Source organism: Ambystoma mexicanum, chromosome 8 (genome assembly GCF_040938575.1).
Source record: "Ambystoma mexicanum isolate Mex_15411 chromosome 8, UKY_AmexF1_1, whole genome shotgun sequence".
Taxonomy (NCBI): Eukaryota; Metazoa; Chordata; class Amphibia; order Caudata; family Ambystomatidae; genus Ambystoma; species Ambystoma mexicanum.
Genome location: NC_090929.1, coordinates 971,566,017 through 971,638,105, shown reverse-complemented (window position 1 = coordinate 971,638,105; position 72,089 = coordinate 971,566,017). Strand labels below are relative to the sequence as shown.

General features: G+C 48.5%; 1 pseudogene; it reads left to right on the top strand.

Moving 5' to 3' along the window:
* The first annotated feature begins 33,188 nt into the window (after positions 1-33,188).
* On the top strand, positions 33,189-33,949 carry LOC138472921 (serine/arginine-rich splicing factor 5 pseudogene; annotated as a pseudogene).
* Positions 33,950-72,089: the final 38,140 nt, after the last annotated feature.

Here is a 72,089-nt window from a genome sequence, read left to right as displayed (position 1 = left end):
ACCCCGTATCATCCTAGACCTGGTCAGGGAGTGGGAAGATGACCTTACATCACCCACCCTGTGCTCCCAAGCATTGAGCCCCTTGGAGAAGGTGCTCAATGTCCTGCATTTTTTGGCCACTGGGTCATTTCAGCGGACAACTGCCATCTGCCATAGTGGGGGGGGGTCTCACAAGCCACAAAGTCACGCTACCTACACCAGGTGTTGGCAATCATCACTGCGCGCCCCTCAGTCTGCAGGTACATATACATGCCCAGAACACCCGCAGAAAGGCAGACCATGGTCCAGGACTTTTACAGGGTGGCACACTTCCCCAAAGTGCTTGGTGCCATAGATGTGCACCCATGTGGCCCTACATCCACCTAGGGCCACTGAGCACATCTATCGAAACCGCAAGCACTGGCATTCCATCAACGTGCAGGTCGTATGCGATGCAAAGGGAATCATCACCTCTGATAACTGGAAAGAGGGGCAGGAGAGGGGAGTCAGATTGGCAAGGGAAAGTAGTCAAAATACATTAAACTACTATTCACAATAACACATACTCAATCTGAGAAAACATGTTCATCATGCACATTGTACCAAATGAGTCAAATGCAAGCCAAAGAGAGACTTATCTCTGGGGTGAGTGCTGGCCTCCTGCCTGCGCACTCTCAGGTCTGGTAACAGGACCAGTTCAATGCTGCAAAGAGAGCGTGAGTTACTAATCTGAATGTGTGTTAACAACACACACACACAACACCATCCATGCCCCAAAGTAAGTGACTCCTCCACAAGCAAACCCTCCTGTCTGCTGCTTTGTACTCATATCTTAGCTTGGCCCCCTCATGGTTCATACACTGTAAATGCAGTAAGGCAGGCGCATGTGGGTGCGCGGGATATGGAAGCCCAATGCGTCAAGAATCACACATGATACAATGGTCCCTGGGTGAGCTGCTACACGCGTATGGCAAGGTGCAACTTCAGTACAAGTTGTGTTCTGGCAGCCACAGATTTCAATAGGTAGTGCAAGTGGCAATTTGCACATGCAAATGATATGCACTTCACACAAGTCTGTGCCTCGCAGGGTGTCCCTGTGCGCTTTATCAGTTTCTGGCTAGGATTGCTACTGCCCTAATAACTCTGCTTCAATGGAGCAGGGGGGACTCGAGGATATGTTCGATGGCCCCTGCGTGTGCCCCTGACAACTTGTAAAGCCACTTTGCATTTGGCCCTCAACGCATGTCTGCTGTACTGTGCGCTTCTCCAACAATGCCTGGCAAAGCTCCCCAGAACTGGTGCTACTTAGCATGCATGTGCAAGTGGCCTGGTGAAAGGTTGGCTGCGGTGTGGGCCCTTGTGCTGCTCACCTTGCCTGGAGCTCCTGGAAACACGTCTGCTTCTGTCAGACCTCTGAGCACAAACCCTGTGCTTCTGCTTGCACACACATGCACACGTCTGCACCACCAAATGTAGCCAGTCATCAGGATTACTCGTCCCTGTGTCTGCTGGCAAAGGTAGTGTGGAGACTCATTTTTCTGCAGTAAAGGCATAAAAGATATTAATAAGGCTTGAAAGTTCTGTGTGTGTGTGTGTCTTCATGCTGGTTGTCACTGGGCCAGGTTACAGACCTACATCCAAACCCCTCCCACCATCAATGTGACTTTGACAGGCCAAGGGTGCAGGCGACTGTCTACAGCATGAAGGGCATGAAGCACATATACAGGCAAGAAACTAACATACATCACAATCCAGATCAATTAATGGAGACATCAATCACGTACTCACCCAAATTGATTACAGACATGGGGTGGATAAAACGCTACAAATCCCCACTAGGGGTGTTAACACAAGTAGTACAGCAGCAGACAGGCCACAGTTATGACGAAAGTCCAAAGCCCTTGTGTAAATATTTGTTACACCGAACCATCCTAGCAAGCCCATGGATAAGGGAAGGAGGAGTGGCCTATGTGAGTCAGGACCCCAAGCTGCAAACACATACATGAGACAAGCTTGAAGGGTCCAGCTGGAACAGACAGTGGATGCTTTCAAAAGCCACAAAGCACCACACCGTCACATGAATGCACAATAGACAAACAATATTAAACAATATTAAACTATATTAACTACTTAAACTAACAATGAACAACCTACATAACCTAATTAAAATAACTATCAAATAGTCAATATTAACTAACTAAACTAAAATCAAAAATCAAAAATGGCCACAAATGACCCGGGGGGGGGGGGCAGACACCCAGGAGCGGGGAGGTACAGGATGCACCTCAACACCCACATGCGATGATGTTGAGACAAAAAATGAAACCTCCATGGGCTCAATGCCTGCACAGCCCGACCTGTGTGGGAGATATCTAGTCGTCCGAGTCAGCCTCTTTCTGAAAAGGTTGACGTGGCACAGGAGCCCGGCCACGCCTAGGCACAGCTTGCCCTTCATCGGCATCAAGTCTGCCGGACGGGTGAGCCTGGTTCTGTGCGGCGAATACACGTAGGTCAGCATGCAGAACCTCCTGTGATACACGTGCTTCCTCTTGCAAGGTAACATGTGTAACACAGAGTTGTTCCTACGTGGCCTGGCTGGATAACTGATGCACCTCCCGGCAAGCACGTAGCTCAGCCGAGATGGTACACTCAAGCTGCTCAAACCTCTCCTCTGACCGCACACTCTGGGACATCAATAGGACACCCAGAGTGGATCTGAGGGACTCATACTCAGCCTCAGGGCCTCCATGTGTGCCTCTGTGTGAGCAGCAGTTGCTTGACGCAAAGACAACATTTCAGCCTGGCGTGCCCTGTCTGAGGCCGCCATGCCCAGCCTGAGCGAGTGGGCCGTGGACTGTGCAGCCCGCTGCTGGAGAAGCACCTGCCTAGCAGGGGGGAGCACGGATTGTGCCACGCGCTCCATGCTCACAGCAATGTTTTACATTGCTGCCCCCTGGCGTTCTGAATTGGCAGTCATGTCTTGCTCCCACTCAGTATATCTCAGTGGCGCGCGGCCACCGCGTTGCTGGGCTTGACACCTGCGGGTCCCAAGGACCGGCCGTCCTTGTCGGGTCGGCACCGCCCACGGCTGCAGGACTACATTCCCCCATCAACCTGATGTCCCAGGCACATCAGTGACTAGTGTGGAGGGTGACCCTGTGTCCCGATCCACCACAGGCGGAGGTCCCACCACCGTCTTGCCCCTCAGTGCAGGTGTCGAGGACAGAGGAGCGTTCCCATCAGAATCACTCACCCCTGACTAATGGACCTGAGGCACATCGAACTCGAAATGGACGTCAGAGTGGTCATCTAGACTGGACTCATTGCCAGCCATAGACAAGATGGTCTGTAAAACATGTGGGTTCTCGTGGTCTACCACCCCATGACCCCCACTTGTGCCGGGTTGCTGTTGTGATAACAACCCTGTGCCTGGCATGACAACACCATCCTCTGGCTCCATTGCGTCATCATCTGAAAAGTGGAGAAAAATAACATCAGTACACATGTCAGAAACACACACAACACACACACCACACCCCCACCCCCCAACACATCAAGCAGACATGTCGGACACAACTGAGAACCTGCATTTCATGCAAAGTCACTTTGACATGGCATCAGTGAGTAGGCATGTAGAACGGTGTAACACGGCTTAGAAGTGGGTTGATGCAGTGCAGTACATGTGTACGATACCCACTATCTACATGAACAAGTGCATCATGATGTGCATCAATATATGTGAAGGCAGTGCAGGGCAAGTTCTGGCATCCTGTGCAATGTGCATGCAATGGGTTGCATGGCTACAAGCAAACCACCCCTCCCACTAAGTGGAAATGCAGGGATGGCTTGCATGGTATCAAAAGGATGACCAGAGACCTGTGTATTGGCAGACAGTGTTGACTAGCATCAATTGTATCATCTGAGTCAACTGACAACACAGCAGATGATGATGGGACAGTAAGCAGGACACATGATGAACCCTCAGTAGTACACCCAGGTGTGCAGAAGACACTACACCAGTTGGACAGAGTCAGTGGGCCTGAAACAGGGTGAGGCCTGTGCCCCACACAGACTGTCACACCCTAAACATGTGTGGGATGCAGGACTGAGCCAGAGTGGCATGGGAAGGCTGATGAAATGCCACGAAATGTAGGTCACCCTGGACACGTACTACAATGATCATCCAGTCAAGGACACATAGGGGCATGCATGGAATGCACATGGAGCATGAATGGGCACTCATGTCCCTGCGGAGCATCTGCCATCTGCACTGTCCAAGTGAGACAGCCTGCATGAAGGACAGAGGATGTACCCCACTGCATGTGTCTGGCCTGTTTGCTGGTGGAAGTGTGCATGTTCACAGGAGGCTTGAACAGGACATTGCATCACGGCAAAATGATGCACACCAGTGCAATGGTGAAATTGGGGTGCAGGGGGGGTGGAGGGGCAAGGGAGCATGCCTACGTGGAGTACCCACATGCATGCAGAGGGCACATGCACATCAGTCATGCAATGACATAGTCCCAGTGTTGAGAGGAAGGACACCCCAGGGTACATGCAGAAGGGCCAGTGAGCTGGAACATGGACCGGAGGGGCATCCGGGTGATTAAAATGTGAGTAGGGTGCAAGTGTGGTGATGAGGACAGTCCCCGTCTGCTCTACATGTCCACCATCCTGCACAGCAGACATGCATCAGTGAAGCATTGCATGACTTGCACATGAGAACCATGTACACATGACATGTAGTGCCAGTCATGAACATGACATCACACCAGTAAACACACATGGCAGGGACAAACACGCAACAACACTCACTGGACTGGGCATCAAAGTCCTGCATCTCTCCCACTCCTTTGACCAATTCTGGTGGTATGAACTCTGCAACGAGTGACTCGTGCGGAGTGAGGTCTTCCTCCTCCGGTGCCAGCCCACTGCCAGTCACCAGTCATGTTGTAATTTGAGGCACGCTTCGCCTTAGCTCTGCGTTTGAGGTAATTCCAACTCTTTTTGCACTCTTGCGCCGTGCGTACCTCATGGCCGAATGCACTCACATGTTCCGCAACTTGCTTCCAGTAGGTATCACGATGGGCAGCCATAGTTTGACAATTCGGCCCCACTAGCATGTCACGGTTGTGGTCCCGCACGTAATCCACGAGGAAGTCCAGTTCCTGCTTGCAGAAAGGCTTCTTCCTCGACGTTCCGGAGGCCGTAGCTGTGTCTGGGGTACCAGCCTGTACTGCAGGTGCAACCTTCCTCCTGTTGGATGCTGGTCCGGACCCTGGCTGGCAAATGCCGCCCTGATCAGTATGGGCAGTGGCACTGGTGGAATGACCCGAGGGAGTGGCAGGTGGAACATGGAGTGAGGCCCTGACATGCGTCAGTGGCTGCTGCGTTCCCTGGAATGGACCCTGCGCAGCAACATCCGCTGTGCCAGGGTCATTGACTGGGACTGTCCTGGTTGGTAGACTCACAACCGGGGTGTTGTCGGCTGCATCTGCCCCTGCACTTGCCAACACCCGGCTGGTCGGGGCAGCAGATGACATTGCTGCCCCAGGGACACGTGCCTTGGTCAGGGCAGCCCTGTGTGCACCTACGGTGTGCCTCCTGACCACCTGGGATTCTGCCATGGACTCTTCAAGTGCCAAAGAAGCCTGCGCTGGCAGACCCTGAGCCTGGGTGGTGGTGTCCACAGCTGCACCTGCAGCTACCACTACCCTTGGGCCCATGGCAGTCAATGAAACGGACTGCCGGGTCACATGGGCGCCAGTGTCAGAGGCAAGAATGGCATCTCCTGGATTCGCAGGGGGTGGTGGCATGACTGCACCAACACATGGCACAACATCGTGCCAAGCTGCTGCACCCCTGCCTCTTCCTCCTCTGCAGCCACCCTGGACACCTTAGGGTCCCCCTACTCTCTGGTCACCCTGGCCACGTCCCTGACCACTCCCGCCACATCGAGTACGCCCAGCTGAGGCGCCCCTCACCTTTCATGGCCTCCCAGCCATGGCACAGATGGAGTAGTGCCGGCACAGATGGAGTAGTGGCAATGGGAGGTGTACACGACAATTGTCCTGGGCAATTGGGGTGAAGAGGGTGGGATACAAGATGTTAACAGCATCCCTGCACCTGCAAGGCTGTATGTGACCCCTGTGATAAAGTTACGGGTCACGCAACGCTCAGGCACCCCAAAACTGCAGTAAAACCGTGCACGCAACCCCCGGTAGCCGACACGTGTGTTGGATTAACCTCCCGCAGTACGCGGTGGCACCCAGGGACACGAAAAACACATACGCGTGGGACATGCAGGATGCTATGACTTCAAAAATGGGTACGCGATACACAGGGGCACCCATAGTGGGAAAAATAGCGTGCATGACTCACCGTCAGACTAGCGTGATAATGAAAAACACACGTAGCCAATAGCCCTGCCAAAAGAAGAGATACGTCCTTGATCCGCTGTGAAGTTGTGATGGCGCGCAAAACAACACGAAGTAGCAACACACACGTCGGTCTCCATGAAAGGCACATATAGCGAACTGCTGGCCCCGCTCACCTTTAACCCATGCTGAGGGTAATGCCTGCGTGCATCACGTCACTTATGCGCTTAGGCCCTTTCCTCGGATTACACGCATTAACACGTGGATGTGCTGTTTTTTCACGTGCAGAATCACTATGCACCTGTCACGAGGGAAACGCCTGTGCGTGTAACGTCACAGACGCGCTTACACGCTAAGGGCCTTTCTTCGAATTACATGCTGACGTGCAGTTTTTTCAGATGCCAAATCACTCCGTATCAAGCTGGCCACGCGACAACACACAGAAGACCACGCTCCTGCCCAGAAGGCCATTTTCCTGCCCCCCAGAGTCCCGCGCACGCTCCCACCTGCCATCTGCTGCTGCCTGCCTGCTGCCCACATGCCCTGCTATTTGGTGCCTGCACGTCAGCCATCTGCAAGGGTCCAGTTACTGTGTCCACCCCTGCTGGAACAGAAGACTCCCGACTGGTATACCATCGCTCCACAGCCCAGCCCCAGGACCCAGTTGCCCACCCACACCTGCCTCAGGGGTCACCATGTTGGGGCAAACACCATCAGAGACCACTGGCGACCCCCAGCCAGAGAGGCAGAGGGCTACCAGCTTCAGCGATAAGGAAGTTGGTATCCTGGTGGAGCAAGTTCTGGGGCATTATGATGCCCTCTTCACACCATCGCGTGCTGACAAGGAAGGACGGAAGAGGATCTGGGAGGACGTAGCGGTTGCCATCAACACGGAGGGGGTGGCAACCCATGACATCAAACACGTCCGGAAGTGCTGGGAGGACTTCAGGTCCAGGACCCTCAGCAAGTCCCGGCGCCTCTTGAAGGCAGAGGATGCAGAGGGGTGCCGGGTCAGCCTGACCAACATCCAGACGAGGGTCCTGGAACACATAAACCCAGCGTTCCACGTCCAGATCCTTCAGAGGCAGACCCGTCTGGAGTTGAGCGGTAAGTGGCCATGCATTGCTGTGTGAAACAGAGCATGTTGCAGTGTGTTGGTAGTCAGCTACTTGCCAGTATGTGTGACGTAGGCCATGTATGGATGTGTGTGTGCAGGGACATTATGGTGCTGCATGTGAGATCAGTCATGCGTGAACCACATGGATGATGCATGTGTTACAATGCAACATGGGGACCAGCATGCAGAATGCACACATGAATGCATGTCTGTCTCTGTTCTTGGACATGGATGGGGTGTGAGAGATGGGTGCTGCTGTCATGGACATGTATGGTGTACATGTCTGTGTGTCTAAGTAGCGTGTCTGTGACTTTGAAACGCCATGGATGCATGACACATGTCTGTGACGATGTGTTGATTCACTGATGCAGTCTAGTCATCCTTGTATCCACTGTTTCTGTGATGTACAAGGCCAGATGCATGAGCCTCCGGTGATGTGTGTGCATGGGATCAGTATGACCCATGATGTATGTGAGTTTGAAGACAACATTTATGTTAATAGAGGCCCTTGTACATGGATGCTAATGTTGATTGCATGCACCGTGCCTGTTTCTGCATGTGTGTTGCCTGCATTGACCCATCTGTTGTGGAGGGAAAGGATGGAAGTGACGTTTGACAGTGCCACTCATGTGCTATTGCTTCCTGTCTAGGGGACTATTCTACAGTACCCTGATGCTTGTGTTGTATGTCTCCCTCTACACAGTGTCAAGAGAAGAAGAGGGCAGAGACGGCGCTGTGGTGCAAAGCGTCGGGATGCCTCCACCGGCCGGCGACGCAAGGTCCAGCCACTCTCCCAGGAATTACCATCATCCAGGAGCGAGGGGACTGGTGCTGCGTCTGCCACTACGGCTGCAGCGAAAGGGCCGGGTGAGCCCCCACCGGGGCTTGCGATGGCGGAAGGCGGTGCAGAGCCATCCAGGTTGGTGGTCTACACAGAAGAGGAGGAGGCCGCTACTGAGCCGCACATGGGGCCTGGTGGGGGTGGTACCACCGGTGCAAGTGGTGCAGTCCAGGGCCAGGGGCAGGAGGCAGCACAGGTCGCCGTGGAGGGGCCTGTGCATGTCACTGTCTCTGACCCTGTGACTGCACCACCATGTACCAGCAGGGATGCCCTGTCCCAGGCCCGTCTGCAGGTAGGGGGGAGGCCCACGTCATCTGGCACTCCACTACCTGTGAACGAGAAGACCCATGATCGTATGGGGGCCATCCTGATTGGTGTCACGTTGTTCCCGCGTGACATTCGTGATGACGTGCATGCTTCCTGGGGGCACCACGCACGCCATCACGAAGAGCTGCGTGGCAACGTGGCACAGTTGGGAGAGGCCCTGGTCGGAGGGTTCCTACATGTGTCGAGCACTCTGGCGGCCCTCTCCTCTGTGGAGACTATGCGCCAGTCATTCTCCCTGCCGTCTTCTGGCCCAGATTCCACTAGGGCCCCGTATGGACCAGGCCCGACCAATGCAGCCAGCTTGGTGGAGATCACATCCCTGCCAGAGTCGGGAGTCGGAGGTCCAGCAGGGGTGGACACCCCACCAACTGGAAACCAGCAGATGGAGGATGTGCTGGCATCATCGGGCAGGGCACATGGACAGCAGCAGCAGGCTCAAGGTGGGAACGATGATGGCTCTGGGCCATCAACATCAGAGGGGCAGGCATGGGCCGGAGGGCAGGAGGACCCTGGAATGGGAGTGTCTTCTGTGTGGCAGCGGTTGGCCCAGCGGATAGATACGGAGTGGCGGCAGGCGGAAGAGGCACGGCTCACTATGGCCAGGGCGGAGTTCTCCATGCGCAGGGCATTGAGGTGGGCTGAGTGCCTTGAGGCAACTTGCAGGGAGTTGGAACAGGCCATGACTGCGGGATCTTGGGCCAGGGGAGAGGCCTGCCTCCGGGACATCGACATGGAGTTCGATGATGCCCTGGCCCGGGACATCACAGAGTGAGCCGTAGGACTTGCCCGCCGCCATTGTATATAGTTAATTAGTGTTAAGTTTCCTTTCTGTTTTTATTTCTTTTGGGGTGCTTGGACAATGCCCCACCTTTTTGTATATAGTTGTTCATTAGGTAGGGTTTTTGTAGGTTTCCTTTCAATGGTTGGGCTCATGGACCCTGGATTTGTACTTTGTATATAGTTCAACACTGGATTTCACTTCTTTTCTTTTGTTACATGGATCAATGGTTTCGTCTTATTTTTTCACTTTGGATTTGTTTTGACGGACAGACACTTTGGAACCATGTGCTTTTGGATTGATTTGGATTCTGCTTTCACACATTTTTATTTTATATTTTGGACATGCAGCTTTTTCTTAATTATTTCCATTATTGTGTGTTTCATTTCATTCCCTTGCTTTTGTGTTTAATACATTTTTATTTCATACTTCAATGGGTGGTATTCTCTCTTTGGTTTCATGCATGTCACGATGTGTATTTTCTCAATCACAGGCACCCATTGTATGTGTGTGACGGAAATGTGTTGATGTGCATACTTGCCATTTGGGATGTATCATGTGATGGGGGATTTCAGTGTGGGGTGGATGTACTACTTGGTTGTGTGTTTGGACTGGGGTGGCGTGGGGTGTGATTTGGGTGGCCATAAGGCCCATGACTGTGGATCGTGATGACGTGTTTGGGGGGACATGAGTCGGGGCCTGCTTGCAGGTGCCTGTCACTGCTGGGTGGGTGGGTGAGTGGGTGGGGGGGATGTGAGTCGGGGTCTGCAGGCAGGTGCCTGTCACTGCTGGGTGGGTGAGTGGGTGGGGGTACATGAGTCAGGGCCTGCTGGCAGGTGCCTGTCACTGCTGGGTGGGTGAGTGGATGGGGGGACGTGAGTCGGGGCCTGCTGGCAGGTACCTGTCACTGCTGGGTGGGTGAGTGGTTGGGGGGACATGAGTCGGGGCCTGCTGGCAGGTGCCTGTCACTGCTGGGTGGGTGAGTGGGTGGGGGTACATGAGTCAGGGCCTGCTGGCAGGTGCCTGTCACTGCTGGGTGGGTGGGGGTGCAGGGGGACATGTGTCGGTGCTCACTTGTGCATGGTGACATGTGGGCTGGCTGGGGGGCATGGCCAGGGTGGATGGACTGCCTGCGGGGCATGGCCAGTGGTGCAGGGTAGTCCCCTGTGTTGTGGGCTGCCTGCAGGGCCTGGGGAGGGGGCACACCTGGGAGGACACACACTGCCAATTCGCGTTGGGGCACCCCAGGAATACACGTACCCCTCCCGTGGCAGCGAAAACACGCCAAGGGCTATCGGGTATAAAATGTCCCGCGCAACCCTGAAATACACGTACCCCGCTCGGCCAAGGCCTATTGCATATAAAATGTCCCGCGCACCCCCAGAATACATGTATCCCTCCCACGGCAGTGAAAACGCATGTAAAACTCCCCACGCACCCCTCTGAATAAACGTACCCCGCTCGGCCAAGGCCTATCGCATGCAAAACATCCTGCGAACCCCTGAAATACATGTACCCCGCTCGGCCAAGGCCTATCGCGTGTAAAACATCCCGCGCAGCCCCAGAATACATGTACCCCTCCCGCGGCAGCGAAAACGCATGTAAAACTCCCTGCTCACTCCTCCGAATACACGTACCCCGCTCGGCCAAGGCCTATTGTGTGTTAAATGTCCCGCACACCCCCAGAATACACATACCCCTCCTGCGGCAGCAAAAGCGCGTGTAAAACTCCCCGCACACCCCTCAGAATACACGTAACCGCTCGCACAAGGACTATCGCGTGTGATACTTCACACTCACCCCGAAATACATGTACACCGCTCGCACAAGGCCTATCGTGTGGGATACTTCACGTGTACCCCCGAAATACACGTACCCTGCTCGGCCAAGGCCTATCGCATGTGATACTTCATGTGCACCCCTGAGATACACATACCCCGCTCGCACAAGGCCTATCGTATGTAAAACGTCCCACGCACCCCTCGGAATACATGTACCCCGCTCGGCCAAGGCCTATCGCATGTAAAACTCCCAGCGCACCCCTCTGAATACACGTACCCCGCTCGGCTAAGGCCTGTCGTGTGTAAAACGTCCCGCGCACCCCCAGAACAAATGTACCCCACTTGCACAAGGTCTATCGCGTGTGATACTTCATGCGCACCCCCCAAATACACGCAGGCACCCCATTCACCCTGGGAATGCCCCACAGGCAGCCCACGCCATAGGGGGGGTGCTTTTTCTCCCTATTTACCTGGCGCAAGCAGGTACATGTATTCAGAAGGGTGCGCGGGGAGTTTTACATGTGTTTTCGCTGCCGCGGGAGGGGTACGTGTATTCAGAGGGCTGCGCAGGGAGTTTTATACGCATTTTTGCTGACGCGGGAGGGGTACGTGTATTCTGGGGGTGCGCGGGACATTGTACACGCGATAGGCCTTGGCCGAGCGGGGTATGTGTATTCTGAGGGGTACGCAGGGAGTTTTATATGCGTTTTCGCTGCCACGAGAGGGGTACGTGTATTCTTGGGTGTACGCGGCAAGTTTTGCACACGTTTTCGTGGTTGGGGGCTGTATGCTAGTCCACTCACCTTTGTGCCATGTACTGGATTTATGCGCTGGTCATGGAGCATGGGGGGGTTGGGAGTATAACTGGCACTGCTGCAGAGTCGCTGCGCTCCTCTGCCCCATGGATGCTTATGGATGTTGAAATCCATGAATACGCTGTGAGCAGAAATGGGTTTTGGCGCACGCGGCTGGTGCAGACTGCCGCATGCGCACACTGTGCGCCAGCCGCGTGCGCCACTTGTGCGCCGAATTCTATGAATTACCCCGTTAGTTGTGCTTGAAGTTCTTCTTCTTGTTCGCGTTCATTGTCCAACATATTTTTATACTGTGTAAAGTTTATATCTGTTATAGTGCTTTCACTTGCATTGAAAGCATCTTCATAGGAGGCATGGGTGGCCAATAAATCATCTTCTTTTCTCCATGGTTTTAAAAATTGCGGTAGGGACATGTAGTACAGTTCTCTATGTTGAGGAGTTTTTAATGATGGCTTCATGTGATTAATCAGGCTGCGTTTGGTAAGTTTAACCATGCTGCCCTCACAACTTTTGACTATGTATTTATCTTTTTTCTCATCTGGTTTAATATCATTTTTGTATGAGAAGTTATAGGCTATGTGGTGTAGGCACATGGTTTCCAAAGCAGTATTCCTGTTTGGGTAGTATGTGTCCAATAAGTTGTTTTTCAAAAGGTCCTGGCTGTTGGGATTGTTTTAGCTATTGTTTCTTCTATGTCTTGGTATGATTTGAGAACTCTTTTTCTGGATGCAGCAGAGCAAGACTTAGCCAGACTGTTTTCAGATTTCCCTTACAAGGCGGTGCTGGTTAAATGTTCTGCGGCTTCGTAGCAGCCACATACTCTATGGGAGAGCATTTCTATGCCAAAGCTGTACAATTTTTGTGGCAGTGTTTTGTCAGATGATATGTCAACCCAGAGGTCTTTCAGCTCTGTTTTCTCTGCGTTGGTTAACTAGTCTGTGACATATCGTGCAACTGCAGTGGAATTGTCTGCAATGTACAGCACATCTATGTTTGCATTCCATAGGAGGGCAATGATTGCATTGTAATCATTGATGTACTTTGATGCTTTGGTTCTTTTTATGCAGTATGTGTTCTCAGGCGATTTGCCTTTCACACTGTGTCTAACAGAAGACATGAAGCTGTTTACTTGTCCATTTTCTGAAACTGGCATTTAGTTTAGTATTTGCCTTTGTTTTTATATTTGTGCCGACAATACTTGCCACACTTGTGTCTTTGAAACTGCAAAATGTGTGCATGTAAGTCACTATGTTTACTTTCTGAAGGAATTACGCAAGTGACATATTTATGAATGAACTGCAAAACAGTGGCATCACTGTCCTGACCAAATTTAGGAGCATCTTTAATCCCCAAAAGCATGTGGATGTGTGGTGCTCCTCTGGCTTGATATTCTTTTCTCCAAAAGAAGTGTTCCACTTCTCAGAGGGGAGGAATTCTTTTATGACAAATGAAATGCGTCATGGCAATAAAGCAATGATGAAAGTACCTTGATACATTTACAGGGTCACAAATGCAGAGTTCTCCTGGTGTTCTCATATCTATCCCTGCTTTGTTTTCATTTGCTATGCGTAGGAAATCGTGCAAGTCTTCCCATGCATACTCTGCACAACTTAAAGTGACAAACCATGTGGGTGGGCCAAGGTTGCATAGCATACACCGTACATCTGCGTGGCATCGGAACCAGTATTCTTTTGTACCATGCATGTTTGCCAAGAGATGTGTGTGCAACTCTGTAACATAGAGTTGCTAGTATAATGGTGTGTTCATAACATTTTGATGTGGCGCAAGCTGCTTTTGCAAGCAGGTCCCGAAATGCAGGCTAATGAATGTCGTCATAGTCCTGTGTATTTGCGCACTGGACAGGAGTCCATAGTTTGTAATATTTTAATTTTTAATTTGTCATTGACTTTCACACACTGATTGAGGAACTGCTGCAAAGATTTGAAAGATTGTTTTCGCACGTTACACAAAAATGTGCATGGCCATTTGTACACGGGACGTATTGGTTCAGTGGAATGGAGAGTTGATTATAAGTTTGCTAGGGATATTCTTGCAATCAACGTTTCTTCTTCCATAATGGTATTGTCTACCTTTTCATATCCTCGCCCACTGCTATGTATGGCAGTTGGGTTTGTTTGTTCTTGTTTGTATGCCTCTTCATTGAAATATGGCTCTGTGCTGGTGGTGTGAATCCACTCACCTGCAGAGACATTTGTAAAGGTTTCTATGCTGATATTGCATCTGTTGCCAAGCACTTTTTGTAGTTTACTAATTAATTTTGTTAGTGGTTTCATTTTGTTTAAAACTAATATAAATAATGTCCATTTGTGGAGCATTGCACTGTCTATGAGAGCTTCCAAGATCAGTTTTCTGCGGTAAGTTTTAAGGATGGAGTGTGATTTCTCCCCTGTTTTTATAAGGTTCTGAAGGATTCTCTGGTGGATCGTTTTTTGTCAAATTAATTTTTTGCAATGTTTACTTGTGGCTATGCTACTTTTGGTAGATGTAGTGTTTGCACTACTGGTAGTTGCATTCTTCTTACTACATTTACTTTTAATTTTACATTTTGAAAGAGAAGTCACACTTTTTCCCCTGCTACCTGGTTCTGTTTTGTTTGAACTTCTTGTACAAAGTCTGCTAGAGGTGGATAAGCATTTTGCATGGCTTGAGTTTTATCTGCTCTATTTCTGCGTTGTTTTCTATGGAGTTGCTTTTGGCAGGCATTGTCTTGTGTCTGTTGGAGAAAAAAGGAAAGTGTGGGCTTGGAAGTTGTGCTATGTATTTGTGTGTACTGAGCATGAGTGTCTGAATATGAGGGTAGATATACATGGAGGAGTGTGAATGTGCAAAGGGCTGTTCATTTGGGTTGGGGAGGCAGTACTGCTATGTGTGTGTGTTCCTGTGAGAAAGGTTTCCTTCAGTGTGCATGAGGGTGTAATGTGCTTGAAGAAGTGAGGACACTGCAATGTTTTGATAAAACCAGTGGTTGTTTACATAGTGATGACAATAGAAAAAGTGGACCTGGCAAGGTACAATGAGTAAGGGTTAAGCGAGGGCTTTGGGCTTGGATAACATTGTCTAGAATACAATACAACACTGCACTGTCTTAGTAACAGGCAGAACACTGCAACAGTACTGCACTTACTTTTTTGGATGTGAAGATCAGGTTTCTTCTGTATTTTATCTTCCAGCAGAGACGTCTCTGGCTTTTAGCAGGCGGTTTTTCACTGCAATTGAAGAAGGTGGTTAGTGGGTATGTGGGTTAATGGTACAGTAATAGCAGTAGGAGAACACATTGCTTTAGATTGTAGGAGGATTTGTTGGCAGGAAGAGTTAGTGTGCATGTGCAATTGTACAGCACTGCATACGTGTGGGGACTTGGGAGTATTAGCATTGTTGGTATGGTAGCCAGTGCTGCAGTGATAACTGTGCCGTATGGGGCTGCAGTTTTGAAGTGTGTGAGATGTGTTTGCACTGTTTGTTTTGGAAATGGATTAGTGGAAGTCATAGTAGAGTGAAAAAAACTGTAGAAATATATAGAGATTGGAAAGGAGAATGCTTTTATGTTTGGAATTTTGGTAAGTTTCTGACACGTAGATGCTCACTACATGACAGCAGACATTCTTTTTTCAGTTGTGGAAGTTATGTATTCAAATGTACACATTGCACTTTTCTAATGTACATATGCTTTCCTTTGTTTTCCTCCAATGGTGCATTGTGTCAATTGTGCAAAGCATGTGCTTGGCATGCTTTCATAATGTACATGCAGTTTCCCTTTTTTCTGTGGATTCTGGGCATTTGACATAGGATCTGGCACTTGCATGTGCTGTTGAAATGTTCCCAATGTGGTTTGGCATAAAATAAAATCACAGACAGTGGTGCTGAAATTGAAATATGTGGTTTGCAGCTGTTATGCTAGTGGGCAGTACAAGAAAACTGTGAAAGCAAACAGCATTGTAAGTAACTGTCAGCTGATGTGAGGAGATGGTACAAATAACAGTATTAATATTTGGTAGGTTATGCAGGGCAAATGGCAGGCACTCTGTACATAAGCATGGAATATATGTACTTGCTAAGCTTTGGTAACGTACATGCAGTTTTCATTTTTCTTTTTTTAAATATTTTATTGCAATTTGACATGAATGACAGAAATAAGAACAAGTGGTACTATCAAAAGAACAAAAAAATAAAATTCCCATAGAGGAAACTTGCAAGAAAACCAATACCTAGTATCTACAGCAATATACACAAGAAGCACCATATTTACAGAAAATTAAAAAGGAAGAAAATAAAGAAGAGGAGATAAAAGAAGAAGAAAATAAAAAATAAAAAAGGGGGTGGGCTGGTAGAAAAACCAGGGGCATTACAAAACATATACATACCTGTAGTTTGTGTTGCTGGATGTAGATGTAGATGTGGATCAATCTAGAAGTAGAAATCTTGGAGAGTACTTTTGAATGCAGGTGCATATGAATCATTGGAAACCTATGCTCCGAGGGTTCTACATTACATCTGCAGTGTTGTACTGAGTTGCTGTAATTAGATCTAGAGATTTTTGGCTGTGATTGGTGGATGGTTGCAGGACTGCTTACCAGTAGCCAATGAGAGTGTGCTGCGAATTGTGAAGTGGAAAGGTAAGAAGGGCTGTCCCTGTGTTATGGGGTCTGCAGACACTGCGGTAGCCTGCGGATGACATATGCTAAATCTGGGGCTTCTCAGCATGCCTGGAATGGAAATGGGAGTGTACTGTGGGATTAGCCAATCAGGTGTTAAGGTATGCTTTACAGGAAGGGAGGGTCATTTTTGTCATTGCTGTGTTGGTTGTGTGGTGAAGATGGCTTGAGTTATTGTATGGATAGTGGGAGATTATTTTGTTTCTGATCTGGAGAGTTATGCAAAGGCAAGAGGTGTTTCTACAGATCTTGGTTTTCCAGGCTTGGAGGCTTTATGGTGGAGTGTGTCTGGCCGCAATTTGCAGGCACTGCTTGCTCTTTGTAGAACCATGGCTACTTTTGGTAGTCCTGATGTTTTGGTGGTGTACTGTGGAGGAGAGCATTTGGGGTACATCAGTGTCCCAAGTTTGATTCCTGTATTGAAGGTGTTGGTGGAGGAACTAATGCTACTTTTCCCAAGTGCAAAGGTGTTTTTTTCTGAAATGCTACCAAGAGCACAATGGGACAATCCCAATGTCTTCAATCCTCAGCAAAATATTGCAAGGTGCTTTGTGAATAGGGGCATGGGTATAGTTCTGCGGCGTGCTGAGAGTTTGTTTTCTCCAACAACAATATTGACTCCCTTAGTGTGCACTATTTTACTGAATATGGCTTGTCATTGTCCGTTCTTGGAAATGCTTGTTTTTTTCAGAATCTAAGTGATGCTTTACAGAGGTTGCTGTACGGTAGTAAGGAGAAAAAGCAGAGAAACACCCCACACCCCCCGAAAAATACTAAATAAAAGTGTCTCTGTTTTCAAGCACCTTTAAAAAAGAAAAAGGCTCTTTTTTAAAGCCTTCAAGGTGGTTGGGAGTTGGTGTCAGGACGGCCGGTCCCCTGCGCACCTAATATCAGTGGTTGTAGTTTTGCCTGCAGCCTAGCACATGGTTTGTCAGGGAACCAACTCCTGGGTTCCCAGGTGATTTTATGCTTGGTGGGGTGAAAATCCCTTGTTAGGTGTGGGCGCTGGCTGGATTTGAGTGTCCACTGTTGCAAATTCTTGCTGATTATGACAATCTAGTAATAGTCCAGTCTTCGATTTATACGCATGGTGTTTTATTGGTGTTCAAATACATCATAGCCCATCGAATGTTGTGCCAGAATTAGTGAAACAAAAAGCTGATGCTCGTTTCAACCGAAGTCTTTCTCAAGGCTGTGATTGGTGAAAGGAGTGGTGTGGTACATGTGAGGGAAGGAATCCCGCGGCAGTGACATTGTATAAATTTCACAAGGTATTTTTGTTAACATGTTAAAAATTGGTCCATCATATTTTCACATAGGTTTGCATGAGGGTAAGTTATTTGCATAGAACGTGGGACCAGTAATACATAACACTCAATAAACGTGGTGAGATATGATTTGGTGGTGGATGATTGAGCATTCAAGGTTGCATTTATCATTAATGTACAGATAAATTCAGCATCGGGCAGTTAAGCATCACAATTTAGACAGTTCGATTGGAGAAACAAAGTACCAAGGGAGGAAAGGGGGAGAAGAAGTTCAGAAAGAAGTTCGTCAGTTTTGGGGCAGGGATGGTTACTGTTGCAGAAGAGAATAATGAGAGCACTATGGTGGTGATGCTTACCGGAGGTGGAGTGGCAGCGGGCTCATGGTAGAGCTGTTGACTGGTCAGCCCGGGCTGGGGTGCCCGATGGAGGCTTGTAGGCCTTGTCTGTAAGAAACCATAGCAGCTGAGTTAGGTTCAGTCTGATGGGCCCTAGTGGGATGGCAAGGCACTGGATAGGTCTGTGATGTGGAGTGAGGGTGCAAGGTGGGGTGTCATGCCAATGGTTGGTGAGAGCATGTGCTGGTGGCAGGTGCCTGGTTGGTGGGATGGGGTCTGGTGTGGTTCCTGGCAGAGGGCCTCGTTTGGATGAGGGCGTCTGTGAGAGCAAGGGCCCCCTGTGGTTGTGGCAGGGTGTTGCTCATTGGTCCTGGCTGGGGAAGACTTGCGCAAGAGTGGATGGAAGGAACCTGTAGGCCCATTGAGTAAGGTGGTGCTTAATTGCACGGGGACACTGCAGCGTCGTGTATGCAAGTCCGGCAAGGTTGGGGACCCGAGAGTGGGTGGCGGACCTTGTGCCGTCACGGTCAAGGTGCTTGCAAGTTTAAAAAGGCATGACACGGGCCTGGCGTAGATGCAATGGGGCGGTGAGTTTAGTGGTCTCTGTAAGTGTAGGCAGCGGAACCCTTCCCTGGGTGGGGGCTGTGGGGTTTCCCATTAGTGGTGGGGATGATGCAGCGGGAACCGCATGATGGGTATGGGTGGCATAGCGGCGTAGTGGTGCTGTGCTGGCTGTTGGGGCGTTTAGAAGCGGTCCACCAATGTCATTATGCCAGTTAGCCCACTGAGGTGATCCGAAAATGCCAAGGTGGGTCCGGGAGTCAGGGGCATGGAGTCGGGGGCATGGAAAAATAATCAGCGAGGGGGGCGGGAGCTTAGCGTGAGGGCCTGAGCAGTGACCCAGGGGTGAACCCCATGGGAGCAGAGCAACATACCTGTTGCTGGGATCGGCGTTGTTTTCTGGATGCATACAAACAGGAAATGTTGGCGAGTGGCTTTTGTGCCGAACACTTCCTGGTTGGATGGCTGAGCACTAATCTGATTGGATGGTAGAGAGGGCTGAGGTGGGCCAAGATAGGCCAGCCTGGGGATTCAATAGGGAGAGGTGTGTCGACTGGGAAGGCACAGATCATGATTTTGAGTGAGCGCCGGTTGGGGGGGGGGATTTGCGGGGAAAAAGATAATTGCACGAATGTGCGGCACATGTCGGGGGGAGGGGATAGGATTGGAGTGATGGGCAGCAGGTTTGTGAGGTAGCAGTGTGCTTGTGTGTGGCATACTGGATCTGGCTGGGCTTGGTTGCGCCAATTGCTGAGGTGGGCTGGGGCGAAGGACACAGCAGTGTTGACCAGAGGAAAAATCTCTGATCCGGTGAAGGAGGACCTTGCATGTGCAAGGGAAGGTCTTGGATGGCCTTAGAGGTAGTAGGCTGGTGAGGAAAGGAAACCTTCATGGCTAAGTAGCTTACCTGGTTGGAGAGGACCATTGCTGCAAGGCCCATGGAGGCAGTGGCTTATGCAATGGGGAGCATGGTTAATTACATATGCATGATGTGGATACATTGCTGATCAGCGATAGAAAAAGTGGAAAAGACATTAGTTGATCCAAAAGCTGGGACCGCTAGGGAGGCCCCTTATTTGGCATGTAGGGTGGAGTGGAGCTCCTATAGATCATGGGACAAGGTTAGTAGGATTGATCATAAGAAAACATGGAAATCGTGATTGCTGTTGAGACCGTTGGTGATGCCTCTGTATTTGCATATCAATCGAGCTTATTTCTGGCGTAGGTGTAATTCTCTGTCACCTCCTCTTGTGTCAGCCAGTATTGATTGAAGCCCCACGAAGGTGATGTCGTCTTTGTTGTCCCACTGGTGGTGTTCTTTTCCTGCCCTCGTGTATTCCACGATATGTCCGTGAATCCCACAGTAGTTTGCGGATTGCACGTGCCACATCCAGGGCTTTTGAGGATGGCAGGCATGGAAACAGGACTGTGGAGGTCAGGGGATTGGTCAATACGTTTTCCTGGGTGTGGTGTGCAAGGAGAGAAGGTCTGTTTGCTGAGAGGGGTGCAGATGGCTATGGCTGTGTCTTTCAGGAGGCAAAGTATGTGGATTTTGGGGGACTCATGGATACGTTGTTTGCAGGTGTATGCAGATCACTGTGGAGTGAGTACACATCTTGGATTCCCTCATGTGGATGTTCATTGGTATGGGGTGCGTGGCATGAGGCGGCTGGATTTGCTTCCTCTTTGTGCCACTTTGGTGACGCAGCATCATCCAGACGTTATTATTGTTTACTGTGGAGGGAACAGTTTAGGACATGTTACTGGAATCCCATTGCAGTTTGCGATGAAGGTGGCACTTGAGAAAGTCATCGACATGTTTCAAACTCCCTAGTAATTCTTTCTCGCATTGCCCGGAGACAGATGTGGCTGTGCTCTTCTTCATTTGGTCCACAAATGGAGAAAGCGAGGGGCAATGTCAACAAGGCTGTTTGCGCCTTTTTGAGAGATGTTGGCATGTCCTCCTTCCACAATGAAAATATTACATTTCGTAGCACCAACGTTTTTCGCAGAGCAGGAGTACATCATGCTGATGCTTGTAATCCTTTTTTTTTGCATAATATCCAAAATTCATTGCAGTCCTTTTTGCAACTATAGCAAGCAAAGAACCCCAAAAAGGCTCTTTTCAGAGCCACCCCTTTCTCCTGGAAAAGAATGCAATGGTTATATGCTGCCACACCCTGCATGCCTTTAGATGTCTGCGGACTACTGTGCTGTCCACTGACTATTCGGAATGGCCAGGGACCTGAACCATTTCATTGGCACTTCTTTTTTGAAACTGGGGAAGGTGGCTTTGATTTTTCAGTTTTGTGTATTTTCTTTAGATTTTTTAAACATGACACACAAGGGAGGGAAGGGTAGGGAGGGTAGGGAAGGGGCACCAACCACAGGGGTAAGAAAGGGCAGATGGAGAGAGGAAGATGTTGGGTGTGCCTCATTGAGGTAAGGGGGCATTTTCCTTTGTGGTCCCGGACTGCAGCCTAAAAACCACTCCGGAGCTGCTCACCCCTGCAGAGTACTGCGTCGCAGCACACACACAAAAAAGTGACATTTTAAAGGTAAGGATCTACTGCGGTGTGTATGTCCTGGGAGGCTGCTTGAGGAATCCTCTGTCTCACAGGAGTGCCCCTTGTGGTGACAGGAGCAGATGTCGAGGATGCTGCACTGGAACTCAACCTACTACCCTGTTTGAAAGGATGACCCTCCAAACTGCTGCTTTGTGGCTGGATCTCAGGTGTCGCCGCATGGAGGTAGTCCCATAACTGTACAGCCCAGGTTTGCCGCAATTGCAGCAAATCTTGGCCGCACTAGCCTTGGGTTTCCCACCAACTGTAGTAAAAAGCCTCCACACCCAAGACTCATGTGGCCAGCAGGTAGTGGGGACTTCCACTACCTCATTCTCTTCTTCCTCATCTTCCTCCTCTGCATCATCATGCCTGTTCCCCTCTCCAGGCCCTTGGGTAGGTGTTGGTGATGCTGGTGGGGGTGGGGGAGCTGCTCAGGCAGAGGCAGCAGGAGAGGTAGCCATGGATGCCATTTTCAAGAAAACGTTGTCTGGAACCAGGAACAGCAGGAACACATTAATGTGCTAAATAGCTCAACAGCAACCTGCAGATGTAGTCGTGGTCAGCCACAACCAACAGCAATGCCAAGTAATGTAGCAATGCCAATTATCACAAGTGCTCTGTTCAGGAAATCCAGAAACAGAATGAAGAGCAGCACTGGGGTGTAGCCTTTTATTGGGGTGCTTGGGAGTGCTGTGCGGACAGTCGCGCGCTCCACAGACACTTCGAACCCCAAGCTCGGCTCACAAAGTTCCAAAAAGTGTCCAGATCGCCTGGGGCATGGTCTCGGACCTCTGTAATGATGAAGTTTCTCAGTAAAACACCTTGGATTGCTAAAAAAAAGGTTTTTGCTCTTCGGGGGCCCTGACCTGTCTAGGAATAAGGACCGGCGCTCAGCGTGGGTGTGGTCACATGGTGATGTTGCGGACGTTCACAGATGGGACGGCTGTCCGCAGGACACCTATTGCTCGGGATCCGTTGTGCACATGCACATAAGTGTTCTACGAACAGGGTTTGGGTCCCCAAACTAATTAAAAGTGCGACACACGTGCAGTGGACAATTTAGAACAGGCGTGGTGTTCGTAGGACCTAGGGGATGAGATGCGCATGCGCCCAGGTGTCTGCTGGACATTGGTGGGGGTCCCCAAACTAATTAAAGGTGCATCACAACTTTGCAGACAGGCAATCTGTATGTAGGACACAGGGAATAAGATGTGCATGCGCTCAGGTGTATGCCGGACATGGGAGGAGTCCCCAAACTAATTAAAGTACACCACTGTTTTGCAGACATGTCAGATAGGCAGAATGTTCATAGGACTCGGGGGGACAGATGTGCATGCCCCCAAGTGTCTGCCGGTTAGGGTCCCCAAAATAGTTAAGGGTACGTCACAACTTTGCGGACAGGAGCGGAGTCCTATGACACCTGCATTTTTAATGCAGACTTTCCGGACTGGCGTGGTGTCTGCAGGACACCTCCATTTTGATTAATTGCTGACATCCCGGACAGTGCGTGCTCCGCGGACTCATAACGAGGCTTTTTTTTTAAAACACACACAGAGCAACAGTATGCAAATGGTACTTTATTTACACACAATTAGGCAAGAGAAGGGGTAGCAGAAATGGCGACATACACAGGGGAACTGGGGTTTTCTACAGGTTGGTACATGAAAGGTAAGTGCACATCTCATGTCGTCGGTGATGTCATCAATGACATTTGTGATGTCATCTTTGTTGTCATGGGTGTTAGTCTTAGCAATGTACGTTGGTGGTGAGAGTTATGGTTGCTTAACTGGGGTTTTCTACAGGTTGGTACATGAAAGGTAAGTGCACATCTCATGTCGTCGGTGATGTCATCAATGACATTTGTGATGTCATCTTTGTTGTCATGGGTGTTAGTCTTAGCAATGTACGTTGATGGTGAGAGTTATGGTTGCTTAGCTAACCATAACTGGCGAATTGCTGGGGTTTTTCGGTTTTACTTGTAACCATAATATGGATAGGTTGTAATTAGTGCAAAGTAACTGTAACATCCCTTCAACTAAGTTTTTTCACTGAATTTGATAGATTTTTAGTAGCACAACTTAACCATAACGTCCCGTTAACAAAGTTTTTTCACTGAATATATATATATATATATTTGAAAGAAACACACAGAATAGAAATAAAACAGCAATCACGGAAAGACACACACATAAAAATGAATATCCCTGCTGACCTGGCAATCAAAATAAAATGAACACACATTTTTTTCTATAATTTACACAGCATCTTTATAAAAACATGGCAGTCCAGATTGTTCCTTTTTTTTTTACGTTACAAATGAAATATCCCGTCTTTGACAGACACATGAATTATATGCAGGGTTACACTCCGCAGACAAGGGAGGTACAACCACTCAAACCCTTGGATAATGAAGAGAAAACCATTTCACTCCTCCCATATGATAACAGCAACAAACCCATCCCTCGCACATGGAATTATACCACAACTGACCCGTTCCCACATAAATGGAGAAAATAACAGTAACAGCACAGGAGAGAAAATAACTTTCTATTTCCATTAGGTCAAGACAACCACTCAAACTTTTTGCACAAGGCAGAGACAATCACTTGAAAGCTCACATATGGAAGAAGGGACAACTCCAGCCCTCACACATGCAAGGAGGCAACACTCGAGCCCTTTGACTTAAAAAGAGACAACCACTTCACCCGAACACACAAATGGAGGCAGCCACACCACACCTATGTAGACACGTTGATCCTGGCATTTAAGTACATACCGTTTGAATGGAATGCCTGGTATATGAGTTACAGGGGCATATGCTCGGAGTGCGCCATGAATGCAGCCCGTGACATGTAATCATAGCAGATTACCATTTAATTGCAATACCTGGTATATTATGCGTTGAGGCATATACAGATCATGCACACGGCAGCCTAGGGCAACAGAAGGCCCAGTGACATAATGTAACACAACAGAGCACCTAGCAGTTTCACTATACAAATACACAAACTGTTGGCTTAACGTTGCCAACCCATCTTTATTGAAGTCAAGGTCCACTTTTTCCTTTTTTTGTTTTGTGAAAAACGAGGAGCAGCACAGGGATTGTCCCCCCCCTGAAGATTTAAGACCATTGCAGTTGATTTGCTGCTAACGCAAATATTTATGTATGAGTCTCTAATGGCTAGCTTCATCTCTCCGCATGCAGCCTGTCCTCGGCAGGAAGGCAACTCATTTCTTTTGAAAGTGGTATTTAGGCACACCGTGCAAAGGTTTGCATTGGAGCCAGGGTATCGTTCGACCTCTTTAATAACTTACCACGTTCATCTTGCGGCGTTCTTAAGATTTGATTTCACACAGCTCCTCGACTGTGTTTTCCTGAAAATAATCTGATAATTAATGGTTTGCTGAATCCATTATGAGGTGCAATTAGATTGATGCTGGGTCCTGCGGCTTGCAATAAATGGATGGCACATATCTTCCACTGATGCACAAAGGTTAAACCCCGCCAGCCCCGTATTTACATTCATAATAGGGCCCCTGCAGCGTATTGGGGACAGAGCCCAGCTGAGAGTCAGGCCCATTTAATCATTCTTCGTGTGCCCACGCTGTGGGAAACACAAGGCCACTGGAAAGAACTGGGCATTCGTGCCTTGTGCTTTCCGAACTGAATTCCTGCCTGAACATGTTACTCGAAGAACTGCTTTGCTGTTTTATGCTGCACTGTCCGTGTTTGGCTTCATCAACCACCATATCTCCATTACCCCATTCCTGGGCAAACTCCTGGAGAAGCTGGCCATCTCCCAACTGATCCAACATACAGAATCTGTTGGTTGTCTCCACGACCACAAGTCAGGCTTCAGAGCAGCCAGAGGCACGGAACCTGCTCTACTGAACACCCGTGAAGACTTGCTCTCAAATCTCAACTCCAACTCTCCATCCATCCTTATACTTCTTCATCGTTCCTCTGCCTTCGACATGATCAATCATGCCACCCTGACTCTTTGGCTCGGTGACACCCTTAGCATCACAGGCCTGGCACTTTACTGGTTGACCTCTTTCCTCTCCGACCATCCTTCCAAGGTTCAACTGGGTCCTTTTCTCTCCCCTTTCACACTGTCCACCTGCGGTATCCCTCAAGGCTAACCTGTTGCCGTGGCTCTTTAACATCTACCTCAGCCCTCTGGCCAGTCTGATTTCCTCCGTCTCTCTTCAATTCCAGTGTTATGCAGACAACACAAAGCTCTGCTTCACGCGGCCCTCTTCTGCATCCTTTTCCTCCCCTCTCATCCCTGAATGTCTGACTGCAATTCAGGCATGGTGTGCTGCCAATGATATCTGCCTTAATACCACTATGACTGAGATCCTTGTCCTTGGTAACCCTGCTCCCTCCTACCCCTGGCCACTCTCTGAGTCCTCCCACCCTCTTGTGAGGCATAAAACGTTGGTGTCATCTTTCACTCCCCTCACATTGCAGACCTTGACAAGAAGGCCCACTATCAGCTGCACCTCCTCAGAGGCATTCTTCCTTTTCTCACATTCCCCCAGAAAAGCAATATCTCCAGAGTTCTGGTCCTCTCTGGGCTGGACTACTGCAACAGCCTCTCCCTCAATCTCCCTTTACCCTTCCTTCAACTAATCCAGAATAGGACTGCACGACTTATCCTTGGATTCAAGTCCAGGAACCGCATCTCTCCAGCCCTAAAATCTCTTCATTGGCTCCCGATTGCTGCTAGGATCAAATTCAAGACCCTCTGCATCACCCACAAAGCCTTCTGCGGCCTGGGACCCCACTACATCCAACTCTCGCTCCCTAAATACCTCCCTGATAGAGACCTTTGGTCTTCCAATTTTCTACAGGTCAGGCAATTCGCTAAGCAGAGAGTGTGGGGTAGATCTCTCTCATCGGCAGGAGGAGAAATAACCAATAAAATCAAAATAAATAAACTCTGGGGCACTACTGCTCAGCAGGTACAATTCTGTAATATATTGTTGAAGGGATTGTTTCAACATCTCTACTGTTTGGTTTTGCTGTACCTGATAGTGGAGGGAGTTTGGATTACTGCTCTTAATATGGCACCAAAATTAAAAAATGTGCTTTAAGATGTTGAGCAGCAGGGAGAATTTCCCCTCCCCACAAATTCCTCGTTTGGGTAGTTTCTATGCACATGAAGTACCTATTTGCAGAGCTGGAGGTCCAGAATTTCTGTGGGGTATTTGTCCAATCCTGCATGGTCCATTTTAAGTGTTGGACTCCATGCCTCACTCCTCAACGTTTGCATTAGTTGTACTGGTGGATTGAAGGAGGATATTTGCTTCTTGATGGCTTCTTTGCGTATGTTATTTGCAGTTGAAACATCCAGATGCACTTATGCTGAGACCTAGGTCGGTGTAGTTTGTAACATGCTCAACTTCTGTTTCATTAAGGAATAATTTCCATTTCTTGTTGTTCTTTGCTTTTTTTCTGGAATAGCATGATTTTGTTCTTTTTTAGGTGCACTTCTAGGGCCCAGGTCTTGCAGTATTTTTCGAGGTGGATCAGCCTGTTTTGGAGTACTTAATTGGTGGGTACTAGTACGACCAGACCATCTGTAAATAGCAGGCCTTTAACTGCTGAGCCATTCACTCTGACCTGGGGCCGGGGACTTCTCAAGCACTGTAGGGTGGTCATTGATATAGAGATTGAACAGTTTGGCTGAGGCTGCACCCGTATCTTACTTCCCGTTGATGTTTAATTGGCCAAGTGTGCATGTTGTTAATATGCATATAAATTTCCTTTGCTTCTTTACCCCCATGCTAGGCACAGCACTCTGTTTCATATTCGGGGGTGTGCCAGTGCTTCAGAAATACCACAAACACATCCCAAAATGTTTGATTTCATCTGCTATAAATGGTAGAGTTCAGGCTTTGCTCATCTCCCTGATCAGCTGTTGACCTTTTGAAATGTATACCGTCAAGTAATGCACACAATTAAGTAAGTTAATCATTCTCTACACTTATAACTCAAAGCTCAGCTGACTGTATGATCACACCATTTAAGTTATGGCAGTTAAAGTGCCACCTCCATGCCTGATTCAGTCACCTACTCTGCAATCTTAGACACAAACTAATGCCTGGATTGGACACCCACCTGTCATAAAGAATCAAGGGCACTGACTCCTAATACGTAGACGTAGTTACACATACTAAACCTATTACTAGCCACAATCTTCATGTAGAATTTGGCTTGATGATAGAGTGCTGATAAAGCCTGGCTTTAAGCTGTTTTGCCAGATCACTGGCAGAAGCCCAGCTCAAAGAATCTCTTCAAATCCTAAAAGAATTTCCAGGTTCATCAGGATTTTGAGAATGGGTGATTTTGATTTGAATCTTATGGCGGACCCACGCTGGAAGTCACTGAGATCACCCTTTTAGACCATACACCTTCCATCCAATAATGTCTGACAATTTCCACTTTGTCTCCTTGCGAATCCAAAACAGTCTGCACCTCAAACTCAGGAATTCATTTGAATTCGATCGACACAGTGGTACAACACCTATCGGGCTGTGTTTGTTTTAACAATGAATCATTGCAAGTATGATGTAGCACCGAATGTAAGGATATCATATGATGCATTTCCATACAATGCATAACCCTAAACAGCAGGTAGTCATACAAGACAGTGCACTAGCTGCTTATGTGACTCCATAATCGCAAGGGTCTCAGTGGTGACCAATGCCATATTACCAACCTGATAAACTGGAGCTAGTAATATTATAGAATCAGCACCTTTCTTAAAGTCTCAGCTTACCCTAATGTGAAAATGCTTGCTTTTGCTCTTGTACGCATACCACAACCTTAATCCACACCATCTCGCTCAGTTAATACACTACATATACGCTTTAGATGTTCAGCTTGCAGTGGTAAAATAACAAGTCAGCTGGTGTATGAACAGCATTGTTATAAGCTGACATGGCCAAAGGCACGAATGTAGCCCAATTATTTCTACGGTCATTATTAAAGAATCTTAGGTATTTCAGAATTGTCGTATTAGTTCTTTCCATCTGACCACCCAGTTGCAGCTGAATAGCTGAAGATAAATGAAATGCCATGCTCAGAAATTCGCTGAATGTTTTCCAAAATCAGGAAATAAACGTTGTTCCTTTATCCATCATCATCTTCGATGGTAATGCATGTAAAAGGTGGATTCCTTTAACGAAAACCTCTGTTTACTCTGTCACCAAAGAGACTGCAATTAATTAAATGAAATATGCTCTTCTTGGAAACAAATTGCCTATTACTGAGAATTCAGTATTGTAATCAGGACTTAGAAATGTCATAGTGACACTCAGCAATATATACCATACATTATTTTCTGCGCAAGACAATTTGTGCAGTAGATCATTGGATTTAGCGGTTGAATATTTAATTTGGGCACACGCAATCTACATGTAGTCGGCTGTCTTTATTCGTTATCGGCCACCACAAGCGATACAGAATAAATCATTTATAATATGTCTGCTGCATGAATGCCCAGTGAATAAACGTCTATAGAGCCAATGCAGAGCATTTGTTTGAAACTTAATTTGCTGTATGCTCCCCCACTGACCATTCCAAACTACACCATATTTGCACTGATACTTCCCAGAATGCTCAATTCTAACAATTATAAAGGTTTTGCTTTACTTGAGTATAATCATTTCACAGAAATTGATCAATGTGTATTTTATGGGGGAACTGCGGAAGGAATGCCATGAAAAAGTGGAGCACTATCCAAAGGTTCAGATAAGGAGATCTGCTGAAGGTACCTGAAACAATACAGGAGGGAGAATCATTGCACCTTATTTATAAGCCTGTGGACCTTAGGTACCTCATTTTCCAGGTGCCTGTAGTGCACAATGCCGTGCAAAAAACAGTCATTAAAGTTGTATTCATGCCTTAACACCATTTGTGCACACTGGGGAGTGACGATCTGTGTCATTGGCTGAGCTATTGGCTAAGTGATGGCAGAAAAACATAGTAAGGAATCGGGAATAGCTTAAGAGTTGATGCTCAGCCATGTTTACTTGTATTTGTGCAAGCACGAGGAGCACAGCGACTGGGGAAGGATCACCATTTGAGTGAGGTTAGAGAGTAGAGGAGACGCATGCTTGCTCTGGACCCCCTTCCACCAGCCTAACTTGTACATTGAAGGTGTGTGGAGGCATGTTGTAGCGAGGCATGTGGTTGTTAGCATTGTAGTAAAGGTGGTCTCTGACAGCCAAAAAGGTTGGCACAATGCATTAATCTAGGGAAGGAGGCAGAGCAGTGTAATAGGCTAATGGACTTCATTCCAATGACCAGACTGCTAAAGAGACATTCAACAAGCTCGGGGAAATGGCCAGAGAACAAACTCAGTGTCCATTTTTCAAGAGAGCAGACAATAATCACCAACCATTGTACACATGGACTGCCCCTGGGCAGGACAAAGACTGATATGTTGGGACATTTCTTCTCTGTGAAAGGGACAGTGAGCTAAAGACTTGGTTGAGACTCTCCCAGGGGCCATCCACCAAATAACAAGTCAATGGGCTGTGTTCGTGCTGGTAGAGAGTTTCCCAGACTCCCCCCCCCCGTTTTGCATTGTACACATTATATTAACAAGAACAAAAATAATAACGATCACAAGACGGAAGGATAAATAAAGCATGTTTTAATTCCTACCTCAAGTCCCTTTTCCATTTTAACTTATGCCCTCCCTTCTACTCATTCAGTGAATGTGCTGTTTGGGCCCGCCCCTTCATAGCCAAATGGTTCCGTAGCACTCCACCTGGACACAACACCATTCTTCATAACCCTATTGTGTTCTCTGCAAATCTCCTCAAGTCGCTTCACAGGACTTCCTCAACTTCTCTGAGCTCAACCCTTACACTCCCCACCCCATCAATCTTCGGAAAGAGTCAGCCCACACATTTTTCAATGGCATGCTCCTCAACACCCCCTCCACGTCTAAACGTGCTACTGAAACTGATAACCTCTTAACCAAAAATCACTTCAACATCCCCTGCCTAACTGAAACTAGGCTCAAGTAAACCAGCAACCTCACCGCCATAAAACAATACAACTTAACTTCAAGATCCTCCAGAAGAACCTATTTGTTAGCCTGCGGGCTTTCGGCACTTAACAAATACATTGATAAATAATAAATGAATAAATAAGGACTTCAACCTCACCTTCAACTTCCAAACCTCACTCCCTGCCACTACCGATGACTTCTTGCTGCTCACCCACTTTGAAAGGAAGTTAATTCAGTGTCTTCCCTCCAAAACCTTTACCTTCAATATCCTCATCTAATGCTGACCACCTGGTACTTACTATGTTTTCAATGACATTCTCAGAATCTATCCCCTGTCCCACTATCTCCACTTCAAATGTGGTCATCCTTGTAGACTTCATCATATGTGTCAGCAACCCCAACAACTCTTCCCCCAACACCTTTATCGAAAGCGTTAATGCCCTTTGCTTCAAACGGTGAATTTCTCCCCCATTAACACAAAGGTTTACACCCTCAATCTCCTGTTTACCAGTGCTGATGTCCCGACCCTTTTCTGTACACCGAGCCAAACCGATGGTCGGTGGCATCTCCTTCACCTACCACTGTCCATCAGCAGACACTCATCAGCTTCCACTTCATACATTCGTCTCATCTGGGTCCTGGAATAAAGTCTCCTCTGCTCCCTAGCTCCCGTCCTTCCCAGCTGTTAATCCAGAGCAACTCTTAATCCCCAACCTGACACCTGCTAGATGATACCCGCAAACAAATCACACTGCCTAATGGTTGGCCCAAAATAATCTCCACTCCAAACATTTGCTTCACGTGTTTACACCCACGCCTCCATTCCATCTGCACACTTGCCTACCTTTCCCATTAAGAGTTCACGAAAAGCAGAATCACAAAGGATCCATCCATGCTCTCCACACCTCCTGCACCCATTACCCCCTAACACAGGGTGGCCAACTCTTTGATAGTCTTTCGCGGGACACCTGCCCACAAGGTGGTGATGACGTCACGTCATTCACTTTTGGCCTGCACCTTTTTTAATGTAAATTTTTGTAATGGCTCTTAATTCCTGGCTTAATCGAAATGCAAGTGGTTTGTCCTTGGGCGGTGATGGTCACGTTTTTTTTAACTGCAAACATGACCATCACGACCCCAGGAACAAAGCATTAGCATTTGAATGAAGCCAGGTGTCCGAGCGTTACAGCTCAACCTGTGGCTCAAAAGGAGCCAGGGCTGCAGAGCCGCCGGAGAAATAAAGCAGCAGGTGGCAGCGCCGTGCTGTGTCCATGCACACTTCACTTTGCAGAGTGGCTGTGCGGGACGCAGGTTGTCCCGAAAGTCGGGACAACCTGCGTCCCGCACAGCCACTCTGCAAACTGCAGGACAGAGTCCCTAATTGCGGGACAATCCCGCTATATCCGGGACAGTTGGCCACGCTACCCTAACACCTTTGCGAGAAGCTCTCAACCGTCAAACATCATTTAGCACCATTTGAAACCACAACACCCCGCCAAGTAGGCTCTGTGGGTATCCATAGCACACCATCCCCACCTTGCTACCATCAACAAGTTCACCCAACTCGTTTTCTTTAACTTTCTACCAGAGGGTCAGTTCCCGAAGCTCTCCCCTTTGTGTTCGTAAAAATCAGATTCTCCACTTGATCCATAATGATTTAAATTGCCCTTATGCTTACTTATTCTTTTCCACGATAGGGATCCTGCTAAGGAGCTTCGCTTTTTGTAGGTCTAGTACTCTCTCACTGACCTATTGCAAATGAGTGGGCAGGCAAAGACGTAAGCTAAGGATACGACCATAGGGAACCACTGGATGGACACATGGCTTATTTCTCAGGTTAGTTGCAGCTGTGAAGAGAACAAGCAGAGATTGTGGGTAGTTAAACCAAAATGTGGAATAACTCCAGACAGAGACACAGCTTGGTTTCTCCAGGATGCAGATGGTGTTACATGGATAGACACAGATCCAGGAATAGAAAAGGAACACAAATCATAGCTGTAGTTAGACACACTGCGCCTTTCTCCTGGCCATAGATAAAGATGACATGGACTCTGAAAACATGGTTCTGAGGCACTCAGCGTTGCTGTGCTATCTCACTTGCAGTAGGGCATCACTTTTGTTCGGGTATTTATGTATTTGCCACAGCACGTCATGTAGTCTAGATGCCAGTTGGTGCACTTTCTTGTGCATTTCAACCACGTGAGATCACTGGTGCACCAAAATCCCCATTTTCCAACCCTAAAAACCCATCCCGACCATTTCCAAAAATATTTAACCCTTTAACCCACCCTAAATATATTCGCTATAAAGGTTTTCAATATAAAATATTCGATATATGGGCCTTCAATATGAACAACTGTATACCAGTTAAGCTCCCCCACACCACAAACACTCATAAACACATTGCAATGTCCACATTCCAAACACAACCACACCTCTTTCATAGACCAAATACAGCACAGAATCAAAAATGCACCCAAAAACAGTGGATGATGCTTTCGTAACTCTACAAACACCCACAAGGCCCCTTATGTGGGTAAAATTAGGTGGAATTGACAACGTGGCTGGTGGTGAAATCAGCATAATGTATGAAATCACAGAAAATTACATCACATAGACATCGACCTTGATGACATCCCAGGATATGGTGACTTATGCACCTGTGACTTCACTGAGATCTCAGGAAATTGACGTTGGTCTCCAAAGAGGAAACAACCCAGCTTCCAATTCCAGCACCATGAGCGGGTACCGGGTATTTATTGGTCGCTTGAATCCAGGAATGCAAGAGAAAAGGACGTCAAGCGTTTTTTCCAAAGGCTATGGACGAATCCGGGACATTGATTTGAAAAGAGGCTTTGCTTTTGTGGAATTTGATGACCCAAGAGATGCAGATGAGGCAGTCCATGAACCGGATGGAAAAGAACTCTGTGGGGAAAGGGTTACCATTGCACATGCTAGAACTTGCTCCAGTGGTACTGGAGGTGGAATGAGAAGTGAAGAGGAGGCAACGGAGGGGGAAGATCTGGTGATCATTTTAGTAGCAGCTTTCGCCTCCCACGGTGTGATGGGAGAGATGCTCCACCCGTGAGTACTGAAAATCGCCTTTTACTAGAACACGAGTCTTCCAGAGTCAGCAGGCAGGATCTAAAGGATTTTATGAGACAAGCGGGTGAAGTTACTTTTGCAGACGTACACCGACCAACGTCAAATGAAGGGGTGGTTAAATACGCACCATACTGTGACTTAAAACATGCTACTGAGGAACTCTCTGGAAATTAAATGAATGGGAGAAAAATCAAGGTAATCGAAGGCAACCAAAAGAGCCGGTCAAGAAGTCTGTCCTGTTCTCGCAGCAGAAGCTCTTGTAGGCCTCGGAGCTGTTCTCGCTCCAGAAGCTGCACATCTTACACAAGGTCCCGGAGCAGGAGTCTTAGCCGCAGCAATAGGAGCAATCGTAGCGAAGCCCGCTCTGCAAGCGGGCCACCTGCACCATATTAGTGTGAGACTCGTGACCCAAATTACATTAGAGGAAATGCCATTACATGACAATTAGTTCGGTCACATTGCAAAAAATGACATCATATGACCACAATAACATCACAGAAGATGACATCAACACGGTCGATTGTGTTGTGAACATGATCATGGCATTAAACAGAGGGACACAGAACAGTTTTATTTGTATTGTGGCCTCACTGTAGTCAGAAAACCATGCAAGCTGTAAACCTTACTATTTATGTTGTGTGCTTAATGTAGGCAGGCAGACCAAGAACGCTGCATGGTTTACACCATGCCTTTAAGGAACGCAGGCACACAGATGGGCTGGAAAAAGTTGCATATTTGTATCGGGTGCATAGTGCAGATATGCCTAGCTACACAGCAAGCATTGCTATATGTATATCACATGTTTAGTGTTTACAATTATCTACCAATAGGCTGAGGATGGTCGGATATCGTCAATGCTTTTATTCGACTATCTCAGATATATCTTGCTATGTCATCGCAGATAACTGTCTCTGCCTGGTGAAGTGTTTGTCAACCATCAAGTCTGCGATAGCTAAAACCAGGGGTGTTGTTAGGTCTGGAAAAGACCAGGGGCTACGCTGATGTCGGAACTGTTGGGACTGGGGGCTAGCTAGCCTTTTGGTTGTAGCTCCTGAGATTCTATCCGGGGCTACAACCAAAAGACCACGGGCTATAGCCCCCTTAGCCCCGCCCCCCCACCCCTAGCAACGCCTCTGGCTAAGACTAGCTTGATATTAAAGTCATCTAATACCGAGATTCTTTTATTCGGCCCTAACAAAGCTTTGTATTTCGCACAGTCCTGGCTTCCAGCTCTTACTCGTTGCGGTTTTACACTCTTGCCTTAATGGCTGTTTCAGATAACTTGCTGTTTTTTTTTTTTTTATTATTGTACTCCAACATGGCATGTCCTTAAACAAATCTTCACTGGTCGAAAATCAAGTTCGTATTCTGCTGAGATGAAAGGCTTTTCTTCCCAGTAACCTATTTCAATCAACAGTCGGGCCTTGGTGTTTTCACACATTGATGAGTGCTGGGGCTGGGCAGGTTGAGCGTGGCAATGCTTTTTTGAACGGAGTTCATAAAGCGACTCTCTGTCCTTTGCATTCGTCATTTCACTCGGCTACTCGGCCGATTTCTGGGACACATTCATTTGACAGCATCTCTCTCGTTTGTAGATTTCTCTGCATTGTTTGCCCTGGATTCCAGGATTCTTTTCAAGATGGTATGCGTAGTTTAGATATCACTGAGACTTTCATCCCAGCTACTTTGCTGAAAAACGGATTCACCTTGGGAAAACCTGGGTTTGTGCAAAGTTGTGATTGGCTTACTCCGCTGATCCCTAAGGCTGCTAATTCCCAGAATCTGAGAAAGGCCTTTTCTTCCCAGCCTCTCTTTTACTGATGTTTTGTCGCCAGTTAAAGACTTTTAGGTTTGTACTGCATTTTTTTGTTTGGGCTATTAGGTGTTGCATGCGACACCTGTAACCTGAAACGTATGGATTAGAGTACAGATAGGCAGGGGTGGCATATGAGGATGGACACACAGCTTATAGATGTTGTTTGGTTATTTGCAGGGGCGTTGCTAGGGGGGGCTAAGGGGACTATAGCCCCTGATCTTTTGGTTGTAGCCCCGGATAGAATCTCAGGAGCTACAGCCAAAAGCCTAGCTAGCCCCCAGTCCCAACAGTTCTGACATCAGCTTAGCCCCGGGTCTTTTCCAGACCTAGCAACTCCCCTGTGCCCATCCATTGTCTGGCCATGGCCATACTTAATCCCTATGGTCATTCCCACCCAGTTCTTACAATTCCGACCCAAAACACCTCCTCATGGAAACTCTTTGAGCTCCCTTTATTCGCGCATTGCTATCAAACTTTGCACTTTAAATGCCTGGCAGTGTTTTTTCAAAGCAGTCTTCAGAGAGTTAATCACTTAATGCAGCGTTAAGCATCCGCACAAAGGGCTGGAATGAGTGGTAATGGCCCGGTTGCCCAAGTAAAAGGCCAGAGCAAAGTGAGGGCTGTTAACGAGGGCCCCGGTCCGTTAGCACCCATTCCAGTCCTTAGAATGGGTGCTTAATGCCATTAGCACCCATCCCATAGGCTGTGATGGGGCTAATTGAAACTATTTTCCTTTCCGTGAACGGGGCGCCTCGCGGCGTCCCGTTCACGAAATGACTATACTGTTTAAAGATGGCCACCATGGAAAGAGAAGAGGTGCTCCGTATCACGCAGGAGAAAGGGAAGAAGGAAGCAGTGGCGGCAGTGGCTGCGAGTGCTGCCACTGCCACAGTGAGGTAAGTGGGGTTGGGGATGTTTTAAAAAGGTGTTGAGAGTTGGTGAAAGGTGGGGGGGCGGATGAGGCGGCTATCAGGCAGCTTAGAATGCAGGCTGAGATCGCAGGTTTCAGCCTGCGTTCCTAGCCACCTGATTGGCTGGCGCCCCCATCAGGGTGCCAATTGGAGTTGGAAACCCACTACCGGTGTTATAAAAAAAAGACTAAACCAGGTCTCCCTTCAGCCACTTGATTTATAAGCACTACACATGTCTTTCACTGAAGTCCTGCAAAAAGCAAGTATTGGCAAAGACAAAGGTTTTGGCTTGTGAAGAAGGATTAGGTATGTGTCAGGCACTGCTACTAGGTGCCCTGGTAATCACACCATTTTGCCCCTGGTACCATTAAAGAAGTTAATACCCCTATGGCTGTACTGTCAAGTGCTTTTCCCATTCCTGCCCAAAAGCAGGAGCCAGAATTTGCACATATTGCAAACATGGGGCCTGGGTAGGCTTGCCACCTTCCTAAGTATGGCATTTTGAATCAAATCAATACTCAAAACTGAAATATGGCGAATCAATGTTCTCTTACATCTTAGCAACAAATTGGAACTCACTCCCTGACAAACTTCGAACAACAGAAGAATACCTACAATTCAGAAAACTAATAAAAACCTGGGGCTTTAACTCACCCACCTAATCAGGAAGCACTACTAAAGAAGAAACCTAAACTGGACTGGTGCTACGAAAAGAAAATCATAGCATCACCAACCACAAAATATGGACTGCAACATAATCAAAACAATGCAATTCACTAGAACGTGCAGATCTCAACCCATCTAATCCTACTAAAACCTACAACTGTCCTACAAATCAGTTCTCAACCACCAAATACAACACACACATACCCTAGCACAGCACAAGACGAAAATCACACAGCAAATGCCACACTACCTCTATAATCTCACTCAACCCAAGACTGAGCTGTTATAGCCTGAGCTGAAACCCGGCTTTAACAGAATGTGAAAGGTAAAGTGCAAGCCAATGGAAGAGTCCAGGAGGTGCCAACCTTTTCTGACAATGAACACCAGTTCAGCTTTTAGGAGTGGCCTGAACCTTTTGGCTTCTTCAAGTCTGAGAACTTGGGGTCAGTTGTGTTTTTGACCACTGTGATGCTGGAAATGCATCGGAGGGACAGGGCCTCCGTATCCTTGTCCTTTACTGTTCTTATCGCGTGTTCTGTCGTGTTTTCCGCGCAGAAGTCCATGTGGGACTCCTGGCGGTGCAGCTCTCTCTTTTTGGTTTGGTGTACAGACCCATGGGATACCCTTATGGCACCCGTGGGTAGGGGTACAACCCTGTGCCCCTAGTGTATGTTTTTGGGCACCCGTGGGTGGCCCACAGAGCAGGGTATGGGCTGGTGGCAGCTCCATGCTGAGTTTGACAGGTGCACTGAGTATCCTCCATTTTGGGATACCCCGGCCCTGCCACTGGGATCAGTTGATTCCTGATAGGAAACAAGATGGCCCCTGTGGCCTCTTGCTTTCTATTGCCTGATACCTTGTTTTCCCAAAGTCCTGGGAAGCCCTGACTCTGTCCCTTCCCCCTGACTGGCTGTTGGGTGGAAGTTCCATATATGGTGTTATTGTGAAGGCCCAGCTAGACTGACTGGAGCCTTCCCGTTGACTGTATGATGTGGGTACCTCCTGTGGGTGGGACCTGGGTGAATGGAGAGTGTGACCAATATGCACTCCTTGTTGTGGCTGTCTGGTTTCTGTCATGAGGGACAAAGACTGAGACAGCCCTGCCCGAAACTGGCCTGAATGCAGTGTGTAGTGTTGAATGGCTGAGTACTTGTCTCAATCCACATTCCTTGTTGTGAGTGTCTGAGCGGGAGAAGAGTGGCCTGAATGCCCTGCGTGCCTGATTGGTTGACCGACTGCATGAATGCCCTTCTGTACGATTGGCTGCTGAGTGTGTGCCAGCAGTATGGATGAGAAACCGGATAGTATATCTGGGGACCTCTCACCACTGGAAATTGTTCAGAAGCTGAAGTCCACTACGACGAGTAACTGGAGTAACTGACGCTTGACCTTGAGGCCCTGCTGGAGGAGAAGGATTGCTGCTGCTCTCCTTCACGATCTGAAAGCTGCTGTGTCGCCAAGGACTGACCCAGAGAGGACCTGGTAAGGCGCCCTCTTCCCGAGCTACGAGGGACCATCGTGCACAGCTGATCTTTGCCAACGCTCCCTGGTAGACAGACCTACGACAGGCTGCCGACCGGAGACGGGGACTGCTGCGGAATCCCAAAGAGAAGCGCCCGGACTGTTGTCCGCCACTGTCGACGACCGCTGTCGCCGACCGGAGCCGCCGTGCTCCCGTTTGCCTAAGAACTTTCTCTTGATCAACGGACGCTCTCGTCTGCATCGCCGTGTCCGTCTCCTGCTGGAGAAGGCCTGACCGTCGACGCGCCGAGGAGTATCCGCCAGTGGGTTTCCCGCCACCCAAAGACCGCAGAGACGCCGACGACTCAACGCCCTTGCTGGGCCACAGTTCCTCCTCATCTCTTTGCGGTCCAGAACTATCGTCACCGAGGTGCCCCGCACGCCTCTTCCTTGCAGGACGCCAACGCTCTGTCGTCGACGAGCACCGCTTGGATCGAAGCCTGCTGCCTCATCGACGGCGTTCTACCCGGTTCACGGTCGGACGTTCGACGCCCCGTGTCTCCCGCTTGAAAGGGAAGGCATTCAAGAAGGGCCGTCGATTCCCCGACACCGAACCCCGAGTCCGCGACGCCTCTCGATGATCCGTGGCTCCTGCCTTAACGGGAGTCACTCAAGAAGGATCTGTCGACGCCTCGCCGACGAACTCTACTCCACCAGGTACATTGGGGGGGTAAAAACATAGTAGGAGAGAACGAGACTCTTGAACAATATATGGACTGGGCTGTTTTATATATCGATATTTTGCAGGTTGCCCAGGTGGGGGGGATCTCCACTCAGAACTGCGTCCGGTGGTAGGGGCCAGTCTTCTGCCTATTGTTTCATCCGTCTGCTTTCTCCCCTCTCTCTATTGCTGGTTTCCTTGCTATTGATCTGTGTGGCATTCTGACAGTCTTGTTGATGCACTCTAATCGAATATTAGTGGTACCACTTTAGAATTGTAGATATTTACCATTGTTGATCTTCCGGAGCACAAAGTGCGTTATTGTGATTAGTGTACATAACCTTTGAATATTAATTATATAAAGACTGTGTTTTCAGTAATACAGTGTGTGGACATTCCTTGTGGGGGCTTGGGGACTACACTGTACTTAAGAACCAGCCTGCATCACCTCCCGAGAAGCTAGGCCTTGATTGCTCGTCCATTGGTACCGTATTGGAGAATCTTGGCTGGGGTCCTCTGTGCCTCCCCTCTACCATATAGAGAGCGGAAATACAGACACCCCCCATCGGTCCTGACAAGCTGGTGGCAGCGGTGGGATGTTTATGGTTTTAAGACTCAGTGTATAACCGTGCCACTTACAAAATATCTGCACTTTATTAAATTAAGGTTTAGGTGTGTTCCAAATAACTGCATTACAAGCAATGGAGTCCATTGCGAATGGTAAATTGACTAGGATGAGCTTAGAGGCTCTCCAGAGTGCTTGTGAAGCCAGGGAGTTAGACTTTGTGGATAAGTCTAGGGCTGAGCTGATAGCTGCCCTGGTGGACTACCAGACTGATGGTGAAACTCTTGATGAAGGGGGAGATGCAACCAGTGAGGACTCTGCCCCTGGGGTTGTCGCTGAATCTGTTTCTGGGAATGCCGCCATTCCTGCTGCCTCTGTTCCAAACCCCAGCAATTCCATGGAACTTGAGTTATTAAGGATGAAGTTGGCCTTTGAATATCGCAAATTGGAAATAGAAGCTGAGTTTAAGAAAGAGGAGCTGGAACAGCAAGTAGAACTCAAGAATAGGGATCTTGCGCCGCTCAAAGACAAGGACACTGAATGTCAGAGAATCCAGTTAGAGAAAGCTCGAGTGGAGACTTCAGCTAAACCAATTGAGAGTGGCAGGTCCCCAGCCACCAAGTTTATGAAAGATTTGGTTGGTGTGTTTTTGGAGGGTTCAGATATCCTCTAATGGATTGAAGTGTTTGAAATGGCTTGTGCAATTCATGATGTTGAGAAAAGAGATTGGGCTAAGTGTTTATTAAGCAGAGTGCCTCAAACGGGATATGACTGTATTCTGAAGCTGAGTGTGGAAGAAAGGGGTCAGTATGAGTGTATGAAGTCTGCTTTGATTGCCAAGTTTGGCAAAACCCCTACCCAATATCTTAAAAGGTTCAGGGATTTTAAGAAACGAGAGAATGTGTCTTGGGTTGACTGAGTGAGTGCTGCGCACATGAACATGATGGGGTGGATCGATGGGTACAAGGTGAAAACTTTTGCTGAATTATCCCACCTGTTGTTTTTTGAGCATTTTTCTGAAGCCTGTTCACCAGAGCTGCGTCAGTATGTGGCTGACCAGAACATTTTGGACCCCTTTAAGCTGGCTAGGTTGGCTGACAAGTGGGTCTCCCACCGGGTGTCCCCTAAGGACTCCAGCGGAAAGGACAAGGATAAAGAGAAGGGGGCCTCGCAGAAAGCTGAGGAGACCCCCAAGCAATCACAGTCGAGTAAACCAAAACCTTCCTCTCCTAAGAACCAAAAATCTAGTGGGGATAAGTCCTCTGTGGGTGGGAATAAGATTAGTGGTCCCCCTGCTGCAAAGCAGGCTCCCAGTGGTTCCAGTACCGTACCTCGCACTCCTAGCACTTGTTGGGATTGTGGGGCTCTGGATCACCGAAGGGGTGACTCCAAGTGTAAAGGTAAGGCACTTGGAGTACAGGCTGTCAGCCTGACCTACCCTTACCCCGTGTCTGAGGTGGAGGCCACCGTCCTCCCCTTCTCCTCCGGGATCACCTTTGGTGCACCGGTAGAAATTTCCTTAGTGTCCCTTGGGGCCTGGGACCAGTACGCAGAAGTACTGGCGACGATCCCGCAGAACACCCGTAGGTTTTTGAGAAGTGTCCTCTTGAATGGCCAGCCTTCTACTGGTTTGAGAGACACTGGGACAAGCATGACAGTGGTGGACAGGACCCTGCTCAAGCCAGAGGACTATGTAAGTGCTCCTCTGAGAACCACCAGGTTAGCTGGTGGGCCTCCCAAATTATCGCCTGTAGCCTTAGTCACACTCATGATTGGAGACAAGACAGCAAAGCTTCCTGTCCTGGTTCAGGACAATGTCCCTGCTAACATTCTGTTAGGAAATGATCTAGTAGAGTTGGGGTTGATCTCGGATGGTCTTCCCATGACTGCCGCTGCGGTCACTAGGTCACAGGTGACACCGGGTCTGGCTGTGAGTCAGGTACCCGAGCCAAAGGCGCGGCCTAAGGCAAGAAGAAGGAAGACCAAGAAGGCCACCTCTGTGGGGGGAACCCCTTCTCTTCCTGCTGTTCCGACAGCACCCATTGGGCTCCATGCTCCGGACGGGCTGGGTCCAGTGGAAAACCCAAACTCAACTCCTGTGGGAGTTGAGACAGAAGACTCCTGTGGGAGAGGTTCTCAACCCGGAGGATCATCCCGACCTTCAATGCTTGTTAGCTGAAGGGGGACCCTCCCGGGCAGACTTCTGTAAAGGACAGAGAGAGTGTCCCTCTCTCGAGGGTCTGCGGACACAGGCCCTGTCCCAGGCACAAGGTGAAGTGCCTAGGACATTCAAGATTTATTGGGAGGGTGAGCTCCTTGTTAGTGAGCCCACTAAGCCTGAACCTGGTGCCCTCAAGAGGTTGGTGGTACCCCAGGTTTACAGGCCCTTCCTGCTGCAGTTGGCGCATGAGGTGCCCTTGGCTGGTCACCTTGGTACCAAGAAGACTAAGCAGAGGCTCTCTGCCCACTTCTACTGGCCCCGGATGGGAGTGGAAGTGGAGTCCCACTGCCGGACCTGCCCGACTTGTCAGTTGTCTGGCAAGACTGGGGGCAGGGTCATTGCCCCACTGCAACCCTTGCCAGTGGTTGGCACACCGTTTGAGAGGGTGGGCATCGATATTGTGGGTCCCCTGGACCCTCCCACTGCAGGTGGACATCGGTTCATCCTGGTCTTGGTTGATCATGCCACCAGGTACCCTGAGGCTATACCCCTTCGGACTATTACTGCCAAGGTGGTTGCCCGGGCCCTCCTGGGCATTTTTACCCGTGTTGGATTCCCCAAGGAGGTTGTCTCTGACAGAGGATCCAACTTCATGTCGAGTTACATGAAGACCATGTGGAAAGAGTGCGGGGTAACCTACAAGTTCTCCACCTCTTACCACCCCCAGACCAATGGTCTGGTTGAGAGATTTAATAAAACTCTCAAAGGCATGCTAGGTGCTTTGGAAGAGCCCCTAAGGAGGAAATGGGATCTCCTCCTGCCATGCCTGCTGTTTGCTTACAGGGAGGTAGCTCAAGAGGGTGTTGGTTTCAGCCCCTTTGAGTTACTCTTTGGACATCCCGTGAGGGGGCCCCTCGCCTTGATCCGAGAAGGCTTGGAAGCCACCCCTCCCGGTCCCGCCAAGCAAGTGGGGGACTATGTGTTAGGCCTCAGACGGAGGATGACACAGATGATGGGTCAGGCATTGGCAAATCTCAAGGCCAGCCAGGAATTGAATAAGTACTGGCATGACCTTAAAGCAACGCAGATAGATTGGACTCCGGGACAGGAAGTCCTCGTGATGGAGCCTACCAAGCCTCGAGCGTTGGCAGACAAGTGGACTGGACCCTTCCGGATAATCTCCAAGATGGGCGAAGTCAATTATCTGGTTGACCTGGGTGCCTCCGGGGTAACCCCTCAAGTATTCCATGTCAACAGGCTCAAGCCTTTCCACCGGCGAGCAGAAGTCTCATGTCTCTTGCTAGCTTCAGGGCAAGAAGAGGATGAGAGTGAGCCCCTTCCTGATTTGCTGCATAGCAACCCTCGGGACGGCTCAGTGGAGGGAGTACATCTCTCTCCAGATTTGACAACCGAGCAGCAGAGGGCCTGCCGGGCTTTGCTCCAGCAGTATGCCTCTCTGTTTTCACTGACACCGGGCCTTACACCTTGGTGTAGGCACGAGATTGACACTGGTGACAGCGTGCCTGTCAAAAGCAGGTGCTACCGTATGTCAGATACCGTTAAGAACCACATCCAGGCTGAGGTCGCCAAGATGTTGGATCTAGGTGTAATTGAACCCTCAACCAGTCCATGGTCCAGTCCCGTGGTCCTTGTCCCCAAGGCAAGTTCCCAGGCCGGTACCAAGGATTGGAGGTTCTGTGTAGACTACAGAGGAGTCAATGTCGTCACCAAAACTGACGCGCACCCACTGCCCAGGGCTGATGAGCTCGTGGACACCATAGGTGCTGCCAAATTTGTGAGCACCTTTGACCTCACCTCAGGCTATTGGCAAATGGCTCTGACGGACCATGCCAAGGAAAAGACGGCATTCTCAACACCAGAGGGACTCTACCAGTTTAGGGTCATGCCTTTTGGGTTGAAGAATGCCCCTGCCACTTTCCAGCGGTTGGTCAATCATGCGCTCAGTGGGCTGGAGGCCTTTTGTGTGGCCTACCTAGACGACATTGCCGTCTACAGTTCCACCTGGGAAGCGCATTTGACACACCTGGATAAAGTGTTGCAGGCATTGAAAAGGGCTAACCTCACTATCAAGGCCACCAAGTGCCAGATAGCTCAGGGGAAAGTTACCTATCTTGGACATGAGGTAGGCGGGGGTCAAATCCAGCCTCTCTCCAGTAAGGTACAGGATGTACACGACTGGGAGACCCCCACTACTCAAACCCAGGTGAGAGCCTTTTTGGGCCTCACTGGGTATTATCGCAATTTCATGGCGGACTATGGGACCATAGCTGCACCACTGACAGCTTTGACTTCACCCAAACAACCTAGGAAGGTTAATTGGACTGAAGACTGTCAGAGGGCCTTTGATGGCTTGAAAGAAAGTCTGTGCAGGGCACCCGTGTTGTGTGCGCCTGACTACAGCCGACCCTTTATCGTCCAGACGGATGCCTGCGACACCGGAATTGGAGCTGTCTTGTCCCAGTTAGATGACAAAGGGAGAGAACATCCTATCATATTCATCAGTAGACAACTCAAGGGTAGAGAACTTAGGTGGGCTACTGTTGAAAAGGAATGTTTTAGTATAGTTTGGAGCCTTAGGCGTTTTAGGCCCTACCTTACGGGGTCCACCTTCAAGGTCCAAACCGATCATAAGCCCCTGAAGTGGCTTATGCAGATGAAGGGTGAGAATCCGAAATTGCTCAGGTGGTCCATTAGCCTACAAGGGCTAGACTTCACCATAGAGCACAGACCAGGGAAGAGTCACGATAATGCAGATGGCCTTTCCAGAAGGTATGTTGACCGTCTGGATGAGGGTGTCTATCCCGTGGGAGATTAGGCACCCTAACCTCAGTCTGGGGGGGGGCGACTGTGATGCTGGAAATGCATCGGAGGGACAGGGCCTCCGTATCCTTGTACTTTACTGTTCTTATCGCGTGTTCTGTCGTGTTTTCCGCGCAGAAGTCCATGTGGGATTCCTGGCGGTGCAGCTCTCTCTTTTTGGTTTGGTGTACAGACCCATGGGATACCCTTATGGCACCCGTGGGTAGGGGTACAACCCTGTGCCCCTAGTGTATGTTTTTGGGCACCCGTGGGTGGCCCACAGAGCAGGGTATGGGCTGGTGGCAGCTCCATGCTGAGTTTGACAGGTGCACTGAGTATCCTCCATTTTGGGATACCCCGGCCCTGCCACTGGGATCAGTTGATTCCTGATAGGAAACAAGATGGCCCCTGTGGCCTCTTGCTTTCTATTGCCTGATACCTTGTTTTCCCAAAGTCCTGGGAAGCCCTGACTCTGTCCCTTCCCCCTGACTGGCTGTTGGGTGGAAGTTCCATATATGGTGTTGTTGTGAAGGCCCAGCTAGACTGACTGGAGCCTTCCCGTTGACTGTATGATGTGGGTACCTCCTGTGGGTGGGACCTGGGTGAATGGAGAGTGTGACCAATATGCACTCCTTGTTGTGGCTGTCTGGTTTCTGTCATGAGGGACAAAGACTGAGACAGCCCTGCCCGAAACTGGCCTGAATGCAGTGTGTAGTGTTGAATGGCTGAGTACTTGTCTCAATCCACATTCCTTGTTGTGAGTGTCTGAGCGGGAGAAGAGTGGCCTGAATGCCCTGCGTGCCTGATTGGTTGACCGACTGCATGAATGCCCTTCTGTACGATTGGCTGCTGAGTGTGTGCCAGCAGTATGGATGAGAGACCGGATAGTATATCTGGGGACCTCTCACCACTGGAAATTGTTCAGAAGCTGAAGTCCACTACGACGAGTAACTGGAGTAACTGACGCTTGACCTTGAGGCCCTGCTGGAGGAGAAGGATTGCTGCTGCTCTCCTTCACGATCTGAAAGCTGCTGTGTCGCCAAGGACTGACCCAGAGAGGACCTGGTAAGGCGCCCTCTTCCCGAGCTACGAGGGACCATCTTGCACAGCTGATCTTTGCCAATGCTCCCTGGTAGACAGACCTACGACAGGCTGCCGACCGGAGACGGGGACTGCTGCGGAATCCCAAAGAGAAGCGCCCGGACTGTTGTCCGCCACTGTCGACGACCGCTGTCGCCGACCGGAGCCGCCGTGCTCCCGTTTGCCTAAAAACTTTCTCTTGATCAACGGACGCTCTCGTCTGCATCGCCGTGTCCGTCTCCTGCTGGAGAAGGCCTGACCGTCGACGCGCCGAGGAGTATCCGCCGGTGGGTTTCCCGCCACCCAAAGACCGCAGAGACGCCGACGACTCGACGCCCTTGCTGGGCCACAGTTCCTCCTCATCCCTTTGCGGTCCAGAACTATCGTCACCGAGGTGCCCCGCACGCCTCTTCCTTGCAGGACGCCAACGCTCTGTCGTCGACGAGCACCGCTTGGATCGAAGCCTGCTGCCTCATCGACGGCGTTCTACCCGGTTCACGGTCGGACGTTCGACGCCCCGTGTCTCCCGCTTGAAAGGGAAGGCATTCAAGAAGGGCCGTCGATTCCCCGACACCGAACCCCGAGTCCGCGACGCCTCTCGACGATCCGTGGCTCCTGCCTTAACGGGAGTCACTCAAGAAGGATCTGTCGACGCCTCGCCGACGAACTCTACTCCACCAGGTACATTGGGGGGGTAAAAACATTGTAGGAGAGAACGAGACTCTTGAACAATATATGGACTGGGCTGTTTTATATATCGATATTTTGCAGGTTGCCCAGGTGGGGGGATCTCCACTCAGAACTGCGTCCGGTGGTAGGGGCCAGTCTTCTGCCTATTGTTTCATCCGTCTGCTTTCTCCCCTCTCTCTATTGCTGGTTTCCTTGCTATTGATCTGTGTGGCATTCTGACAGTCTTGTTGATGCACTCTAATCGAATATTAGTGGTACCACTTTAGAATTGTAGATATTTACCATTGTTGATCTTCCGGAGCACAAAGTGCGTTATTGTGATAAGTGTACATAACCTTTGAATATTAATTATATAAAGACTGTGTTTTCAGTAATACAGTGTGTGGACATTCCTTGTGGGGGCTTGGGGACTACACTGTACTTAAGAACCAGCCTGCATCACCTCCCGAGAAGCTAGGCCTTGATTGCTCGTCCATTGCTACCGTATTGGAGAATCTTGGCTGGGGTCCTCTGTGCCTCCCCTCTACCATATAGAGAACGGAAATACAGACACCCCCCATCGGTCCTGACAACCACTCACTGCCAAGGTCATTCCTCCATGGCAGACCCTGTTAACAGATGCTCATAATTTTTCATGCCCATCGTCATCCTCAGGTTCCTGGTGGTCTATTCAGTTCAAGGCACATGTATGCCTTCCATGGGCCCAAACTGCATAGTAGACATTGAAAACGATTTGGAGGTCTGTTCTCTAAAATATCAATATGCAATAGAGGGTGATCTGCCCATGGTGTGAAGTGGTCTCTTGCCTTGATGCCCAGAAACATTGTTATTGCAAATTTAGTAGGCTTTGGGGAAGGATGTGGTTTAGTATACTTGATTGGAACTGTGTTTTGTGCGACACATAGATTAACTATTGGACCAGCAATGGTCCGGATTGAACATTACCCCTAGAATTGTTGCTGCACTCACTGGAGAGGTAACCATAGCAGATGGCCAGGTGAAAACTCAAAACACAGTCCATGATTTCTTTCTTGTCGGCATTCTGATATAAACTATTGTCCAAGCAAAATGAAAGAGGGGATGGCTTGAAGGTTTTTAATTAATCTTAACCTCTGGCATTGCTCTGGGCAACCTTCCAGACAATTGTTCTTTTGCCCGCCAAGCCATTACAAAAGTGAAAAGACCATATGCAAATCAGGCTTGGTCCCACCCCAAAAGGGGCAGTTCAACCTGAACTGCTTGGTCATATCCCTTTTGCACGAGACCACCAGCATCCCCAAAGATGTTTCAGCATTGTTGGACCTCATTAGTGAGGAGTAGCTTGCGTCTCTAGGCTCAGCAGGCACAGGACCCATGTCTGGGCATACCTGTCCTGCTCAGGGTGATAAAGCAAAACAAAACAAAAGAGGGGATGGCTGAAAGGTTTTGAATTAATCTTAACCTCTGGCTTTGTCCTTCATTCAGTCTTGTAAAATAGACAGGCACTCAGAGTCATGGTGATTTTTAAGGGAATTGCCCACAAGTTTAAATATTTGGTTGTGTGGCATCAGGGAAGTGAACACGAGGCCTTATGATAGAGGATAAAAGAAGCATACAGGTGTTAAATAGCATCATTGACTGTGATGACCCTTGGCGGGCACAATTATAAGTTTGTGATGTATGGAGTAAGAGTTCTTTACTTTATACAGTCCAATTCTGTTTTGTAAGGAAGTTGATAGTCTTTTGAGCAGGACCTCAGGGACCCATTGTGTCATGAAGACACTGTAGTAGGGTCACATGATCTACCTTATAGTTTTTCAGCAGAGATGTCCAGACAAATCAAGGCAGACAGTTTTTTTCATACCAGGATTATGTGTTTCCACTCTCACATGGTAAGAGTTGATTCAATGCTTCTAAGGGGCATAACCCATGATTTCCTATTGTGGAAAAGGCCTTTAACTGTGGTCTAACGTTTGCTCATTCACATTCTTTTTTTTTTTAGAATTTTTCATATAAATTGTAAGTTAGAGATAGGTCTAAAATTGGTCGGGACATGAGGGGAATAATGGTTACATTTAATACTTCCATCCTCTACACTGCCAACTGCGCTTTTTCTCTCATCTTTACTTTCTTCAAGCATATTTTCTGAAGGTATTTGTGCCAGTGGAGGAGACAATTGTTGTCCACACTTCTGTTTTGATACCCTTTTGACAGGCTCAATCCTCTCAGACCTTTGGTTTGTGTCTGTGTTGACCTCCCTCTTTTTACAGCCTGTCACTCAAACTGTATTTGGTGTGTATGTGACGCATGCCCTTATGATTTTGATTTCATTAGGGCATCCCCATTAAATCCTCCTCTTGTTTCCTATGTTGAGATTATCTGGCCTGGTGCAACACTGGGGCTAAATGTTATTGAGGATGGACATCTGTGTTTCAGTGAAGTGTTTGGCTTCCTAGTAACAAAACTGAAGGGACAGGTTTTCTGTGAGTGAATTTTCCTAATCTCCATATACTTTTTTAAACGTTTGGACCCTGCATCCCACCCATATACTCTAGTACTGGTTATTTTATGATGCTATTGGAGGGCTTGCTACTCTTGTGATGTTTTTCATTTTAAAATCTTTAATTGCAGATGCATGGAGTCAATATTAAAGATTTTAAAACCTACACAAAACAATATCATTTAGGTATTTGGGAAAAAAGTCTGGTACATGACCACTGTGTGGGTATTTCCTCTGTTGTGTATCTGATGCAAGACAAGATGCCAAAAGACACTGAGGATCATCAGAAGCACTTTACCTTCTCACCGCCTAATCCAACTACTTTGCCCTCTCGCAACGAGTAGGCAGTGGTGTGAGGCGGAAGCAGAGGGGCATTGGCCTGCCAAATAAGTTACATTACACAAGGCAGGATATCATTTTTTGCCCACTCTGACTTGCACAATATCCTTCAGAATGTTAACCCCTTGAATGATTAAGGGTGCTCTTCCTATTTTATGCATGAGTCCACAGCCCCTACTGCCAAGTTATCACTCCACCCCACAATCACTACCTATGTCGCAACTATTCACATCTCTCTTCATGTCTGTCTCACAGGGCTTTTATATCTGTCTCTGAAAGGAGATGGAAAGATCCATTTGTTTTGGGATGGCAACAGTCAAGGGTTATAAGCCAAACCAGGTAAAACATTCCCACTGTGATTTGGCGCAACTCACAAATAACCAATGAAGACATTGGCTTCCTGAGACAAGGGAGTATGACACAGTGTGACACACATCCTTGATATTGATGGTGTGTCCTCTAAGGGGGGCATTCCCAGTGGGATCCCGCTTTTCTTATTCCCTAGGCGTGTTAAGTATGGTGGGGTCCCAAAAGGGGTGGCTCCCCTTGGGGAGAGGGGATGAATTCCCTGGATTCCTCACTCCATGTGTGTATGTATGTGCGTACCCTCTTGTGCATGTGGGTGTTTGTGAATGCATTGATTTGTAAGAGTAGAATGATGTGTGTGTGTGGTGTGAGAAACCAGAAGTTGTCTCTCTCACTAGTCTCTGGAGATATGTCATCCAGGTGGCCAGGACACAGCCTTCGCTTTTGGATTCAGTTCCTGGGGTTGGACCAGTACGGGAGGATCACCTGGTTGAGGGGTCTTCGGGGAGTGGGAGACCAAAGGGTGAGATGTGGTATCCCCTTCCCTGTAACACCTTTACCCCATCCTACCAGGTAGGATATTTAGGAACTTCAACCCCCCCTTACAAGACAAACACTTTCACATGGACAGCCTGCTATGTGAGAAAACAGACTAACACCCAAGCAGTACACCTGATGTGTCCCAATACAATGGCCAGAAGAGGTCAGACAATTACTGACCATCACACACACCTGACTTGCATTAAGCTTCCCATTATGGATAAAAGTCAGCGCACAAGAGCACACTCTGAGTGAGGCAAAGCACACAAGGAAACAGCAGTTTCGAGACAGCAGCTGAACGAGAGAAGAAAGACGGCAAAACAGAAGGGGATCACAAGGATGGAAGTTCCCTTGACCTTTCTCAACATGGAACCGTTACTTTCCAGAAACCTTAAGAATAGAAAGCGTAAGAACAGGAAACCATGCTGAAGAATCTTGCATTGTGTGTCGGAGATACCGGTTTCCCTCCCGCGCCAATAATCAAGGCGGCAAGAAGCAGCAGCCTCTGTGGTACCTTCCTTAGCTCCAAGAACAAAGCAGCGTCAATAAAATCAACACAGCCGGTGGGTTGGGTAGATCGATACAAGACCGGTCTGTGTTGAAGCTAAGGTTGCAAGTAGCAACATTGTATGGTGAGTGCTGGAATGAACATTTTTAAAAACGTGTGTGATAAGAGACACAAGTAAAGTTGAACTTCTGATGAGTGATTGAACTTTAAAAGAAAGATACAGTACCTTTGACAGAGTGGGCCGGCAACGCATGGGTGTTCAATCGAAGGTCTCTGCTAAAAAGTGGCAAAAGTGAAAGTGAGAAAAGGGTTATATCAAGAAGAGAATAAGTAATTGTGAATCAAAGTGGTCCTGCGACAGGTCAAGCAAAATCCTGCACACAGTCAAAAGTATTTGATTTTGATGAAGCAGAGAAAGTTTCAAAAAGTAGATAAATTTGGTCTGAGCTCGGCAGAGGGAGACCAATTGAAGGATTTGTGTTAAAGTGCGTCTGAGCTTATATCATCCGAGAAGTTGTATATATGAAATCCCAAGAAGAAAGGAACTTTAATGTTTGTTATGTTGCATCAGTCCCTCTGAAATAAGAGTTTGAATGGCAGAGAGTCTTTGGCACAGAAGGCCCTGATGTTGTGGTTTTGAACTGTATCCTCGTGCTCGAGAAGTCAGAGAGTGTGCTAAGCTCGAGTGTGCGTTTTGTCCCGTGGTGAAAACGTAGGTAAGGGAAGGCATCAGCTTGAATATCCTAACATATTATTTCTTGAACACTTCTTTTTGCATAATATTGTTTCCCACACTATTTGTATTTAGAAGTAAGGATTGGCAATAGGTTTATTAGTATAGGCCCTTGTATTTTGACAGACTCGACTAGGACTGCGTTATTATTATTTGATGATCGTAGCTTGCTCCCATCTTAAGAGTTAGGATTAGATAGGCATTTTCCAAACCTAATTGAAGTTCAATAAACACCCTTGAACTGTGATCAATTGTGTCTGCCTTACTGTTTGATACCATGTCTTCCTTACAGTGGGTACAAATAAGTAAAAACATGAAAATACATGTCGAGCTGTGTTGTCATGAGATTGATAGTGATCAGAAATGAGTACAAGACAGATATTCTTCTTAGGGTTCTTTAGAGATAAAGTGTATGGGATTGGCCAAATAATTAACAGGAAGACTTCAACACAACTTACAGTCACAAGGTCAAGCGTTTCTGGATCTCTCACTCTCTGGATCTGCTGTACTCTTGCCCTGAAAATGGCACACTTGTATGACAGCTTCAGGTTGTCTTGGGCATGTTATAGTGCTGTCCTATAATTTGAGTCTAAGTTCTTCATTTCCTGAACCATGTTTCTCTGTGTCTTTCATCACAAACTGAAAGGGGTTTCCCACACCCCGCTTCTCTGTAGCAACTTCTCCCTCTTCCCAAATCTTCTGATAAGTGAGGAAGGCAATACTGTTAGTACTTGTGGCAGCTGGGGAAGTCTTCAAATGAGAGAATGTTAGAGGTAAATAGCTTAGGCTATCCTCACTTTCGCTAGAGGCTCCTAAAGCAAAGTGCCACTTGGCTGTGTTTGGGACCTGCCCCCTTCCCTTCTAACCACCTGTCTAATCCTTCTCTGGTGCTGTCCATTCTCAAAAATATACTAAATGTTCACTCCTCCAACCACTGTGGGTCCAACACCTTCATATCTGGCTGTTCCCGGTACCCCCTGCCACGGGCCAGTCCCTTCCTCTTCTATCTACCTGATGGTCTCCTGATATTTCCTTCAACTCTTCTGTTACACTCTCATGGTCTTCTCAGATCTTCTCCACCTCCACTTCTCCAGCCAGAGAAGAAGGATAGCTCAAGGGAGTTGGGATGGAAATTAGTCTATCCCACCCCCCCTAAGAGATTTAAGGTGTGGCGAATCCCAACTGAAATCATGTAGTGTTCAACGAGGGAGAGGACCGTGATATGAAACTCAGCGCGAACAACAGATGCATAAACCTAGTATGCGCATAGAAAGAAACACCATTTTGCCATATATGGCACATGCATAGTCATGCATGGCCCCGCTTCACAGCTCTTAGCTCCATGAAAGGGCTTGATGAGGCCCAGATCATTGAGACAGGATGGGTCTGCATAACCAGTTATCATGGAAGCAGCCTCTTGTCCCTCCATTGTTGAAATTACTTTGCATCACTGGGAGGAAGGCACCCTGCCAGGCAGCGAGACACCAGGCTCCTTGCAGGGCCATTAATCACAGCAAAGCTGATAGCAGGCCTCTAACCCCCACAAGCCTACCCAGAGCCGTGGCGCACACCAATGTTCTGGTCCCCTCACCCCTACAGTCTAAGATAGTGAATGACCCCAGCCCAAATCGTAACCCTACTGTCCATAAAAGATCTAAGCACCCTGTTACATGAGTACATCCTTTGTAACACAAGGTACATGGAGGATAAATTATAAACCAAAATGAGGGTGGAAGCCTTGGGTGCGAGAGCAGCTGCATCAACAAAGCACAGAATGTGTGGGTCAGTGTGACTGTAGTTCTTCCTCCCTCCCCCTGGCACCAGTCCCTGAGCCTCCCAGGTGATGAGATGAGCCCAGCTGACCCAAGCGGGGACTGACAGTAGGCAGAGAAAGTGAACCAATTGTAGCCTGGCATCCCCTATGGAGAAGATCCATGTATAGGGCCTCACCAACCAGGCTTGCAAATTTTGACTGTAGGTCATTGTCAAGACCGGTGGGGGGGTCTGTACTTCCGCTCTCTATATGGTAGAGGAGAGGCACAGAGGACCCCAGCCAAGATTCTCTATTGTGGTAGCAATGGACGAGCAATCAAGGCCTAGCTTCTCAGGAGGTGATGCAGGCTGGTTCTTAAGTACAGTGTATCCCCAAGCCCCCACAAAGGAATGTCCACACACTGTATTACTGAAAACACAGTCTTTATATAATTAATATTCAAGGGTTATGTACACTTTATCACAATAACGCACTTTGTGCTCAGGAAAATCAATAATGGCAAATATCTACAATTCTAAAGTGGTACCACTAATATTAGACCTTATTAAAGTGCATTCACAATACTGTTAAAATGGCACACAGATCAATAAGAAGGAAACCCGCAATAGAGAGAGGAGAGATAACAGAGGGTTGAAACAATAGGCAGAAGACTGGCCCTAGCTACTGGGCACAGTTCTGTGTGGAGATCCCCCCACCTGGGCAACCTGTAAAATAAAGAGATATAACACAAGCCCAGTCCATATATTGTTCAATAGTCTTATTCTCTCCTCCAATGTTTTTACCCCCCCAATGTACCTGGTGGAGTCGAGTTCTTCGAAGAGGCGTCGACAGATCCTTCTTGAATGACCCCCTTTAAAGCAGGAGTCACGGATCGTCGAGAGGCGTCGGGAAACGTCCAGGAACTCGGTGTTCGGTGTTGGGGAATCGACGGCCCTTCTTGAATGTCTTCCCTTTCAAGCGGGAGACACGGGGCGTCGAACGTCCGACAACAAACAGGGTAGAACGGCGTCGAAGAGGCGGCAGGCTTCAATCCGAGCGGTGCTCGTCGGCGTCGAGACGTCGGCGTCCTGCGAGGAAGAGGCGTGCGGGGCACCTCGGTGACACTAGTTCTGGACCGCAAAGATTGTGAATGACGGTGGCCCAACAAGGGCATCGAGTCGCTAGAATCTTCGGGGTCGTGAGGTGGCGGGAAACCCACCGGCGGATTCTCCTCGGCGCGTTGGTCGTCCTTGACTTTCTCCGGCAGGACAAAAGCGGTCGACGATGCGGTCGAGGGAGTCCTTCAATTCAAATGTTCTTAGGCAAGGAGCGGACGGCTCCGGTCGTCGGCGGCACGGCGTCAAGTGGTTCCCACGGCTGGGCAACACAACTTCGACGGGCCTCCAGCGGTTACACAGACCTGCGAACCCTGGTCGACGGCAATGGACTTCGACGGCGTCGATGTCCGGGTGCTTCACTTCGATCTCCTCGGCAGTCCCGTCTCGGGTCGGCAGCCTTTCGATGGTCTGGCGTCCAGGGAGCTTCGGCGAAGATTCAGCGGTGCTCGATGGTCCCTCGGAGCACGGGAAGAGGGCGCCTAGCCAGGTCCTCTCTCGGGTCAGTCCTCGACGAGCACGGCAGCCTTCGGATCGGTCGAAGCAAATGCAACAGCAAGTCTTCTTCCTCCAGCTGGGCGTCGAGGGTCAGCAGTTCCAGTTACTCTTGAGTGGAGACTCAGCTTCTGAACGCTTCTGAACAATTTCCAGTGGTGAGAGGTCCCCAGATATACTATTCTGTCTCTCATCCACACTGCTGGCACACACACAGCAGCCAATCACACAGAAGGGCATTCATGCAGTCAGTCAGCTAATCAGGCACACAGTGCATTCAGGCCACACTCCTCCCTTCCAGACACTCACAACAAGGAATGTGGATTGGGACAAGCACCCAGCCATTCAACACTACACACTGCATTCAGGCCAGTTTCGGGCAGGGCTGTCTCAGTCTTTGTCTCACATGCCAGAAACCAGACAACCACAACAAGGAGTGTATATTGGTCACCCACTCCATTCACCCAGGTCCCACCCACAGGAGGTACCCACAACATACAGTCACTGGGAAGGCTCCAGTCAGTCTAGCTGGGCCTTCATAACAATACCATATATGGAACTTCCACCTAACAGCCAGTCAGGGGGAAGGGACAGAGTCAGGGATTCCCAGGACTTTGGGAAAACAAGGTAAGAGGCAATAGAAAGCAAGAGGCCACAGGGGCCATCTTGTTTTCTATCAGGAATCAACTGATCCCAATGGCAGGGCCTGGGTATCCCAAAATGGAGGACACCCAGAGCTCCTGTCAAATTCAGCATGGAGCTGCCACCAGCCCATACCCTGCTCTGTGGGACACCCACAGGTGCCCAAAAACATACACTAGGGGCACAGGGTTGTACCCCTACCCATGGGTGCCATAAGGGTATCCTATGGGTCTGTTCACCAAACCAAAAGAGAGAGCTGCACTGCCAGGAGTCCCAAATGGACTCCTGGGCAGAAAACATGACAGAACACACGATAAAAGGCAGTAAAGGACAAGGATTCAGAGGCCCTGTCCCTCTGATGCATTTCCAGCATCACAGTCGCCCCCCCCAGACTGAGGTGGAGGGTGTCTAATCTCCCACGGGATAGACACCCTCATCCAGACGGTCAACATACCTTCTGGAAAGGCCATCTGCATTATCGTGACTCTTCCCTGGTCTGTGCTCTATGGTGAAGTCTAGCCCTTGTAGGCTAATGGACCACCTGAGCAATTTCGGATTCTCACCCTTCATCTGCATAAGCCACTTCAGGGGCTTATGATCTGTTTGGACCTTGAAGGTAGACCCCGTAAGGTAGGGCCTAAAACGCCTAAGGCTCCAAACTATACTAAAACACTCCTTTTCAACAGTAGCCCACCTAAGTTCTCTACCCTTGAGTTGTCTACTGATGAATATGATAGGATGTTCTCTCCCTTTGTCATCTAACTGGGACAAGACAGCTCCAATTCCGGTGTCGCAGGCATCCGTCTGGACGATAAAGGGTCGGCTGTAGTCAGGCGCACACAACACAGGTGCCCTACACAGACTTTCTTTCAAGCCATCAAAGGCCCTCTGACAGTCTTCGGTCCAATTAACCTTCCTAGGCTGTTTGGGCGAAGTTAGAGCTGTCAGGGGTGCAGCTATGGTTCCATAGTCTGCCATGAAATTGCGATAGTACCCAGTGAGACCCAAAAAGGCTCTCACCTGGGTTTGAGTAGTGGGAGTCTCCCAGTTCTGTACATCCTGTACTTTACTGGAGAGAGGTTGGATTTGACCCCCTCCTACCTCATGACCAAGATAGGTAACTTTCCCCTGAGCTATCTGGCACTTGGTGGCCTTGATAGTGAGGTTAGCCCTTTTCAAGGCCTGCAACACCTTATCCAGATGTGTCAAATGCTCTTCCCAGGTGGAACTGTAGACCGCAATGTCGTCTAAGTAAGCCACACAAAAGGCTTCCAGCCCACTGAGCGCATGGTTGACCAATCTCTGGAAGGTGGCAGGGGCATTCTTCAATCCAAAAGGCATGACCCTAAACTGGTAGAGTCCCTCAGGGGTTGAGAAGGCCGTCTTTTCCTTGGCATGGTCCGTCAGAGCTATTTGCCAATAGCCTGAGGTAAGGTCAAAGGTGCTCACAAATTTGGCAGCACCTATGGTGTCCACGAGCTCATCAGCCCTGGGCAGTGGGTGCGCGTCAGTTTTGGTGACGGCATTGACTCCTCTGTAGTCTACACAGAACCTCCAATCCTTGGTACCGGCCTGGGAACTTGCCTTGGGGACAAGGACCACGGGACTGGACCAGGGACTGGTTGAGGGTTCAATTACACCCAGATCCAACATCTTGGCGACCTCAGCCTGGATGTGGTTCTTGACGGTATCTGACATACGGTAGCACCTGCTTTTGACAGGCACGCTGTCACCAGTGTCAATCTCGTGCCTACACCACGGTGTAAGGCCCGGTGTCAGCGAAAACAGAGAGGCATACTGCTGGAGCAAAGCCCGGCAGGCCCTCTGCTGCTCTGTTGTCAAATCTGGAGAGAGATGCACTCCCTCCACTGAGCCATCCTGAGGGTTGCTATGCAGCAAATCGGGAAGGGGCTCACTCTCATCCTCTTCTTGCCCTGAAGCCAGCAAGAGACATGAGACTTCCGCTCGCCGGTGGAAAGGCTTGAGCCTGTTGACATGGAATAGCTGGGGGGCGACCCCAGGGGCTCCCATGTCAACCAGATAGTTGACTTCGCCCATCTTGGAGATTATCCGGAAGGGTCCAGTCCACTTGTCTGCCAAAGCCCTAGGCTTGGTAGGCTCCATCACAAGGATTTCCTGTCCCGGAGTCCAATCCACTTGCGAGGCTTTAAGGTCATGCCAGTATTTGTTCAATTCCTGGCTGGCCTTGAGATTTGCTGTTGCCTGACCCATCATTTGTGTCATCCTCCATCTGAGGCCTAACACATAGTCCCCCACTTGCCTGGCGGGACCAGGAGGGGTGGCTTCCAAGCCTTCTCGGATCAAGGCGAGGGGCCCCCTCACGGGATGTCCAAAGAGTAACTCAAAGGGGCTGAAACCAACACCCTCTTGAGGTACCTCCCTGTAAGCAAACAGCAGGCATGGCAGGAGGAGATCCCATTTCCTCCTTAGGGGCTCTTCCAAAGCACCTAGCATGCCTTTGAGAGTTTTATTGAATCTCTCAACCAGACCATTGGTCTGGGGGTGGTAAGAGGTGGAGAACTTGTAGGTTACCCCGCAGTCTTTCCACATGGTCTTCATGTAACTCGACATGAAGTTGGATCCTCTGTCAGAGACAACCTCCTTGGGGAATCCAACACGGGTAAAAATGCCCAGGAGAGCCCGGGCAACCACCTTGGCCGTAATCGTCCAAAGGGGTATCGCTTCAGGGTACCTGGTGGCATGATCTACCAATACCAGGATGAACCGATGTCCACCTGACGTGGGAGGGTCAAGGGGACCGACGATGTTGATGCCCACCCTCTCAAATGGTGTGCCAACCACTGGTAATGGTTGCAGTGGTGCAATGACCCTGCCTCCAGTCTTGCCAGACAACTGACAAGTTGGGCAGGTCCTGCAGTGGGACTCCACCTCTACTCCCATCCGTGGCCAGTAGAAATGGGCAGAGAGCCTCTGCTTAGTCTTCTTGGTCCCAAGATGACCAGCCAAGGGCACCTCATGCACCAACTGCAGTAGGAAGGGCCTGTAAACCTGGGGTACCACCAACCTCTTGAGGGCACCAGGTTCCGGCTTAGTGGGCTCACTAACAAGGAGCTTACCCTCCCAATAAATCTTGAATGTCCTAGGCACTTCACCTTGTGCCTGGGACAGGGCCCGTTTCCTCAGACCCTCGAGAGAGTGGCACTCTCTCTGTCCCTTACAGAAGTCTGCCCGGGAGGGTCCCCCTTCAGCTAACAAGCATTGAAGGTCGGGATGATCCTCTGGGTTGAGAACCCCTCCCATAGGAGAGTCTTCTGTCTCTTCTCCCAAAGGAGTTGAGTTCGGGTTTTCCACTGGACCCAGCCCGTCCGGAGCCTGGATCCCAATGGGTGCTGTCGGAACAGCAGGAAGAGAAGGTGCTCCCTCCACAGAGGTGGCCTTCTTGGTCTTCCTTCTTCTTGCCTTAGGTCGCGCCTTTGGCTCGGGTACCTGACTCACAGCCAGACCCGGTGTCACCTGTGACCTAGTGACCGCAGCGGCAGTCATGGGAAGACCATCCGAGATCAATCCCAACTCTACTAGATCATTTCCTAACAGAATGTTAGCAGGGACATTGTCCTGAACCAGGACAGGAAACTTTGCTGTCTTGCCTCCAATCATGAGTGTGACCAAGGCTACAGGCGATAATTTGGGAGGCCCACCAGCTAACCTGGTGGTTCTCAGAGGAGCACTTGCATAGTCCTCTGGCTTGAGCAGGGTCCTGTCCACCACTGTCATGCTTGCCCCAGTGTCTCTCAAGCCAGTAGAAGGCTGGCCATTCAAGAGGACACTTCTCAAAAACCTACGGGTGTTCTGCGGGATAGTCGCCAGTACTTCTGCGTACTGGTCCCAGGCCCCAAGGGACACTAAGGAAATCTCTACAGGAGTACCAAAGGTGATTCCTGTAGAGGAGGGGAGGACAGTGGCCTCCACCTCAGACATGGGGTAAGGGTAGCTCAGGCTGACAGCCTGTACTCCAAGTGCCTTACCTTTACACTTGGAGTCACCCCTTCTGTGGTCCAGAGCCCCACAATCCCAACAACTGCCAGGAGTGCGGGGTACGGTACTGGAACCACTGGGAGCCTGCTTTGCAGCAGGTGGACCACTACTCTTATTCCCACCCACAGATGACTTATCCCCACTAGGTTTTTGGGTCTTAGGAGAGGAAGGTTTTGGTTTACCCGACTGTGATTGCTTTTGGGACTCCTCAGCTTTCTGAGAGGCCCCCTTTTTTTTGTCCTTGTCCTTCCCACTGTAGTCCTTAGGGGACACCCGGTGGGAGACCCACTTGTCAGCCAACCTAGCCAGCTTAAAGGGGTCCAAAATGTTCTGGTCAGCCACATACTGACGCAGCTCTGGTGAACAGGCTTCAGAAAAATGCTCAAAAAACAACAGGTGGGATAATTCAGCAAAAGTTTTCACCTTGTACCCGTCAATCCACCCCATCATGTTCATGTGCGCAGCACTCACCCAGTCAACCCAAGACATATTCTCTCTTTTCTTAAAATCCCTGAACCTTTTAAGGTATTGGGTAGGTGTCTTGCCAAACTTGGCAATCAAAGCAGACTTCATACACTCATACTGACCCCTTTCTTCCACACTCAGCTTCAGAATACAGTCATATCCAGTTTGAGGTACTCTGCTTAACAAACACTTAGCCCAATCTCTTTTATCCACATCATGAATCGCACAAGCCATTTCAAACACTTCAATCCATTGGAGGATATCTGAACCCTCCACAAACACACCAACCAAATCTTTCATAAACTTGGTGGCTGGGGACCTGCCACTCTCAATTGGTCTAGCTGAAGTCTCCACTCGAGCTTTCTCTAACTGGATTCTCTGACATTCAGTGTCCTTTTCTTTGAACGCAAGATCCCTATTCTTGAGTTCCACTTGCTGTGCCAGCTCCTCTTTCTTAAGCTCAGCTTCTATTTCCAACTTGCGGTATTCAAAGGCTAACTTCATCCTTAATAACTCAAGTTCCATGGAATTGCTGGGGTTTGGAACAGAGGCAGCAGGAATGGCGGCATTCCCAGAAACAGATTCAGCGACAACCCCAGGGGCAGAGTCCTCACTGGTTGCATCCCCCCCTTCATCAAGAGTTTCACCATCAGTCTGGTAGTCCACCAGGGCAGCTATCAGCTCAGCCCCAGACTTATCCACAAAGTCTAACTCCCTGGCTTCACAAGCACTCTGGAGAGCCTCTAAGCTCATCCTAGTCAATTTACCATTCGCAATGGGTTCCATTGCTTGTAATGCAGTTATTTGGTTCACACCCAAACCTTAATCTAATAAAGTGCGGATATTTTGTAAGTGGCACGGTTATACACTGATTCTTAAAACCATAAGCATCCCACCGCTGCCACCAGCTTGTCAAGACCGGTGGGGGGGTCTGTACTTCCGCTCTCTATATGGTAGAGGAGAGGCACAGAGGACCCCAGCCAAGATTCTCTATTGTGGTAGCAATGGACGAGCAATCAAGGCCTAGCTTCTCAGGAGGTGATGCAGGCTGGTTCTTAAGTACAGTGTATCCCCAAGCCCCCACAAAGGAATGTCCACACACTGTATTACTGAAAACACAGTCTTTATATAATTAATATTCAAGGGTTATGTACACTTTATCACAATAACGCACTTTGTGCTCAGGAAAATCAATAATGGCAAATATCTACAATTCTAAAGTGGTACCACTAATATTAGACCTTATTAAAGTGCATTCACAATACTGTTAAAATGGCACACAGATCAATAAGAAGGAAACCCGCAATAGAGAGAGGAGAGATAACAGAGGGTTGAAACAATAGGCAGAAGACTGGCCCTAGCTACTGGGCACAGTTCTGTGTGGAGATCCCCCCACCTGGGCAACCTGTAAAATAAAGAGATATAACACAAGCCCAGTCCATATATTGTTCAATAGTCTTATTCTCTCCTCCAATGTTTTTACCCCCCCAATGTACCTGGTGGAGTCGAGTTCTTCGAAGAGGCGTCGACAGATCCTTCTTGAATGACCCCCTTTAAAGCAGGAGTCACGGATCGTCGAGAGGCGTCGGGAAACGTTGAGGAACTCGGTGTTCGGTGTATCGACGGCCCTTCTTGAATGTCTTCCCTTTCAAGCGGGAGACACGGGGCGTCGAACGTCCAACAACAAACAGGGTAGAACGGCGTCGATGAGGCGGCAGGCTTCGATCCGAGCGGTGCTCGTCGGCGTCCTGCGAGGAAGAGGCGTGCGGGGCACCTCGGTGACACTAGTTCTGGACCGCAAAGATTGTGAATGACGGTGGCCCAACAAGGGCGTCGAGTCGCTCGAATCTTCGGGGTCGTGAGGTGGCGGGAAACCCACCGGCGGATTCTCCTCGGCGCGTTGGTCGTCCTCGACTTTCTCCGGCAGGACAAAAGCGGTCGACGATGCGGTCGAGGGAGTCCTTCAATTCAAATGTTCTTAGGCAAGGAGCGGACGGCTCCGGTCGTCGGCGGCACGGCGTCAAGTGGTTCCCACGGCTGGGCAACACAACTTCGACGGGCCTCCAGCGGTTACACAGACCTGCGAACCCTGGTCGACGGCAATGGACTTCGACGGCGTCGATGTCCGGGTGCTTCACTTCGATCTCCTCGGCAGTCCCGTCTCGGGTCGGCAGCCTTTCGATGGTCTGGCGTCCAGGGAGCTTCGGCGAAGATTCAGCGGTGCTCGATGGTCCCTCGGAGCACGGGAAGAGGGCGCCTAGCCAGGTCCTCTCTCGGGTCAGTCCTCGACGAGCACGGCAGCCTTCGGATCGGTCGAAGCAAATGCAACAGCAAGTCTTCTTCCTCCAGCTGGGCGTCGAGGGTCAGCAGTTCCAGTTACTCTTGAGTGGAGACTCAGCTTCTGAACGCTTCTGAACAATTTCCAGTGGTGAGAGGTCCCCAGATATACTATTCTGTCTCTCATCCACACTGCTGGCACACACACAGCAGCCAATCACACAGAAGGGCATTCATGCAGTCAGTCAGCCAATCAGGCACACAGTGCATTCAGGCCACACTCCTCCCTTCCAGACACTCACAACAAGGAATGTGGATTGGGACAAGCACCCAGCCATTCAACACTACACACTGCATTCAGGCCAGTTTCGGGCAGGGCTGTCTCAGTCTTTGTCTCACATGCCAGAAACCAGACAACCACAACAAGGAGTGTATATTGGTCACCCACTCCATTCACCCAGGTCCCACCCACAGGAGGTACCCACAACATACAGTCACTGGGAAGGCTCCAGTCAGTCTAGCTGGGCCTTCACAACAATAGCATATATGGAACTTCCACCCAACAGCCAGTCAGGGGGAAGGGACAGAGTCAGGGCTTCCCAGGGCTTTGGGAAAACAAGGTAAGAGGCAATAGAAAGCAAGAGGCCACAGGGGCCATCTTGTTTTCTATCAGGAATCAACTGATCCCAATGGCAGGGCCTGGGTATCCCAAAATGGAGGACACCCAGAGCTCAGAGCTCCTGTCAAATTCAGCATGGAGCTGCCACCAGCCCATACCCTGCTCTGTGGGCCACCCACAGGTGCCCAAAAACATACACTAGGGGCACAGGGTTGTACCCTTACCCATGGGTGCCATAAGGGTATCCCATGGGTCTGTTCACCAAACCAAAAGAGAGAGCTGCACTGCCAGGAGTCCCAAATGGACTCCTGGGCAGAAAACATGACAGAACACACGATAAAAGGCAGTAAAGGACAAGGATTCAGAGGCCCTGTCCCTCTGATGCATTTCCAGCATCACAGTCATGATGCCACTGATGACGCTGTGTGCTCTTATTTATTTATTTTTTTTAATTTGCTTTTATTGGTTTTATCATATACAACAAAGAAAAGAAACAAGAAGGAACAATGAAGAAACATCAAGATACATACAAAATAATGCACAGCTCACAGTGTCATACAGTTATCTCAGTTCTCAATGAAGGTGCATTTCCTAATACTCAAAAAGAAAAAGAAAAAGAAAAAACAACTCCCCTTTTCCCCATACCCCCCCTCACTTAACTTGGCACCAGTTCGTTTTTCGCAATTAGAGCGTCGAAACGTTGATAGGGCAATGTTTCTGACTCCAGTGTCTGACCACACAGTGCTCGCTTGTATCAAGAGATTTTCCCTTTTTTTTCTTTTTTTCCAGTCACTGCTACCTGGACATTGGATTTCCATTAGGTCTCCTCCGGTTCATCTGATAGGGACTCATTATCTGGCGTTAGGTGTCGACTTTTAAAGTCCATCCATAGGGTTTCACATTGGGCTGCCCTTCCATGCAGAGTGGCCGTTATGGTTTCCATCAGATAGATGTTGGTGGCTAGGGCAATCCATTCACTCTTCCTAGGGACTGTACCGGATTTACATTTGATCGCCAGAAGGGCCCTGGCGGCCAGGAGTAGATAGGGGGTCAGGCCTTTCACTCTGTTCCACTCGTCCGCGTCTTGTTCCAAGGCAAAGAGCACCAGGTAGGGGTCAGCATCTCTCTGAATACCATCAATTTCCTTAATCCACCCCAGTACTTCGTTCCAGAAAACTTTGATGCACGGGCAACCCCACTACATATGCCAGTAATTAGCCGTTTTCCCACATTTCATCCAGCATGTCGGACTCATTGACTGAGACATTTTGGATAGTCTGAGGGGGTCATATTGCCACCTATGCAGGAGTTTTATGGCATGTGATCTGTACTGACACGATAGCGATGTTCTAGAGGCAGCCCTGCACATTAGGTTCCATTGCTCGCGGTCTATTTCTTCACCAAAGTCCTTTTTCCACCTAGCCCTCAGAGGATTCGTGGAGCCGTCTCCCGCTGCTATTAGTTCCTGGTACATTATTGATATGAGACCTTTCCTCTCCACTCTAGAGTCCAATATTTTCTCGAATGGGGTCAATTCTCTGCTCAGTTTGTCCTTCCATTCAGCCTTCATCACGACCCCTTTCAGTTGGATGTATTGGAATGTGGATAGTGTGCCTATGCCCAATGCTTCCGTCAGTTCCGGAAGCGAGATATAGGAGTCCTTCCTCTGAAGCTGGCCCACTCTCTCTAAGCCAGCCTCGTACCAGGATTGGTATCTGCCAACATCTGGTATGCGATCGTTCATGCCAGGAGACCATAGATGGCTGAGCGGGATGGCCAGGTGGTGATCCCGCGCATCTCCCGATTCGCACACCATACACTCCAGATCGTGCTCAGTCTCTGTGCTCTTATAATACATGTTTTATGCAGACTCTGGCAGCACATTCTCAAACAGCAGAGTCCCTTGCTGATATTTTGTATTCTGAACAACCTAACCTTGTAATCCTTGCAATCTATCTCTTGGCCCATTTCCCTAGAGGGTTCTATTCACTCTGGTGTGAGCGCAAACAGGGATTTGCCTTAAGGGGCAACACGTTTGTCTTGGAAGCAAGACAACGCAGCGCAACACAGGTTCAAATCCCGATCTCGCATTTAGAAACCATTTGTTGGAATTAAGCGCATTATAAAAGAACAATTATGACTATAATGATTATAACTTCATTTTGATCTTTCTCTCCTGGCACCTCCTTCAGACTCTCACAGATTCCTCAAGAGGTTTAATTCTTACCACCCTTTGACCTCTTGATGTCCCACTCCTATTTCCACCTTTTGACTTACACCATCCTCCTGATGTCTCACCCCTTTCACCTTCTTTTGACTTTCATCACTATGATGCTGGAAATGCTTTAGGAGGGACAGGGCCTGCTCATCCTTGTGCTACTACTTCTTTAGGTGTGTTTTCTGCCATAAGAGTCCGCCCTGGACATATGGCAGTGCAGCTCTTCATTTTTACCTTTTGATGAAAGTTACCCACAGGATACCCTTAGGACATGCATGGGTATTGGTACACCCTTGTAGCCCTATTGTGTGTTTTAGGGCACCTGTGTGTTACCCACCAAGCAGGGTATGGCTGGTGGCAGCTACATGCTGACTTTTCAGTACGTCTGGGTTTTCCTTCATTTTTGGGACAACTAGGCCCTGCCGTAGGAATCAATGGATTCCTACACAAAGGCAAGATGGTCACTGTTATCCTCTTGGTTTCTATTGCCTTTACCCCTTGTTTCTCGAAGTCCTGAAAAGCCCTGGCTCTGTTTCCTTCCCATGAGCGGCTGTTGGGTGGAAGGACCAATATATGTCTCTGGGGCTGCCTTCTGCCAGACTGGCTGGAGCCTTCCCAGGAACTGCTTGTTGTGTGTACACCCTTGGGTTGGGACCTGCACAAATGGAAAGGGGAGTCAGATTGCATTCTGTGTTGTGGGTGTCTGAGTTTGGTTTTGTGACACAATACCTGAGTCAGCCCTGACTGAAACTGAAATGAATGCAGTGTATGCTCTGAAAGGCTGGGGAATTTCCTCCAATCCACATCTGGTGTTTTGAGTGTCTGGGTTTGGATGAATGGCTTGAATGCCTGTGAACCTGATTGGGTGCTGCCTGATGAATGCACTAGTGTATGGTTGGCTGACTGAGCCTAGCTCAGCCTGAGTGAAAGGGGAGTTTTGTGTATAACAAGGGACTACACACTTGCTTCCTTAAGCTGAAGTCATAAACCAGAATAAGAAACCTGGAGTATTCCTGACACTTGTATCCTGAATCCAGCTGGAGGAAGAAGTCTGCTGCTGCAGCTCTTCAAGAAATCCAAAGGCTGCTTTGCTGATTCGAGGACCAAACCATAGAGGACCAGGAGAGGTGACCTCTTCCTGTAGATACAAATGGACATCATGCAACTGTTGTTCTTCACCTGAAGTGTCCTGGGAGCCAGTCCTGAGTGCCTGCCATCCTGCAGAGGTATCTTCGAGGGTCCTGAAGAAGAATGTCCGGACATCTTGATCCCAAGAAGTCCACCAGTGTCATCCAGGGTCCAGAGACTGTTCATGACCACAAGGAAGCCTTATTGCTGTGTATCACCCAGAAGAGCGGATACACTGGCACAGTGCTGCCCAATGCCCAGGGCTTTCCAGATTCCAACCATCTGAAGAAATCTTCAAGGGACACTGCAACTATGACACCTGTCCATGTTTTCTTGGCTGTGGGTTTTTCACCACTAAACACCAAAGAAAGCATCCTGAGGGTCCAACCTTGGTGGAGATCTGCAGTACAGTCCAGTGCTCGAGTCCAAGTAGCCAGATGACATCCTCACATCCATGCTGCGGTTACAGCACTGAAGAACCGAAAGGTGGCCAACCATGAAAAACTGAAACCCAACACATACTTCAGTCACTGCACCCGTCTCCACCGAAAGTCAAACCAAAGGACTTCTCCTCATCTTCCAAGTCTTGTCGAGGTCCACAGCAAGTTTCATCTTCATGGGACATCCACATCCAGTGGAGCATTTTACAACCTCAGGATTCATCCAGGTGTTACAGATTTGTCTTGGATCCTGTTCTCCTGTGGTTTTCAAGATACTTTCGGGTGGTGGGATCTGTAGAAAACAAAGCAGACAATTAATGAACATTTAAGAACTGAGCTGTAACATACAAAGTAAAGTACACCTTAACTTTTTCTTACAGGTTGCCCCTCACACAGCATTGTATTTTTATTCTCAAAGAAAACATTCTGCCAATGTTCTAAGTATTACTGGCATTTATACAATTGATGTCTATGAGGTTAAACATTGCCTAATAATTTTAATATTTTTTTAACGGTCAGCATTTGGTGCATTAGGACTGAATCTAAAGGTAATTGTGGTACCACATAGAACTGTATATATTAAGTTGACTATTTCATTAGATTTCTGAGTACAAAGTGAGTCTTATTTATTTGTATGTATCCACCTAACTTGCATGCCATTGAAAAAAACAACCAGGGTAGCGTCTGACATTGTGTGTGGACATTCCTTTGTGGGAGCTTGGGGGTTCACTGTACCGAAGAACCAGCCTGCATCACATCCCTTGAGTCTCAGCCATGGTTGCTCACCAAGTTTACCAACTGAGAGCCTTAGCTGGGGAGCCTCTGTACCTCTACCTCAACCATATTGTGGGCAGAAATGAAGACGTCCTAATCCAGTCTTTACAACCACCCTCCTCCTGTTGTCTCAATGCTACTACCTCTTTTTGACTTCCACCAAACACATCCTGACGTTTCAATCCCACCTCTTCCATTTGACTTTCCCAAAATCTTTTCAATCTTTCCTTCCTGCCACTTCCATTTAACTGTCATCCAACTTTTCCTGCCTCACTCCTTCTCTTTTCTACCTGCCCTCTGCTCTCCAACGTGCTATTTATCATCAGACTCCTTCTATCCATGATTTACCTCCAACGTCCTTCAAGCAACCCCTTTTCAAAATACCCAAACCAACAGACAAAGCCTGTGTTATTTTAGAGGGGTAAGTGTCCTCCCCATGTGCTGAGCTTTGTGAGGATTTAAACTGGGAGCTGGAATCGGTATGGATCGGTGAAAAACTTACGCTTATTGGTTCAATTGATCCTGATCTGAATTTTAGGGTCCAGGCAAAGCCTTCATTTGGCTTGTGTAGTATCTTGGAATTCACTCCCTTTCTCCAGTGGATGGGAAGATTGAATGAGACTTGCACAGTTTCTCTGACTATTTAGCACGTGAGAACAAAGCTCATACATCCTTTAAAAGTGATTCTGATGCCTCTGTGTGTGAATGAAATGTTGAGTCACTTTAAAATTGCAAGTTTGTATCACACACAAGCAGAAACGCTTGCGAAAGACAATGGGTTGATAACATTGCATCACTTGTAAATATGTGCATTGCTGGCAAAACCTCTCGGGGGCTTTGATGGGGGTTCCACTTGATCAAGCAGCCCTCATGAACAGTAAGTGTGTGTTTGATCTATTTCTTTGTTGCAAAGGTAAATGTCAGAGAGACTGGGTGAAAGTATTTTCTCCCAGGGACTTTGTGGCTATTTGGAGCTCAAGCCTCTTAAATATTAGGAGGGAGTGCACCGATTGCTTTCATATAACTTCCCCGTCTTTGTGACAGTGAGTGAGTGGAGGTGACCAGGAGATCCTCTGCACTCCACTTCCAGGTCCATTATCCACCAGCTCAGGGAGGCTCATTTAGTAATTGCCCCAGATGTTGCCAAAGCTAAACTGAGGTCTTCATCATAGTGTGCCAGTACATTAGTGGCTATCCATATGTGAATGCTTGTGGATGTGAGTGCATGTGTATGCAGCTGTGAGTGTATATTCTTGCAGAAAGTCGTGCACATGGGTTTGTGTGTGCATGTGCGTGAGTGGAGATGATAGTCCATTTATGTGTGAGAGGCCATGAACTGATGAGAGTACATGTTGCAAAGTGGCAGAGTGCATTTATGTTTATAGGGGGAGTACATGGGTCCACCTGGACATTTGGTGAAGTTAGATGGGCATATTAGACAACTACCAGAATATGGGATGATCAGCACATATGATGGCATAACATCCTACTGTGGCTGAACTTAGCTATATGATGGCAATGCATGACATAGTTGACAATACCTAGCCATATGTTGGAAGTATATGCCATATAGTTTAAAACCTGATAGTATGGAGAAGCCTGGGTTGTTATCATTATGGATTATTAGACTCATTGTTATGGAATCATTATCCATCATTCCATCATTGTATCCTGTTTAGTTATCCATCATACATTCTTATTAGTACATGAAGTAGCATCATTAGTCTATCCACATTATTCTGCCACACATATGTAGCCATTTGTATTTGCTTATAGAATGAGGCCTGTTATACCTGTAGATAGACATGTAGAGATATGTATGTATTATGTATGCATTTAGAGCATTGCACTTAGAATATGCATTGAGCATTATAGATAGCGCTTGGATTTGCGAGAGAAAGAGTAAACACTAGAAAGCATGAGGCCTATGGCATTATAAAGCCATTCCACTGAATGAAGACACACAGACGAGCCACTTGGCTCTGTGCGAGGTTGGTATGGTACACTGTGAATGAAAGGAATGTAAACAGTTGCTTGGCAGGCAGATACAGATAACATGTACTTTGTCCGAGAGGGAAGGAGAAGGAGGCCTAATCAGCCTTGGGCTGGTGTTCGCAGAGAGAGAAAAGGTGGGGGCCAGGCAGCACCACATGGAGGGAGTGCTTTTGCATGGAGAGGAGAGATGGTTTGTTCTCTAGGAGGAGAGAGGGATTTCATGGAATGAATGGAGGAATAGATGGTAAGATGGTGTATTTCAGACAGACAGAAGAAGGCCATGCTAGTAGATATGATGACATATGTCACGATGTACATACAGAACACGCAGTGATTGACTAGAACACAGAGTGAAAGTACATGCAAACACAGACATTTAGGCACTGGCTCGGATATAGAATTTGCTGACAGAGACAGAGAGGCATCTTAGCTTAGAGAACGAATGTAACCATGGGGATCTGTATACGCCATTGCACAGTATAACCATAGGGGAGGCTTTAGGAGTTTCTAGTTGTTGGAGATGGAGTTTTGGATGGAGCTGCTCTCTGAGAGATAGATTGAGAGACGTTTGGATGACTCTGAGATTGAGGGAGAGGTGTTTTTTTTGCAGCAGAATCCAATGGTTTTGGGAGTTTGTAAGTTTGGGGAAGCATTCTGACGAGAGGAGAGATTGTTGAGCTTGGCAGAGGCTTGAGGCAGTTCGAGTGACCAGATCTTGAGATAGAGGCCTGGCCCTGACACTGACTAACTGGTTGCAGAAGTTGGCGGGAGAGGAGAGACACAGAGCTGGAAAGGGGAGTATTGCTGAAAAAGACATGTGTGCAAGGGGGAATTAGAACAGTCTCACACAAAGAGCTTTGGGTTTGGAGAAGGGGAAATCAGACAGGGATTGCCTTAGAGGGAGTGAGGAATGGTGTGGAATGGAGAGGAATGCTGAATGCTGGCACTTGCCATATATATATTGCATTAGACACGATAGATCCAGCTAATCACAGGCTTGCATTAGAAGCCTGTAAGGCTTACAGTCATTAAACTGCATGGTAGATTTGCACCAAAAGTATAATTGTGCAAATTTGAGATTTGCATAGTTTTAGTAGTGTTTGCATCATGCATTGCTGTGCATAAATAAATGTATTCTATTGTTATAATTAAATCGATTCATGTGTTTTTTGTGTCTTATGTTATTGTGTCCATAGGAGTAAGATAGGAGTAAGTAGTCTAGGAGTAACATAGTGCACAAAGGCCCTGAGATACCCAAGCAGGAGGGGCATAGTGATCCACACCCCCCAAGGAGTTGTCTAAGACTGATGCATTGTCACCCATGCGGGGCTAGACAGTGGTAGGATTTGTTTTACGTTCTCACAATAGTGCTTTGACGTGGGTATGTGATTTCAATACTTGACATACAATGTGAATATTGTGCATATGATTGTAATGCTTTGAATATCATGCTTGGGCCTTGGCATATGATTGCAATAGCTGGAATATAGTGCAAGTACATGGTAATTGTGTGAAAATACCTACACATATGGGGTGAATTCCTGAGGATGTAATGGAAATACCCAGTGTATAAGTGGCGAAACAATCCATAGTGCACACGTTTTGGCTGCACCCAGAGAGCACCTGGTGTGAGATCCTAGACATAGCATGGCAGTATGACCATACGGTGCTACGATATGAGTTTATAATAACAACACTTGCTATATCGCGTGCATGCCTGAGCACCCCATGAGGTCTATGATATGTGATTAGAGAACTAGGTCATATGATATCACTGCTTTGGCAAATGACGATAATTGCTGATAAATGGTGGCAGCATAACAGAAAGGCAAGCAGTAGGGCCTTACGATAAATGTATAGACCAACGACCTAAGAAACATAAGTGATGGGGGCACCCATGCAAACACTATGAAATGAGTACCTAGCTATCTGCTTCTCCTCCTTTGGACCTCATTCAATAAGGTTGAAAAATATCACTGTTCTTTGGAAGCATGGGGTATTCTCAGGTAATCATAAAATTGGAGGAAACTATGGTCTCTTCTTTCTGGAAGCCATGCAAAGCAAGTTATGTGCAGTGTCTTCACCGGAGGACCCCTGGACCCCACACTAACATCCCCCCTCAGGATTGCTGAGAATTCCTTTCTAAGAGCTCTTGTATGACTTGCAACAGCTACTGTTGCAGTTCTTACCCATGAGGAATTGGGGGTTAAGGACATTGGCAGCGAGGTGCCTCCCTGCCCTTTGCTGTACTGAGCCAAGACTTGGGCAGCCCCAGGGCATTGGGTGACAAAGACCCACTTGGATGAGGTATGTCTCCACAGGAGGCAAAAGATTGCATTGCTTTTGTCATATAAAAAGTAGCCTAGAGCATTTTGGGTTCACCATCTCTCAATGGCGAACCCTGAGATCATTACCCTTTTGAGCATTAGATGGAGAACACTGAATTTTTGAGACAAGGTAAAGCATGTTACTCTGATGATAGAATCCCATTACTTCAGACAGACCCATTACTTTGATCTAAAAAGCACATGGGATGGACAGACACCAGGGCGAGACCTTTTATCTGATCTGCATAGTATTTGAGTTAGCAGCTCTGTCCTCGAGGGCTGAAGTGCTACACTGGAAACAGAGAAATACAGATTCCCATCTTGGCCTTTGTGGACAGGCTCAGGGGTCACTTATTCACTTGGTATTCATGTGCCCCGTTATAGGGGTGTTAAAAAGCAAATCTTGAGGCCACTTCACATTCTCATATTAAACTGTGATTTGTCTAGTGAGTCTACCCGAGGGGCCACACGA